We start from the raw sequence: 55,892 nt of genomic DNA, 5'->3' as shown, positions 1-55,892 counted from the left end.
GTTTACAAGCCACTCTCAACCAACTACACCAGTATGGTTGTAGTGTGAATGTGACATGGCTATGCTCGCCTGTTAAATTTATGAAAAGTCCCTGACATTCCTGGCGGCGGTGCGCTTCGCCTAATTCATTTAAGGAGTCTATTGGCACAGAATGACTTTTCAAACAAAGTACAGGTGCTTGGTGCACCCTCATGTGGCCAAACATTTAAGTACACCTTACCACCTACTTGTTTTCCCTCCATCTCCACATTTCTCTTCTTTCATTGACAGCTTTGGCCTTGGAGCCAGAGAAGGGCTGAGATGGATTAAAACAAGTAGGTGGGAAGTTGCTGTTGTTTGAATAAGGGTGCACCCAGCCACAGTACTTAGTTTAAACAGTCATTCTGTGCTGACATACTCCTGTTTAAATGGTGTGTGTCTCTAAATCAGTTAGGGGCTTGTACCCCAGCAAGCCCCTTCATTAAAACTGTATTAACCTGTATTAAAACTACAATCTTTTTTTTGTGTGTGTCCAGTGTTACCATTTGATTTACACATGTACGCTCATAAACACACATGGCCGGCTCAGGATACGGCATCCGTGGTTTCCATAAAAAATATCAATCAAATTTTGATTGATCTAATCGCAGAGCAGTTTGCCATTTTTTTTTCATTCCATTATAAATGAGCCTTGGCCCAGAGAAGACTGCAGTGTTCAAACCTTAAATTGATGTACCGTATATACTCGAGTATAAGCTCAGGCACCTAATTTTACCACAAAAAACTGGGAAAACGTATTGACTCGAGTATAAGCCTAGGGTGGGAAATGCAGCAGCCACTGATAAATTTCAAAAATAAAAATAGATACCAATAAAAATAAAATTAATTGACACATCAGTTGAATATCCATATTGAATCAGGAGCCCCATAAGATGCTCCATACAAAATACACCCCATATAATGCTCCATAAAGTTCATGATGGGCCCCATAAGATGCTCCATAAAGATCAAGATGGGCCCCCTAAGATGCTCCATACAAAAATATGTCCCATATAATGCTGCATAAAGGTTAATGATGGCCCCATAAGAAGCTCCATACAAAAATATTCCCCATGTAATGCTGCACAAAGGTTAATGATGGCCCAGTTAGATGATCCATAGAAAAATATGCCCTCATATAATGCTCCATAAAGGTTAATGATGGCTCCATAAGATGTTCCATGGAAAGTGAACCGTGACACCAACCAAGCAAAACTCACAGCTGGGGGGTTGCAATCTCCAGCTTCAGCAAGGTGGTTATCTAGAACAGAGGGGTCCCCACGCTGTTTTTTAAATTATTTAAATTAAGAATTTTAAAAAATGGTGCTTGGTCCTCCCCCAATTTTTGACAACCAGCCTTGCTAAATCTCACAGCAGGGGGCTGGTATTCTCAGGCTGGTAAGGGGCCATGGATATTGCAGCCCCCAGCCTAAAAATAGCAGCCCGCACTGCTCAGAAAAGGCACATTATTAGATGCGCCTTTTCCGGCGCTTTGCCTGGCTCTTCACAGTTGCCCTGTAGCAGTGGCAAGTGGGGTTAATATTTGTGGGGTTGATGTCACCTCTGTAATGTCAGGTGACATTAAGCCCATGGCTTAGTAATGGAGAGGTGTCTATAAGACACCTATCCATTACTAATCCTATAGTTCTTTGTTAAATAAAGACACAGCCAGAATAAAATCCTTTATTTTAAAAAATGACACAGACTACTTTAAAATTCTAAATTAAACCATACTTACTGCAACACCTCATTCCGCGAAGACCTCGATCTCCTGTAATAAAAAAAACAACAATATACCATACCTGTCCGTCGTTGTGTCCTACGCCGTAATCCATGTCTGGGGGCTAAATAGCTTTCAACCTGGACGGTGCCAAGATGCGACCATCCCAGCTGAAAACCACTGGTGAATGAGATGCTGAGAGCGCAGCATCATTCACCAGCAGTGACATCAACACTGGCATTTTCCCACGGTCCTGAGGTCACCACAGTTCAGCACAGCCTCGATGATGATGATGTTCTGACTCTGCGGGGACGCCATACCCTTATTTCTCAGCGACGTTAAAAAGCGGCCCTGAGGAATAAGTATCCTTGATTGCTACCGTTTAAAAGGCGTATTGGCGGTTCTTAAAGTGAAGGTACCGCATTTGTAGATCATTAATAAATCAATGTAATGTAGCATAACATGCTGTTATAACCAAGATTTGATTGCATTTGAAACTCATTTTGTGTGTTATAGGAGTTTAAAGAAGGCACTGGGGGCTGACATCTTGCTTTCACAGCAGCAGCTTCAGTGTCATAGTACGGCACCCCATGGTTATAGGAGATAACAGACCACAGCTGACCCTATCTATTGTAATGGAGCAGTCACTGCTGTGAACTGGGCATGCCTCTGTGGGCTGCACAATTCACAGTAGTGGGAGTGTTCTGCTGCCATTTTCATGGAGCCCTCGGCTTTCGATTTGTCTACTGTCATTAGGATATGCTAACAGAAGCAGTACTGCTTCCGAACAGATCCTAGATTGAGTAAAATGCGGGAGAAAAGCTTGGGCAGAGTATCAGAGACTGCAAAGACATCAAGGAGGAACAATGTGACATTTCCAAAACATTATCCCAGCAGGAGCTGTCAGCAATAGCTGTGACTCATCCCTCAGATAAGAATAGGAGCTGTGGGTCTGCAGTGAACTTGTGGAGGGGGGTGAGATACACGTAGTCTGGGTGAGAGAGACTGTAACTGCTGGTGATAGCAGGTCACAGGGCAGTCACCCACAAAATGGCGCTGCCCTGTGATGCTACTCTTCATTCTGCCCCAGAGATACTAGACCACCCAAAAGGGGAGGGAAATGGTGATGTCAGCAGTTACTTCCCCAATTTTCCAGCTAACAGTAAAGCTGGTACGTCTCACTATATGAACTTGAGGTCCAAAACGGAAAATGCTCCCCCTAGTGGCAAAATTTTGTAAGGAAATATATAATATTTTTCATATAGAAATGTTTGCAAACAGTGCAAACATTGCATTAATACATTTTTATTACTATTTTAAGCTTAATTTCACAAAAAAACATACTGCAAGAAAACTGGTGTCACCTTCCGTTTAAGGGGTTAAGAGGAAGTTAGAGCTGAGGCTGGCTGCTCACTTCCTCATGTCTGATACGTTCTTTTTGTTATAAAAAAAATAGAAACTGCTGTTGCGCCAGGTGTCCATAGTTGTCTGCATCTCTGATAACAGGTCAACAGTGCTGTAGCCAATCAGTGGCTGAGCTCCTTGATTGATTGCAGCGCTGTCAACGTGATGAGACATCAGCGCTGTAGACAATAGCAGACCTGGGGAGAGTGAGTAAGCACAGTTTGGTGGTTTTTCAAACAACCAACCTGGGGAATGGGTTTCTAAAACCAGAAAACCACTTTACGGTTATGTGCACACAAGTGTTTTAAAATCAAGCTAACCCAACAAGTTTTGCAAGCAGAAAGCCCTGAAAACCATGGCATTTGTTCTTGAACCATCTTCTGTGTAGTTTTATAGTTACCGTATATTCTCGAGTATAAGCTGACCCGAGGTATAAGCTGAGACCCCTAATTTTGCCACAAAAAACTGGGAAAACTTAATGACTCGAGTATAAACCTAGGGTGGGAAATGCAGCAGCTACTGGTAAATTTCAAAAATAAAAATAGATACCAATAAAAGTAAAATTAATTGAGACATCAGTAGGTTAAGTGTTTTTGAATATCCATATTGAACCAGGAGCCCCATATAATGCTCCATACAGTTCATGATGGGCCCCATAAGATGCTCCATACAAAATACGCCCCATATAATGCTGCACAAAGGTTAATAATGGCCCCATAAGATGCTCCATAGATTATGCCCCATAAAATGCTCCATAGATTATGCCCCATAAAATGCCCCATAAGATGCTCCATAGATTATGCCCCATAAAATGCCCCATAAGATGCTCCATAGATTGTGCCCCATAAGATGCTCCATAGATTATGCCCCATAAAATGCTCTATAGATTATGCCCCATAAGATGCTCCATAGAATATGCCCAATAAAATGCTCCATAGATTATGCCCCATAAGTGCTCCATAGATTATGCCCCATAAGTGCTCCATAGATTATGCCCCATAAAATGCTCCATAGGTTATGCTCCATAGATTATGCCTCATAAGATGCTCCATAGCTTATGCCCCATAACATGCTCCATAGATTATGCCCCATATGCTGCGATAAAAAAAAATAAAAAATCGCATACTCCCCTCTCTGCGCTCAGGCCCCCGGCACTTGCGATATTCACCTGGCCTCGTTCCACCGCGCCTCTCTGTCTTCCAGCTCTCTGACTGTTCAGGCAGAGGACGCACAGTAAACACGTCATCGCGCCCTCTGACCTGAACAGTCACAGGCAGAGGATGCGGAAGACGGAGCGGCGCGGGCGGTGGAACGGGGTCAGGTGAATATAGCGCAATGCTCACTCACCCTCCCCCCGTTATACTCACCTGCTCCCGGCGCGGTCCCTGGCAGCTACTCACTCTCACTGTCAGATGATCTCCGGGCGCCGGCAGCTCTTCATGTGTTCAGCGGTCACGTACTGCTCATTAAAGTAATGAATATGCATCCATCGGAGATGCAGGGACCGCGCCAGGAGCAGGTGAGTATGTGACAGCCGCCGCTCCCCCTCCCCCGCCGACTCCCCCCAATGACAATGACTCGAGTATAAGCCGAGAGGGGCACTTTCAGCCTAAAAAAATGGGCTGAAAATCTCGGCTTATACTCGAGTATATACGGTACTTCCTGGACATTTTTCCGATGGTTTTGTCAACCTAAATTTTTTTTTGTTAAGTGTTTTCCCATTGTTTTTGTCACGTCTTTTTTTTACTATCATTTTACATGTATTTTTCACTCCGTTTAATAATGAGCAAACCTCTTTAATTTTTAAGCAAAAGCGATGGTAAAACGCTATAAAAGTTGTCAGTTCGTCTTCTGAGCCTTCCCATTGACTTGCATTGTAAAGTGCAGAACGCCTTCCAATTGGAAAACACCAGAAGAATTAACAGGTCACTTCTTTTAACCGCTTGCTGTTAACCACATGAAGTGGTTAATATATTATATACAGTGGGTACGGAAAGTATTCAAGACCCCTTTAAATATTTCACTCTTTGTTTCATTGCAGCCGTTTGGTAAATTCAAAAAAGTTCATTTTTTTCTCATTAATGTACACTCTGCATCCCATCTTGACTGAAAAAAAACAGAAATGTAAAAATTCTTGCAAATTTATTAAAAAAGAAAAACTGAAATATCACATGGTTATAAGATCCTTTGCTCAGTATTGAGTAGAAGCACCTTTTGAGTTAGTACAGCCATGAGTCTTCTTTGGAATGATGCAACAAGTTCAAATCACACCTGGATTTGAGGATCCTCTGCCATTCTTCCTTGCAGATCCTCTCCAGTTCCGTCAGGTTGGATGGTGAGTGTTGGTGGACAGCCATTTTCAGGTCTCCAGAGATGCTCAATTGGGTTTAGGTCAGGCCTTTGGCTGCGCCAGTCAAGAATGGTCACAGAGTTGTTCGGAAGCCACTCCTTTGTTATTTTAGCTGTGTGCTTAGAATCATTGTCTTGTTGGAAGGTGAACCTTTGGCCAAGTCTGAGGTCCAGAGCACTCTGGAAGAGGCTTTCATCCAGATATCTTTGTACTTGGCTGCATTTATGTTTGCTTCAATGACAAACCGTCATCCTGTCCCTGTTGCTGAAAAACACCCATATAGCATGATGCTGCCGCCACCATGTTTCACTGTTGGGATTGTATCGGGCACGTAATGAGCAGTGCCTGGTTTTCTCCACACATACCGCTTAGAATTAACCAAAAAGGTCTATCTTCATCTCATCAGACCAGAGAATCTTATTTCTTATAGTCTGGGAGTCCTTCATGTGTTTTTAGGAAACTCTATGTGAAATTTCCGATGTCTTTCACTGAGGAGTTGCTTCTGCCACTCTGGCATAAAGGCCTGACTGGTGGAGGGCTGCAGTGATAGTTGACTTTGTGGAACTTTCTCCCATCTCCCTACTGCATCTCTGGAGCTCAGCACACACCTCTCTCACCAAGGCTCTTCTCCCACAATTGTTCAGTTTGGCTGGACGGCTAGGTCTAGGAAGACTTCTGGTGGTCCCAAACTCCTTCCATTTAAGGATTATGGAGGCCACTGCTCTTAGGAACCTTGAGTACTGCAGAAAGTCTGTTGTAACCTTGGCCAGATCTGTGCCTTGCCACAATTCTGTCTCTGAGCTCCTTGGCCAGTTCCTTTGACCTCATGATTCTCATTTGGTCTGACATGCACTGTGAGCTCTAAGGTCTTATATAATATAGACAGGTGTGTGCCTTTCCAAATCAAGTCTGATCAGTTTAATTAAACACAGCTGGATTACAATGAAGGAGTAGAACCATCTCAAGGAGGATCACAAGGAAATGGACAGCATGTGACTTAACCCCTTCCCGACCTGTGACGCCACGTAGGCTTCATGAAAGTCGGTGCCAATCTGACCTGTGACGCCTATGTGGCGTCATGGAGGGATCGCGTTCCTGCAGATCGGGTGAAAGGGTTAACTCAAATTTCACCCGACCGGCAGGGGGAGTGGTACTTCACCCCAGGAGAGGGGGGAGGCTTTGCCCCCCCCCCCCCCCCCCCGTGGGTACGATCGCTCTGATTGGCTGTTGAAAGTGAAACAGCCAATCGGAGCAATTTGTAATTTTTCACCAATGAAACTTGGTGAAATATTACAATCCAGCCATGGCCGATGCTGCAATATCATCGGCCATGGCTGGACACCCCCGATCTGACCCACCCCCCCCCCCCCCCCACCGACTGACGGCGGCGATCTGCCGCCACCGTCAGTCTTTCCTCCCCTTAATTATGTCCCCCGCCATAATCATCTCCCCTCCATCCTGTCCGCACCCCCCGCTGTCTGATCCCACCCCCCCATACCTCCGGGGTCCCTCCCGGTGTCCGTCCGGCTTCTAGGATGGGTGCCGCCATCTTCCAAAATGGCGGGCGCATGCGCATTGCGCCCGCCGAATCTGCCGGCCGGCAGATTCGTTCATTCATTTTGATCACTGATAGATCCTGTCGCAGTGATCAAAATAAAAAAAATAGTAAATAACCCCCCCCCCTTTATCACCCCCATAGGTAGGGAACATAATAAAACAAAGAAAATATATTTATTTTTAATTTTCCACTAGGGTTAGGGTTAGAATTAGGGTTAGGGTTGCAATTAGGGTTAGAATTAGGCTATGTGCACACTGTACAGATTCGTAGCAGTTTTCCATCACGTTTACAGTACCACTTAAACCTATTGAAAACCAAATCTGCTGTTCATTTGAAGTTAAATGTTCATTTTTTCCTTCCATGTTGCTTCTGCTGCTGTGAAACACCTGAAGGGTTAATAAACTTCTTGAATGTGGTTTTGAGTACCTTGAGGGGTGCAGTTTTTAGAATGGTGTCACTTTTGGGTATTTTCAGCCATACAGACCCCTCAAACTGACTTCAAATGTGAGGTGGTCCCTAAAAAAAAATGAAAAATGGTTTTGTAAATTTTGTTGTAAAAATGAGAAATCGCTGGTCAAATTTTAACCCTTATATCTTCCTAGCAAAAAAAAAATTTGTTTCCAAAATTGTGCTGATGTAAAGTAGACATGTGGGAAATGTACTTTATTACTATATTGTGTAACAACTCTCTGGTTTAACAGAATAAAAATTGAAAATTGCTAAATTTTCAACAAATTTCTGATTTTTTTCACAAATAATCGCTAAAATTATCGACCTAAATTTACTACTAACACAAAGCCCAATATGTCACACAAAAAACAATCTCAGAATCGCTAGGATCCGTTGAAGCGTTCCTGAGTTATTACCTCATAAAGGGACAGTGGTCAGAATTGAAAAAAATGGCCAGGTCATTAAGGTCAAAATAGGCTGGGTCATGAAGGGGTTAAATATGAGTGTCTGCGCAAAGGGTCTTGAATACTTATGACCAAGTGATATTTCAGTTTTTCTTTTTAATAAATTTGCAAAAATTTCTACATTTCTGTTTTTTTAAGTCAAGATGGGGTGCAGAGTGTACATTAATGAGAAAAAAATTAACTTTGTTTCATTGCAGCCATTTGGTAAATTTAAAAGAGTCAAAAATTTAAAGGAGTCTGAATACTTTCCATACCCACTGTACAATTGGTGTTGTCACAACTGCATTGGCGTAATAAAGATAACAGGTCAGTTATATCTATTGGTAAGCTGCATTAAAGCACCACTCTGGTGTTTTTCATTTGAGCGCTGGAGTGGTGCCACTAATCTAAGCTCCCTTCTCTTTGTATTACACTTACCAGCCGCCATCTTCAGCTCTTCCCAGCGCCGCTCCATTCCCGAGGTGTCATCTTGTGCCCTCTACTTCTGGCTGACTGGAAGTCAGAGGTAATGGTCCCAAGCTCTCGGTGTAAGTCTATGAGAGCCTTGTTCTGGCCTTGTCTCGCTCACATAGACTGACATTGAGTTGTGACTTTTGGCTCGCCCAGCAAACACTGGAGGGATCCAGCAGGTCACAGACTGCAGCAGATCGATTGGAGCTGTGCTGAGAACAGATGAAAAGGGTGACGTGAGTATAAGACAAGGGTCAGGGATCTCAGATAAGTCCTCATTGAAGCATCTTGCTTCTTGAAGCAAAAATATTTATGGGTCATGAGAAATTAAAACACCATTATGTTATACTTAAAAAAGGAAGTAGAAAGCACTGGCGCTCCTGATAGTTCCTAGTTGGGGAACAAAAATTGCTGAATGTAGAGTGCTGCTGGTGATTGTGACAGGTTCTGTGTAGACCTGTAAAGTATATCAAATGATATATGCAGCAGTGTGCTAGTATAGCTAGTCAGCCTCTTTAGCCCTGTAGCGTGGTGACGTCACCAGTAGCTTCGCCCATCCTCTCTGACCGCTACCTCAGCGCTGCATCCGGCCGGGACACGCGAGGTCTCGCGGTCGCACGGCTTCTGCCGCCACTCTCTCCTTAACCCACCGCTCTGCCATAGTGATACAACTAGCGGTGGCTCAGACTTTCCGGAACCGCTTCCCTCCACACTCAGCACCACAGTGAGTACAGCATATTTTATGTGCACATAGCAATTGTGGCATATTAGTGCTCCAACATACTAGGGGAGCATTTCTCCTCATCTCAACATATGGGCAATCAATTCTAATCACAGTAATCCTTGTCAGCCAGCACCTGACGGTCATCTTAGTACCTTAACCTAACAGGAATCCTGCGCTACTCCCACCAGCAGGGCATCTACTATAAACCTCTGAAGATTAAGCAACCGTGGTCATCACAATACCCACATCAATTGCAGATACACAGAGATCACATCTCTTCATTGCACATTTCCATTTAATATCTGAATTCTGGTAGTGCTTTAAGGACCTATTAAAACATCCACTGCATAACCAATGATTACTCATTAAGTAAGTGCTCTCTTATTCATTTATTCATCTATTTTTCATTTTATTGTTCGTTTTTGTAGACAGCGCAGGTGAATACCACTTTTTTTTTTCATTATGTTATACTTGTTGAGAAGGAAACAAATATAGGAGGAAGGAATCGCCCGATCTATCAATAAAAAAAAGGATTAACCTGATCGCTAAATGGCGTAGCGAGAAAAAAATTTGAAACGCCTGAATTACATTTTTTTGTTCGCCGTGACATTGCATTAAAATGCTATAACGGGTGATCAAAAGAACGTATCTGCACAAGAGTGGTATTATTACAAACGTCAGCTCGGCACACAAAAAATAAGCCCTCACCCGACCCCAGATCACAAAAAATGGAGACTCTACGGGTATCGGAAAATGGTGCGATTTTTTTTTTTTTTTATTTATTTTTTTTTTTTAAGCAAAGTTTGGAATTTTTTTTCACCACTTAGATAATAAAGAACCTAGACATGTTTGGTGTCTATGAACTTGTAATGACCTGGAGAATCAAAATTGCAGGTTCGTTTTAGCATTTAGTGAACCTAGCAAAAAAAGCCAAACAAAAAACAAGTGTGGCATTGCACTTTTTTGCAATTTCACCGCACTTGGAATTTTTTTCCTGTTTTCCAGTACACGACATGGTAAAACCAATGATGTCGTTCAAAAGTAAAACTCATCCCACAAAAAATAAGCCCTCACATGGCCATATTGATGGAAAAATAAAAAAAGTTATGGCTCTGGGAAGGAGGGGAGCGAAAAACGAACACGGAAAAAAGGAAAGTCCCAAGGTCATGAAGGGATTAATAGCACTGTACATGTTCACATACTGGCTGGTGACCGGTTCATACAGGATTATGTGAAGACCCTAGTTATTATATTGAAGGCTGAACCATACAATACCAGCACTTTTACCATTTGTTCCTCCCTATTTCCTCATAGATTATAAGCTTGTGAGCAGGGCCGTCACTCTCCTTTCTAGCTGTTGAATTATGTGTTCTTCTGTAATGTCTGATATTGTCTGTACAAGTTCAATGAACTCTGATTTGTAAAGTGCTGCAGGATTTGTTGGCGCTATAGAAATCAAAATTATTATATATTTTTTTTGTTAATCCAACCTCGATCTAAGATGTATGGGCACCACAACAGTGATCTTTCTGTTACCTCAATACTTAACGATGATAACATCACACTACAATAAAGCTGGAGATATACATTGGATAAATAGAGGTAGAGCCCCAGATTGCTGTTTTGCCAACATCTATCCTGTGTATGGACAGCCTAAGCTTTATGACTTACCTTACGGTTGCACATTAGAAAAATGCCACCATGTGACCCAGATGTATACAGTTACATTTTTCTGCCTTTGATTCTCATGGTAAAACAAAAGTCTTTTTTACGGCATCTCTCTATATTAAAAAGAAAAGTTAAAAATAATGGCACCCCAACAAAATGGTATTTCGATAGTTTAAAATCTATGAACAAATCAGCTTTTTTGTCTGAAGAAGTTCCAATTCATAAACAAAAAGTAAATGACGTGAACAGAGCCTCACAGAATTATGCAATGTCTCGTTAAAACACAACGTTATCATACATCTCATGTATATGATTGGATTATGTTGTCAGGATATTCAAGCTCATCTGGACTTTTTCCCATAGGCAGGAGATTAAATAGAAAGAGGATCAACGCTTTGAGTAAACACTTTGCTGAAATGATTTCTGTATTCTGTATGTTGTACTGGGATTGGTAAATGTCACCACTCCTGGGCCATTCTCGCCCACTTTGCACATGTTCTCTTCTCCTCTGATAACAATGGTCTCAGATGTTTGCCATGTTCTACTAAACACTATTCAAAATTAATTTCATAATGAAAACCTGGTGATGAAAGGAAGATTACAAATAAACCAAGCTAGTCTTTATGTCCACACGCCCTATCCAATGGCAGAGCGTCAGATGGCTTTTTTCTCAACTAAGTCACTATACTTGGAATATACTGTAAGGACTATAATTACAGGTAAAGACTGGGGAAAATAGAAAAATATTTAGTAGACCTTGGATCCCTTTTATTGTTAGATTTGAGAATGCTATCTTATATTGTGTTAAGGGGAAGTTCCATGGAAACTTTGATCCAATTGACGGTCCATCAGGTTTATTCACGACATTAGTTAAAAAGACCTGTTGCCAGAATAAAATGGCAGTGTTTGCGCTTGTTTTAATCTTTCTTCTCCAGAGTATTCTGTTTAGTTTTTTTTTTAAAAACTCGCTCTATGGTTCCAGATATATTCGCCTTTTTATTTTATTTATTAACCTTATTTAATTGTATTATTTATTTAATTTTTATTTTAATTAATTTTTATGGGCTTTTCCAAGGGGGCATTACTCACAGAATAATAATGTAAAGAAGCCTAAAGACACAACCCCAGAGAATCCTGTGAGCCATGTCCCCTTGGAAAAAAACAGACAAATTACCACTGACTAAAAAGATAAAAAGGTCCATATCTCCAGAGCTGCCCACAAAAACAGAATACTTCTGAGAGAAGCAGGAATAGAACAAAAGCAAAAACTGTCCACGGCTGACGGATCCTCTTTAAATCTTAGGACATACATAGGAAACTAAGAGAAAAGAAAATATACCACGACAGTCACATCAAGTGTTGCCTCAACCCATAATTTACACACAGAACAGAGACAAAAGAGGAGCAAGATAATCGGAAGAGTTGAAAGGAGGGGAAAAAAGCATGGATTAATATCAGATGTAAAAATTAAAATTGTAAAGATCATTTACTGGTAAATCAGAGGTCTGGATTTATAGCCGGGGTTTATGATTTCAATGGGGTTTAAAAATTTTTAGTCCAAAATGTCAAGATGGTATTATTTTTTCTCCATTTGCATTATATAATGTATAGGTTTAACATTTTTTAAATTATTCTATCTAAATATATAGTGGAGATATTGAAGTCTAACATGTTCAATCCTTCTTCATCCAACATCTGTTCCTGTAATACAGTTAGGAGGACTCTGAACACATTGTTTTATGATCGGCTGACAATACATACATACCGGGGGACTCTAGAGATATTTATAGCCAGTTTTTGTCCTTCAGACCAAAAACTCCATGGCTACAGTAAGATATCCTCTTTATCTATTGAGGTGACAGAAAGACAGCTGTTTGTAAATTTGGCCAACAAATACTGTTGGGCAAGGCTGCCACCAGGAATTTGAGGGCCCCATACTGGCAACATTTTTAGGCACCCTTGAGTCTCTGCCGTGGCTCCACCCCTACATCGCAAACATTCCACAGTCCAAATCGCCCATTCTTGGAAAAACTCCACTTGTGCACCATGTCCTCGTCATATCTCATACATAGCCATCAGCTTTCTTTTTGACCAAAAAGATTTTTTTAGCCGCCAACATGACAAGGTAGACTCTTTTGGCAGGACCCTACTCTACTCTGACTTATTAAACATTTGTTAAAATGTATAATACTCTTTTTAGGTATATTTGTATTTATTTTTCTTTGAAGGAATATGTCACATACATTAGAATGACCAATAATACCACATACAAGGGTCAAATACTGTCACTCAATGGCCAGACCACATATTTCCACCACATAGTGACCGAATTAAACCAAATGCAAGGGACAAATACCACCACCTCATGAGCAGACCACATATTAGCACCACATAGTGACCAAATGATACCACACCATGACCAGACAACATATTACCACCACATAATGACTGAATAATACTACATGTATGGACCAAATACAGCCACACCCTGACTAGACCATAAATTATCACCACATAGTATTCGAATAATATCACATTCAAGGGTGAAATGGTGCCACACCATGACCAGACAACATATTACCACAACATAGTGACTGAATACTACAATACTGATCATTAATAAAAACAATACTAATATTACCATAAGTGCTTTTATACACCAGAGCCCTGTACATAGTGTACAGTGTATAGTGTCAATATACAGGCAATATAGTGATCACCAGTGACATACACAGGAGCTCTCTATATAGTGTATAGTGTCAGAGTACAGGTAATAGTGATCGCCAGGGATATTATACACAGGAACTCTGTCTATAGTGTCAGTGTACAGATAATACAGAGATCACCAGTGACTATACACAGAAGCTCCGTATATAGTGTCAGTGTACAGGTAATGCAGTGATCAACAGTGACATTATACACAGGAGCTCTGTATATAGTGTCAGTGTATAAGTAATACAGTGATCGCCAGTGACATTACACACAGGAACTCTGTCACGCTCATGCCCTTACTGGTGGGTGTGAGCTCGGGGGGTTTGTGGCCCCACTGCGCCACAAACCAGACTACCCTGGAAGGGGCATGACTGACAGCTGCCTGGGTTTTCACTGGAGCCTCTGATGGTGAGGTCAGGCTTGTGCAGCAGGCAGCTGCCAGGTGCTACTCCAGGGTGGTGTCTGGCTGTGGCTGCTGATTCCACTTGGAGAACAGGAACACTAGGACAGGTGCGGGCATCAGGCAGGACTGGCAGAAGAGCATGCCTGAAACTCAGATGAGTAGGCTGGCATGGCTGAGACACAGGGCTGGCAGAGACACGGCAGAGAACACAGGGCTGGCAGGAACGGCAGAGAACACAGGGCTAGCAAAGACATGGCAGAGAACACAGGGCTGGCAGAGACACAGCAGAGAACACAGGGCTGGCAGAGTCACGGCAGAGAACACAGGGCTGGCAGAGACGGCAGAGAACACAGGGCTGGTTGATGTGGTGTATGAAGTAACAGATAGGGACCTGTTTACACTGGAGGTGCAGGTATGGATTTGTAGTATGAAGGAACAGGTAGGGACCTGTTCACACTGGTGGTGCAGGAAAGGAAACAAGCAGAAAGGAATGAGGTATGAAGGAACAGGTTGGGACCTGTTCACACAGGAGATGCAGGTACGGAAACAAGACAGAAGGAAAGGAGAATGAAGGAACAGGTTGGGACCTGTTCAGACAGGAAGAGAACCGCAAGGCTGTGGATAGGGGCAGTAGAGCAGCAAGAGATAGCGCAGCAATAAAAGCTAAGCAGAGCAGAACCACAAGGAATATGGAGAGGAGCTGCAGCAAGAGATTACTGCAGCAGCAGAAGCTAAGCAGAGCAGAGCCACAAGGAATGTGGAGAGGAGCTGCAGCAAGAGATTACTGCAGCAGCAAAGCAGAGCAGAACTGCAAGGAATGCGGAGAGGGGCTGCAGCAAGAGATTACTGCAGCAGCAAAGCAGAGCGGAACCGCAAGGAATGCGGAGAGGAGCTGCAGCAAGAGATTACTGCAGAAGCTAAGCAGAGCGGCGCCACAAGGAATGTGGAGAGGAGCTGCAGTAAGAGATTACTGCAGAAGCTAAGCAGAGCGGAGCCACAAGGAATGTGGAGAGGAGCTGCAGCAAGAGGTTTCTGTAGCAGCAAAGCAGAGTAGAAAGCAGAACCGCAGGAGTGCGGAGCAGGGGTAGAGCCACAAAGGTACAGAGCAGGCAGAGCCGCAAGAGTGTAGAGTGTAAGCAGACTGAGAACACGAGGAAAGACACAGCAGGGAAGGAAGCCACAGACAAGGAGACCAAGATAAGACTAAGTTCAGACAAGGAACAATGGAACAAGACAATAAACAAGGACAAAGACACAGGGACCAGGATATTCTGCCTCCTGGAGGGCGGACAACAAAATCAAGGCAATAACACAGAGAAAAGCCTCCAGAGAGGGAGTAACTCAGAGCAAGGCCTGGCAAACTCAGAAGCAAAACACAAACTGAGCTAACACATTGCACAGGCCCAGTCCACTGGGTGGAGCTGCACTAAATACAGGAGGCCTCCTGGCAATTGTTCAGGATCAGATTAGACAGATGCACCTGATTCCTATAAGATCCAGAGAGTTCAGGCGCCACCCCCCTATACACACAGCCATGAAGCATGCAGAGAGCAGAGACACAGAATATGGAGCTGGCATGAAACAGAAACCACATCATGGCCTGGAGCAGTGAGTAAGATAGTGTGAGAGATGAGAGGCCATGTCGTGATGCCAGCAAAGTTGTTACACTCTGTATATAGTGTATAGTGACAGTGTTCAGGTAACACACTGACTTACCAGTGCCGTCTCTACTTGAAGATAGTCATCTTCGCTTTGCTTCTTTATCCAGAGCAGACTGCCATCACTTCTTCCAGCCAGCACGCGTCTCTGAAGATAATAACACAGTTATCTAGAGCGCAGTCTGCAATTTTTCCTCAACTTCTACACTATGCCAGATGAAGAAAAAAAAGTCAGTGTCACCCTGCAAAGTAACAGGACCCCTCCACGCAGAAAACAAAATACGCCAAAAATAAAATACATCACAGCAGTAATAATATCCCTTAATTAGCCCCTACAGTAATAATATCCTACATCCTGGCACCTTACAGTAATAACCTCCCCATCGTGGCCCCATGTGTCTCTATCCTGCTCCCATATGTCCTCCCATAGATCTCCTTCCTGCCTCTTCCCCATATGTCTCCATCCTGCCCCCTCATATGTCTCCATCCTGCCCTCCATATTTCTCCATCCTATCCCCTCATATATCTGCATCCTGCCCCCCCCCATATGCCTCCATCTTGTCCCCCATATGTCTCTATCTTGCCCCCATATGTCTCCATCCTGCCCCCTTATGTATCTCCATCCTGCCCCCTCATATGTTTCCATCCTGCCCCCCCCATAGGTCTCCATCTTGCTCCCTTATATTCTTTCATATTGTTCATATGTCTGGCCTGTGGAATACTATGGCATGACAGAGGCCTTTTTCTTATAAACAAAAACTTCCAAACCTGGCTATGATTTGCCAAAAAAAAACCTGCATCATGTGTGCAAAAAGAATGTGGGACAACATTTTATGGTCTGATGAGGCCAAGGTTGAACTTTTTGGCAATAATTCCAAAAGGTATGTTTGGCACAAAGCCAACATTGCACATCACCAAAAGAACACAATATTCACCTTGAAGCATAGTACAGATAGCGTTATTGTTTGGGGCTGTTTTTCAGCAGCTGGAACAGGGGCTTCAAGGTAGACAATTATGATCAGTTTCAAACATCAGTCAATTTTGCAACAAAATCTGCCTCTACTAAAAAGATTTAGAGGAATTTCACCTTTCAACATGTCAACAACCCTAAGCATACCCCCATATCAACAAAAGAATGAGTTCACCAGAAGAAGATCAATGGTTTAAGTATGATCCAACCAGAGCACAGACCTGGGTGCTGTATGTAGGAGATGCCCTCAAAATCTGACAGATTTGGAGCGTTACTGCAAGGAAAAGAGAATAATGATGGCAAATTCTAGATGTTGCATGCTGATAGACTCCTACCCAGAAAGGCTAAATGCTGTCATAAATTCAAAGGGTACTTTAATAAAGAATTGTTTTAAGGATGCGCATATTTATGTAACCACATTATTTTACTTGTTTATTTTTCTTTTTCAAGCTGAAATTAATTCATTTTATTTTTCAATTGAATTGTACAGATTATGGGTGAAATTAAAGGTGGAAAAATTCTGAATTGATTCTTCTTGATGTGTTTTTTTTTTTTTTAATAAGAAAAATTTTGCATTCTAACAGCTGTGTAGATGTTTTATACTCACTATATGTACAACAATATTCATCAATGGTTTAAAAAATATAAACTCATAGATTTGTGCTTAATGACCTTATGCTCTTCTGTCTCTAGGAATTGGACTTATCCTAAAATCGCAAAACGACTCTATAGGAAATGGGAGAGTAAGTAGGATATAGGATACCTTAAGAAATATGATATGAGGCTATGAAAAATAATGTGTTTTCAAGTGTAATGATTTCATGTTTCCCTCAGTCATTACCTTGCTTGGGAATGTATTTACAAGTACCGTATGTTTCATTTTTCGATTTTTTTATGAGCATATGTCGAATTTATATATATATATATATATATATATATATATTCAGTACAGACCAAAAATTTGGACACAGCTTATTATTTAAAGATTTTTCTGTATTTTTATGACTATGAAAATTGTACATTCACACTGAAGGCATCAAAACTATGAATTAACACATGTGGAATTATATACTTAACATAAAAGTGTGAAATAACTGAAATTATGTCTTATATTCTAGGTTCTTCAAATTAGCCACCTTGTGCTTTGATGACTGCTTTGCACACTCTTGGCATTCTCTTGATGTGCTTCAAGAAAGAAGGCAGCATGGATAAAACGAGCAGATATCCACAAGTAAAGTTGCCCATGCCCCTGAGATAGCTGTCAACTGCCAACTTTAGGCTTGAAGGAGTGTCTATATGTTCTCCATGGGGAGAAAGAAGTAAGCGTCTACCTAATAACTACGACAGTTGCTTATCTTGCAGGATAATGAAAGGATGGGACATTTGAAATCAAACTGCCCGATCTTTCTCTCCCCCAACAGAAGGATCAAGTTGGGGGCGAGTTGGGTAACCCCATGCACATTAGACTGAGGAAATTAATCTGTGTACAATCTGTGATTATAATGTTGTAATGTAATGTATTTTTGGGGATTATGGTGGAAATTTGAACCAATTTGATAATCTGCTACTGGGATTGCAGTGGACTGGTGGAAGAATGAAGGTCTACAACTTTTTTTCAGTTTTGCATATTATTATTTCCTTTTATTTCATAAATACTCCCACAATGGGCAGTGACTAATAGAATTATATTTAGTAGGGAAAAATTCAAGATTCCACATCTGGGCAAGAAAAACAAAAATGAAATCTATAGAATGGGAGGAATAGAACTAAGTAACAGCACATGTAAAAAACACTTGGGTATACTAATAGATTACCTACTGCACATGAGTCAACAGTGTGATGCAGCAGCAAAAAAAACACAGTTCTAGGATGTATTAAGAGATGCATAGAGTCTAGATCATGTGAAGTAATTACCCCATCTACTCCTGCTTGGTCAGGCCTCATCTGGAATACTGTGTCCAGTTCTGGGTGCCACATTTTAAAAAATACATTGAAAAACTGAAGCAAGATCAGAAAGGAGCTACCAAGATGGTAAGCGGACTGCAAACTATGTCCTACGAGGAATGGTTAAAGGATCTGGGAATGTTTAGCTTGCAAAAGCGAAGGCTAAGATGAGACTTAATAGCTGTCTACAAATATCTGAAGGGCTGTCACAGTGTAGAGGAATCATCCTTATTCTCATTTGCACATGGAAACACAAGAAGCAATGGAATTAAATTGAAATGGAGAAGATACAGATTAGATATTATAAAAAACTTTTTGACAGTGAGGGTGATCAATAAGTGGAACAGGCTGCCATGAGAGGTGGTGAGTTCTACTTCAATGGAAGTCTTCAACCAGAGGCTGGACAGACATCTGTCTGGGATAATTTAGTGAATCCTGCATTGAGCAGGAGGTTGAACACGATGACCCTGGAGGTCCCTTTCATCTCTAACATTCTATGATTCTATTATTGACAAAGATATATCAAATACTATCCACACCTTGACAAAGCGTAACTTACTGTTATTTATATTTGCAGCATACAAGTAATTCATACAATGATCTACCTTGTGTATTCTATGGACCATCTTGTAATTTCACTATCCTTGTTTATGGTGTCAGCCTTAATTCATATTTAACAATGTTCACAACAGGTGATTCCAGAAGAGAGTGGGCAAAAACAGTGGTCCTCAAGTATCCTGTGAGCAGATTATGAATGGGGCTGACTGTGTAGATACAGCTGAAGACATCAAAGATAACAGGCAAAGCAAACAATGCTCTAGAGCTTCTTTTATTTCCAATCAACATGATGGAGTGGCATCTGAAATGAAATAAGATAAAGTGTTTGCGTAGTCATACCATGACGTATGGCCACGAGATAACTGGGGTATATATTCCGAGGCTTGAGAGGGAGCGACAGACAGACAACGCTTTCTGCAATCAGATATCACAACTTTTTATATACTCTGCCATGGAATCAGAAGAATATAGAAAGAGAGGTATATTTTACCGAATTCTCCCTATCTATCCTATATCTATCAATCTATTATCTATATATCCATCTATTTATCTGTCCGTCTATTTATTTATTTTACTCACTTATGTATCTACAGTATGCTTCTATCTTCATTTTAAGCTATGTCTTTCTAAACTGAATGTCATGTCATATAGTTTTGTATCACAATGTATTCCTACTGAATGTCATGTCATATAGTTTTGTATCACAATGTATTCCTTGAATATTTTTACAAGTACATGATATCTATTACTTAATGTATATTATACATTAGAAATATGACTTGAATTCACTACTTGCTACAATTTGCTAGAATGTGACTATGACATGGTATTTGGTGCTCTCAGAATATCTATGTGAATCACTTGTGGGATTTGCTACATTTATATGACGAGTGTATATGTACAGACCTACTCTTTCTCACTGGAGACTTTTAGCATCTTTTGATTTCCATGATCTTGTTCTTTTTGTGTCCAGGTAAAGAGCTGGTGGACTATATCTGCCAGTATCTGAGTACAGTAAGAGAAAGGCGGGTAAATCCAGATGTACAGCCTGGATACATGAAAGCCCTATTACCCGACAGTGCTCCTGTGGAATCGGAAAGTTGGGATAATATATTCAAAGACATTGAGGACATCATCATGCCTGGGGTAAATTGCTTTCTACCATTGATAGGACAGCTCCAAGAGATAGATAAAACCTGTCCATTAAAGTCTAATTCCACTGAAAATTGGAATCGCAGGATGAAAGGGGTTTACAGAACTATATATTCATGGCCGGTTCTTAGGTTAGGCATGAAATGAGATTTCAGTTGCAGTCCCTGAGCTGTGCTTGCTCCGTACACCATGTAAACCTGACCTCAACAGGAGCTAAAACAGCTGGACTGGGGGGTGTTGGGTGTTGGACTCCTGCAATCTGATATTAATGACCTATTTAAAAGGCACGATAAAGCAAAGTTGGCCAAACCCTAAAAGGAGATGCTAAAAGTTGTCATTTCAAAGCCTGATCCTCTTGTTCTCAGGGAAGAGGAGTTGTTGCAGAGGTGACTGACAGCAGCTTTTCCCTCTCTCCCTGTTGAGAACAGATGGATGCTCAGACGAGCACTCATTGTGGGGGACTAGGGAGAGAGCTGTCTGCCGAACCAAAAGTAGGCTGACAGTTATGTGAAAAGCTAGCTTAATGACTGGTCATCCATTTTTCAAGTCCTGGACAACCCCTTAAACAGAAGTTTTAAGGTAGTCATGGTGGTCCATAATGTTGTGATTGGTTCTATTACTTGCACAGTCCTTACAATTGAATACCGAAGTGTGTCTGTCTGAAATTGGGAATCTGAACACTAGCTGACACTTCTTACACAGATTGCAGAGATCACTCACCCTGTAACTAGAACGGTTACTCTAGAACATCGAAAATGCATTACTGCCATAGAAAATAGGAAAAAAGGAAAAAAAAGCGCTTTATAATTTACAGATGAATTATTTAGCTGCAAAAATTGCTATGAAAAAAGGAAGGTACCGTATTTTTTTGGACTAGAAGACGCACCGTACTAAAAGACGCACCCCAAATTTGGGGTGAAAAATGCAGAAAAAAAGATTTTTTATAAGATGGGGGTCCGTCTTATTGTCCGAATTTAAGATCTCTTACCTGAGGGCAGGCAGTGGCAGAGCAGGGTCACAGGAGGCATGGTGGTGGCAGAGGTGAGGTGATGCTGAGGTGCGGTGGGCGGAACGGCGTGCACCTGAGCAGGGTCCCATCCTGCTTAGGTGGGCGACGCCATGGCCTGGTGTCCATGGGGAGGTTGCTGTGGCGGTGGCAGACGTGCGGTCACTTCCTCAGGTGCACAACAAGATATAGGTCGGCACCACCGTCGGGGATCATCTATAGCATGCTACAGAGAAGCACTGGCCCAAAGCAAAGAGAAAAGGGTAGCATGCATAATGAAAGGGATCACCACAAAAAATATAAACAAAATATAGCTAATTTTTTCTTGAATCACACTTGAATACACTACAAAAAAGTATTAAAAACACTTAAAATGACAGCATAAAGCAAACAAGAAAACACGACCTATAATAAGGTCAAGCCACAGTGTCACCCCACATGCAGACTACCAAGACGAATTTGGGAGATATGAGGATAGAAAAGAATCCAATGTATCAGGCCTCTATAGCTATAAATAGCCAAGAAAAGTAACCCATCCTATACTACCTGATATGAATAGACCAGGCCTCCTAGGTAGCGTTCCTGCAAAGTAGGTCAGGGCTGATAAGAGATGGCAATCAGCAGGGGTGGCACCGGGCAAGAATGCATTTCTTGTTTGCTTTATGCTGTCATTTTAAGTGTTTTTAATACTTTTTGTAGTGTATTCAAGTGTGATTCAAGAAAAATTTGCTATATTTTGTTTATATTTTTTGTGGTGATCCCTTTCATTATGCATGCTACCCTTTTCTCTTTGCTTTGGGCCACTTCCTCAGGTGGCAGCGGCCAGGGTCCCTTCCACATTTGAGGTGACGCCACAGCAGTAGTGAAGGAGAGCAGCAGAGCTGGGTGGTTTTCCTGGTGGCGGCGGGCTTACCGGCATTGTGGCGGCGACAGAGGTGCGGGCATGATGTGGCACGGTGAGCTGTATGGCGTGAGCAGGTCCCATCCATATTTGAGGTGAATCCGAGGCCCGGTATTGATGGAGAGCAGCAGCGCTGGTGAGTTACGGTATTTTCCGGTGGCGGCGGCCATCTTGCTGAGGCCGCGCGTGCGCAGATTCACTACTCTGCGTCCCAGGGCTTCAGGAAAATGGCCGCCGTGATCTCCATCTGCGCACGCGCGGCCTCCCGCGGCCATTTTCCTGAAGCCCTGGGACGCAGAGTAGTGAATCTGCGCACGCGCGGCCTCAGCAAGATGGCCGCCGCCACCGGAAAATACCGTAACTCACCAGCGCTGCTGCTCTCCATCAATACCAGGCCGCGGATTCACCTCAAATATGGATGGGACCTGCTCACGCCATACAGCTCACCGTGGCACATCATGCCCGCACCTCTGTCGCCGCCACAATGCCGGTAAGCCTGCGTTCCGAATATAAGACGCACCCCCCATTTTCCTTACAATTTTTTTGGGGAAAAAGTGCGTCTTATATTCCGAAAAATACGGTACTTTTTCATAGCAATTTTTGCAGATAAATATTTCATGTGTACATTATATAGCGCTTTTTTCCTATTTTCTATGGCAGTAAAGCATTTTCAATGATCTAGAGTAATCATTCTAGGTAAATAATGGTGCAACTTTTATCATTTTTCAACTTATATTTTGTTTTGGTTGGCGCCTATTCACACTAGCTTGGATGTGCTGGTCTTTTTCTCTATTTGTATTCACCCTGTAACGAGACACCCTGTGCATATGGTTTATTGGTGCAGACAAAATAGGAATAGAATATAGGATAGAAATGAAAAGGAGTGCACTATCTCTATATCTATCTATCTATCTATCTATCTATCTATCTATCTATCTATCTATCTATCTATCTATCTATATCTATCTATAGATCTATCTATCAGCTATCTATCTATGTATCTATATCTATCTATCTATCTATCTATCTATCTATCTATCTATCTATCTATCTATCTATCTATCTATATCTATCTATCAGCTATCTATCTATGTATCTATGTATCTATATCTATCTATCTATCTATCTATCTATCTATAGATCTATCTATCAGCTATCTATCTATGTATCTATCTATCTATCTATCTATATCTATTATCTGTCATCTTTCTATCATCTATCTATCATACATCTATTATCTATCTACTATCTATCATCTATCTTCTATCTATAGATCTATCTATAAGCTATCTATCTATCTATCTATCTTTCTTTCTATTATCTATCATCTATTATCTATCTACTATCTATAGATCTATCTGCTGCCTATAGGTCTATTATCTATCAGCTATCTATCTATGTATCTATCTATCTTATCTATCTAGAGTCCAGTTTTCATTGGTAGTTTAACAAATAATACAATATTTTCCATTATGTCCTTTGTGTTCCTGCAGGTTGTCCATTGGCAGAGTCCCCATATGCATGCGTACTTTCCTGCACTGACATCATGGCCTTCCTTACTTGGAGATATGCTCGCAGATGCTATAAACTGCCTAGGATTCACATGGGTATGTTATATGACTATGGGTGTCTGCCAGCACAAGCCGTAGAGGGGTAATAGACTTGATTTTGCTTCACTATCATTATTTTATAGTTATTGTGGCTTTGTGATTATTTGACGCCATCACGATACAATATTAGAAAAGTGATGTGTTAATATTATAGTATATAATGATGATAAGAATATTAGCACTATGAATGGGGAAAAGCGAAAACTGCACCTATTGATCAAAAACTCTACTCTAGAACATATATTACAGATCCAATGGGTCTCTCTTCGGACAGTGTAGCTGGTATATTGACTCCATATTGCAGCTAGCTCTTGTTGTACAGTCAATAAATGTAAAATGTCTGTCGTGTTTCTCATGTTTCATCTCCACCACCATTATCCCGTTGCTGGTTTGCTATGGGCATTTTGCTTTTACTTTGTGCAGTGCAAATAACAATCTATTGCGCTTAATGGGAATCTTTAAGATTCACGTTAGAAGCTGTTGCTGGGTCTTATAATGGTGGGTGCGACTATGTTTCGCACTTTCCGTGCATAATGTTATAGTGTTGGGAAAAGGCGGTAGTATATTCACATGCGGCAGATTTGTGGCAGAAATTTCTACTACTGTTCATGTGAATTGGCTTGCAGAAATCCGTGCACAGAATGCAAAAAACAACCAATTTAAATATATTAAATTGATTCTTATTTGCTAAAATTTCTGCTGCTATTCTGACACGTGAATTTTTTTATGGTTTTGTTCACACATGTAGACATATACGGGCAGGACATAGCTTTGGAAACCCGGCCCATGTTTCCACCACAATAGAACTGTACTACAGCCAACAACAGTTCTGTTGACAAAAAAAGTGCTTGAAAGCTAAAACCAGGTGGCTGGAAGGCGCACTGGTCGTATAAAGGATTCCCTGGAAATGTGTCCATAGTATTGGCAACCATGCGTAACACATTAATATAAAGTGCACCCCCTGCTACAGGCTTTACTTATATCAGGTACTCAGGAGTTTACATTAAAAATAGTACAATTTTTAAAAATCTGCTAACCTGCTAGCTGATGGTTCCCATATAGTAACCAAAGCCTTTTTTGTGCACTGTATTAAGTACACTGTATCAGGCTAATAACGGAGATATATATATATATATATATATATATATATATATATATATATATATATATATATATATATATATAAAGATGTTAGTTTTACATTTGTTGATTATGTGCCTAAAAGTAATGACATTGGGAGCATTGTCCAGCACGTATAGCCTTCATTAAAATTTGATTTGAAAGTAATGAGCTCCAGAACTGATGCTGCTGGGTAACATTGTTTAGAAAGGACAAATCTGCTCCCCTGACATGTCTGTCCTAGCAAATATAATATTTCTGATGACTTAGCATTTCAGGAAGATAGTTTTTAGATACCTACATAGTATTTTTTGTATTTTTTCTCTGCTATGCCTCTTGGAAATGTATGAATAGACTGACAAATGGGTGTTACCTTTCCACTTAAATATGCAAATGACCTCTCCAGAGAGGAAGAGGACTAGAACTCTAGTGCCACCTATTTGAAGTAGCAATCTTAAAAGTCAATGTTGACCCTTTAACGAGCCTTGTCACATGACTTAGGATAAAAGCCAAACCAGAATCTCAATTTGCAGACACGGTGTTTCGGGGTACTTGGCTAGTATTTGGCTAGTTGAGAGGCTTCAGACTGGAATCTAATGGGTAACTTTTCTCCTTGTAGAGAGTGACAAGCCAGGCCTGGCATGTCAGAGTGAGGAGACTTATATGCCATGCATGCTCCTCTGGGAAATTAAATATGCAAATCGCCTTTTCAGACAGGAAGAGAATTGGAACTCCTAAGTCATATGGCACGGCCTGTTAAAGGGTTCAATATTGACTTTTATGATTGCTACTTCCAGTTGGTGGCTCTACAGTTCTAGTCCTCTTCTTGTCTGAAGAGGCAATTTGCATATTTAATTTCCCAGAGAAGCATGCATGCCGTAAAAGTCTCCACTCTCTGACATGCCAGGTCTGGTTTGTCACTCTCCACAAGGTGAAATGTTACCCCTTATTTCGACTTGTCATAGTATTGTATGTAGTATAGTGTTTCCCTAGAAGGTTTTATGATTTCAGCGGCTGATATGATGTATTTTGTGTAAAATGAAACACAATTGACAAGAGAAATAGTAATACAAAGTTGTCAATTTAATCATAAATGTACAAAAGGCATAAGAGAGGAACAGCAAAGCAGAGTTCTAAAGAATTCCGGCTAGAATTTTTATTCCATTAGGATTGCAAGTTAGACATTCAGTACACAGACCCGTCCTCTTTATAGGGATATTCTCGAGTCTGAAACTTCCCGGGTGAATGGAGTAGAGGTCGTCAGTATTTGGCACTCTCAATGGAGCAGCAATGCGCATGATCAACCTCCTCTATATTCACACAGGGCTTTTCAGAGCCCTGATTCTTGAAATTGTTGGCATCACAGCAGTGAGACCCCAACAATCGGGAAGTTGTCCCCCGCCCCATGGATGGGGCTTAGCTTTCAAGCTTTAACTATATATTTTTACACAGGCGGCTATGGATAATTAGAAATTCATGTTCGGTACTCTAATCAATTGATAATAGCAGTATAACTTTTTAGAGCGCTTGTGGGTATCTGAGTGCTACCTTCAGAGAACAGCTTATAAAGAGATATTTTTACAAAACGTTAATTAATAAGTGTACAACACTGAAATATGAAAGTATTGAAGAAGACTGGTCATCTACAAGTCTGACCTCTTTGTTCTGATGTCCTCCCTTGCATGGCTCTAATAAGGCTTCCAGTCCGGCATGTACTGAACTAGAGATGAATGTCATGGATTGGTTGGCTAAAATGCTGGGCCTTCCTTCTCATTTTCTTCATCATTACCCAGAGAGCAAGGGCGGAGGAGTGCTGCAGGTAAGGTACCAGACGTAATTGTGCCGTATCATTAGAATGTGTATTTGTGTTTTTAATGTTGCACAATGTAATGTAAATATATTGAATATATAATCTGCATAATTATTATTATTATTATTAATAATAATAATTATTATCATCAATAAATGAGCACATTCATGTGTGAATAAACTTACAATGATTAGCAGCAGTGCTCCATGTACGAGGCAGTCACCTTCCCTGATTTCTGGGGCGTCATTTAACGTTTATGTCACAGTTTAACTTTCCTTAGTAACAGGGTTCTTATTACAGATGCAGCACAGTTCTCATGCAATGACATTCCAGGAGCTTTGCCTTCCTTCTCTGACAACTTCCGTCTCTCCCGGCAAACTCTGCCTGTCCCCTCAATCTCTGCCTGTCCCGACAATCTCTGTAGCTCCCTGCAATCTCTGCCAGATCCTGGCAGTCTCTGCCTCTTCCTGTCAATCTCTGCCTGATCCTGGCAATCTCTGCCTCGCTGGACAATCCCTGTCCCGTTATGGCAATCTCTGCCTTGTCTCCCTGCTGCAACACTTCACCTGGGCATGGCTGCCCGACTCTCAATCAGGAAGTGTCTTTACTATATACCACTGCTCTGCACTACACCCATCTGTAACTCCTCCCAGCCTGGAAAACCCCTTATGCTAACTATACTTATCCTAACACTCTCATTCCCTATCTCTATGGTGCCCCACTATTCTATGCTACTGCTACCTTCTATTCTATCCTATTCTATCCCTGATCTTATGTACAACACATGTCAAGTACAGACACATAACAGTAAATTAATATATTAACAGTCATAAACACTATGGAACCACACACATTTAATGTGAATACTGTTCAAAGAGGGGGAGGCATATGAAGGCCTCTGTCACCCTTCCTTACACTCCTCCCTCCTAAAATATGGTCATCCCCGACCATGGCAGCACATGTAAAACACTAATCTTCACATTTAAAACATTTAGCACATTTATACAGTTAATACACTCTGTGTCCAACGATTCCTGTTGGTCAAGCGTGACCCCGGTTCCACTCGGAACCCTGGAACAAAGAGTTCAAGTTCATTTTTCCTTAAACACGGGTCCGACTGACCCCGGTCCCTTTGCTCCTAGGACCCGTACACGCACTGTGCTTACTTGCAACTTTTCAGGCCCATGGGCCAATCCTTTCCTGCTCCGGGTATCCAAACACAGGAAGTCCATGCAAAAAACACGATGATCCAGTGGCCAACTCACCACCGCTCCAACAGTACATATAGTCCTAATCTGACTTGCTCCTCGGGTCTTCCTGTTCAGGTTTTACCCTTCCTCCATCTTAAAGTCTCTAACGGCCGCCATCTTTGACGTTTTCAGGGCTCCTCTGCTCTCTGCCAATGAGGAATTTCAATCCTGCTGACTAGGCCAATTCTGTAAGGCGACCAAGGTGGTAGTTGTAGCGAGGTGCTGTTGAATTCCAGCACTCTGGGGCCTCACAAAGGAAACATAAAGTAGAACACTCACTTTAGATTCTGGGGTTCCTTCTGCCTCAGCCATCCCAGCTCCAGATTCCCGATTCTCACAAATGACTCCAGAGTCTATATCCATGCTTAACAGTTTAACTTTACTCAGCAACAGGGTTCTTATTACAGATTCAGCACAGTTCTCATGCAATGACATTCCTGGAGCTTTCCCCTTCCTTCTCTGACAACTTCTGTCTCTCCCGGCAATCTCTGCCTGTCTCGACAATCTCTTACTCCCGGCAATCTCTGCCTGTCCCAACAATCTCTATTGCTCCCGGCAATCTCTGCCTGTCCTGACAATCTCTGTCGCTCCCTGCAATCTCTGCCTGATCCTGGCAATCTCTGCCTCGATAGATAATCCCTGTCGCATTCTGGCAATCTCTGTTTTGTCCTGACATTTTCTGCCTCTTCCTGCCAATCTCTGCTTCTTCCTGGCAATCTCTGCCTGATCCTGGCAATCTCTGCCTCTCTGGACAATCCCTGTCCTGTCCTGACAATCTCTGTCTCGCTGGACAATCCCTGTTCTATCCTGGTAATCTCTGCCTTGTCTCACTGTGGCATCACTTCACTTTACCCTGGGCATGGCTGCCTGGGCTCTGCTCTCAACCAGGAAGTGTGTTCACTATATCCCACTGCTCTGCACTACATCCATCTGTAACTCCTCCTAGCCTGGAAAACCCCTTTATGCTAACTATGCTTATCCTAACACTCTCATTCCCTATCTCTATGGTGCCCCACTATTCAATGCTTTAGCTACTTTTATCCTATTCTATCCCTGATCCTATATACAACACATGTCAAGAACATATACTGTACATTACAATTACAGTAAATTAATATAACAGTCATAAACACTATGGAACCGCACACATTTAATGTGAAAACTGCTCAAAGAGGGGGAGGCATATGGCGGCCTCTGTCACCTCCTTACATTAGCATGCAACTCAATGTGCACCACTTGTACCTGTTTACTTTGGGAAGCACTGTCCTGCTCAGCATTAAAGGGAATCTGTCAGCAGGTTTTTTTCTACCTTGTCTGAGAGCAGCATAATGTAGGAAAAGAGAAGCTGAATCCACCAATGTATCACTTAGTTTACAGGGTGCAGCAGTTGTGACAGAGTTTGTAGACATAGCATGTAGCAGAGCTCAGAGAGCTAACCCCGCCCACACCACAGCTATTCCCACCCACACCACAGTTTACCTTTACACCACAGCTAACGCCACTCACACCACAGCTAACCTTTCTCACACCACAGTTAACCCCGCCCAAACCACAGTTTACTCCCCACACCCAAACTAACCCCGCTCACACCAGTTTACACCCCCACACCACAGCTAACCCCTCACACCACAATTAACTCCTCTCACACCACAGCTAAACCTGCCCAAACCACAGTTTACCCCCACACCACAGCTAACCCCACTCACACAACAGCTAACCCCGTCCACACCACAGTTGACCCCACCCACACCACAGTTTACTCCCCACACCACAGCTAACTCCGCCCAAACCACAGTTTACACCCACACCACAATTAACCCCACTCACACCCCATCTAATCCTGCCCACACCACAGTTTACCCCCCACACCACAGCTAACCCCACTCACACCACAGTTTACCCCCACACCACAGCTAACCTTGCCAAAATCAGTTTTCCCCGCCCACACCGCAGTTTACTCCCCACACCACAACTAACCCCACCCAAACCACAGCTTACCCCCACACCACATCTAACCTCATTCATACCAAAGCTAACTCTGCCCACACTACAGCTAACCCCGCCCACACCAGAGCTAACCCTGCCCAAACCACAGTTTACCCCCACACAACAACTAACCCCGCTCACACCTCAGCTAACTTCGCTCACACCAGTTTACACCCCCACACCACAGCTAACCCCACCAAACCACAGTTTACCCCCCACACAACTAACCCCACTCACACCACATCTAACTTTGCCCACACCACAGCAAACCTCTTTCACACCACAGCTAACCCCGACCACTCTACAGCTAACCCCGCCCACACCACATTTTACCCCCCCACACCATAACTAACCCCACCCAAACCACAGTTTACCCCCCACACCACAGCTAATCCCATTCACACCACAGCTAACTCTGCCCACACCACAGCAAAGCCCGCCCACACCACTGCTAACCTCTTTCACACCACAGCTAACCCTGCCCAAACAAGAGCTAACCCCACCCAAACCACAGTTTACCCCCCACACCACTGCTAACCTCACCAAACCACAGTTTATACCCCACACCACAGCTAACCCCACTCACACCAGTTTATCCCCCACACCACAGTTAACCCTACCAAACCACAGTTTACAACTCACACCACAGCTAACTCTGCCCAAACCACAGTTTACCCCCACACCACAGCTAATCCCACCCAAACCACAGTTTACCCCACACCACAATTAACCCCACTCACACCCCAGCTAACTTCGCTCACACTAGTTTACACCCCCACACCACAGCTAACCCGCCAAACCACAGTTTACCCCTACACAACTAACCCCGCTCACACCACATCTAACTCTGCCCACACCACAGCTAACCTCTTTCACACCACAGCTAACCCCGACCACTTCACAGCTAATCCCGTTCAAACCACAGTTTACCCCCCACACCACAGCTAACTCTACCCACACCACAGTTTACCCCCATATCACAGTTAACCTCGTTCAAACCACAGTTTACCCCCACACCACAGCTAACTCTGCCCACACCACAGCTAACCCCGCCCACACCACACCTAACCTGTCTCACACCACAACTAACCCCACCCACATCACAACTAACCCCTCTCAGACTACAGTTTACCCCTCACACCACAGCTAACCTCGCCAACACCACACCTAACCTGACCCAAACTACAGTCCCTCTCCACACCACAGCTAACCCCGCCCAAACCACAGTTTACCCCTCACACCTCAACTAACCCCGCTCACACCACAGCTAACCCTGCCCAGACCACAGTTTACTCCCCATACCACAGCTAACCCTGCCCAAACCATAGTTTACCCCCACATCACAGCTAACCCCACTCACACCACAGCTAACTCTGCCAACAGCACAGCTAACCTCTCTCACACCACAGCTAACCCCACTCACACCACAGCTAACCTGACCCAAACTACACCCCCTACACACCACAGCTAACCCCACCCAAACCACAGCTACATTGTCTACTGAAAGTAAGTAGCTTATCACAGGAGGTGGAGTCAGACTACTTGGTACAAGGCAGCTAGTCCAGGCAGTGATAATGTCCTGGTGATAAAACATTGACTGTATGGAAACAACAGCACACAGTCTAATAAGTTATATAATGCTGAAATCAGGGTCTCAGCCTCTACGTGATGCTGCCCTCAGATTACATAGAACTAAATCCCTTTTAGGATCTAATTCTAACTGCTATTTTCAGTACTTATTTCTAACTTTTAGAGTGCTGTACATGCTAAATACAGAATGATATAAATTCAATGTATGAATACTGTAAATAGTACAATAAACATAAATGTACTGAGTCAAAAAGCTTGGCACGCAATAATGCTTGTAGAAAATAAAGTAATTTATTTTACATCTGGACAGACAGATCAGCGGTAGCTCGTTTCTTGCTAAACGTTTTCGGTCCTTTGTGGCCCTTCCTCAGAGCAAGTTTATCTAATGTACTGGAGTGTAGGATCTGGACTTATAATCAGATGTATGAGTATACTGGCAATATATGTGGAGGCAAATTTCAGAGGCAGTAATGGAGACCGTGACTGTGAGCAGGATAAGCTGCTTGGGCATGCGGTGTGCCCACACTGTGTACGTTCTGTTGCCTGGAGCGCTGGTGGCGTGCTGAGATGCTGAGGGAGGCCTCCACATATATTGCCAGTATACTCATACATCTGATTATAAGTCCAGATCCTACGCTCCAGTACATTAGAGCTTTTTGATACATTTGATTTAAGGGGCTGGAAACCCTACTTGAGCACCTCTACTCACAAATTTATAGAGTGCCGTGTAACTTGTTCTTCTTATAAATGTACTGAGTGACAGACTGGTGCAGAAGTGGCGCCTGTCCAAAGAGCTTGCAATCTACAAGGGCAAAGGGAAAAGAAAGTATGGTAAGTGAGAGCAGTGACAATTATATAGTTGCGTAGAAGAAATAAAAAAAACAACATTTTATTCCGTTCTGCTGTCAATATTATATTGTATGTACAACATGAAAAATTTGGTGAAAGGTCATCTTTACATACATACAGTATTACTTCATTTCCAAAGAAATTCATTGTCTCAGATTACTGAATTCAAACTAATACCCCACAAATAAATCTAGACAATCATGCCCATCTCTTTACTATTACATCAAATACACTTCTTTACAATCGCAGAGTACTGTGAGCGAGTCTACATTGATTGCTTTACTGGCTGCCAGGAAGGACAAAATCCTGGCTATGAAAACCTCCGAACCTGATTCAGATGATTCCAGCCTGAATTCTCGTCTCATTGCCTATGCCTCAAATCAGGTGAGCCGGTTATCGGCACATATTACCAAAATCATTTACATGTTTCAATCATTTACTGTATATTTGAAGGCTTATTTCTAATGCGGGTTTTGGCATACCATGTGCTAATCAATATGCCCAAGCTCAACCGGCAGCAAAGTCCACTGTCACTCCACCTCCACCAGGGGCCTATAGATTATATTGCACAATCTACTGGACATTTTGTTTTGAAAGAAGGAATAGCGATGGATAATAATCATTTGACCCCTCAAAACAGCTCAGGGGTCCTGACCAATTGACTGGATAAGGTTCAGATATTTTGTACTGTATATCTTTACTTTGATATCAGATACCACATACAACCCCTCTCCCAAAATTCTGGGGTTAAGAATTGCAAACTCTTAACACCCACTCAATAAATGCTTGCATGGGGTTGTCCACTTTTGAAAGTAGCTTTTTTTTTTTTTTTTTTACTTAAATGAATGTAATTCAGGCTAAATTTTTTTTGTTAAAAAATGTTGCACCATTTCCTTCTATAATCTATATTTTGGACTGTCTATTGCTGGCTACAGAATGAGGTAGCTGAAAATCCATCAGTGATCCAGCTATGAACGAGGAGTATAAGTTTTTCTGGGCTTCTCTCAGTTGATTAATAACCACACAACACATCAGTCTGTAAAAGTCAAATTGTGCAACTTTTTTAATGAAATACAATTTATAAAAATGATTTATTTCAGCCCCAAATACATGTATTTAAGTAAAAAAAATCGTTCCCAAATGTGGGCAACCACTTTATGTTCTTACACAAAGTATCTGTATTTCTCGATTTTGTATTCCGGTAATACATACAAAAATGGTTCTAATGTCCATATATATATATATATATATATATATATATATATATATATATATATATATATATATTGGATGGTGGCCCGATTCTAATGCATCGGGTATTCTAGAATATGTATGTATGTATGTATATAGCAGCCACATAGTATATAGCACATGCCACGTAGTATATAGGAGCCATGTAGTATATAGCAGACAAATACTACGTGGCCTGTGCTATATACTATGTGGCTGCTATATACATACATACATATTGTAGAATACCCGATGCGTTAATACAGGCCACGAAGTATACAGGTCCTTCTCAAAAAATTAGCATATAGTGTTAAATTTCATTATTTACCATAATGTAATGATTACAATTAAACTTTCATATATTATAGATTCATTATCCACCAACTGAAATTTGTCAGGTCTTTTATTGTTTTAATACTGATGATTTTGGCCTACAACTCCTGATAACCCAAAAAACCTGTCTCAATAAATTAGCATATTTCACCCGTCCAATCAAATAAAAGTGTTTTTTAATAACAAACAAAAAAACCATCAAATAATAATGTTCAGTTATGCACTCAATACTTTGTCGGGAATCCTTTGGCAGAAATGACTGCTTCAATGCGGCGTGGCATGGAGGCAATCAGCCTGTGACACTGCTGAGATGTTATGGAGGCCCAGGATGCTTCAATAGCGGCCTTAAGCTCATCCAGAGTGTTGGGTCTTGCGTCTCTCAACTTTCTCTTCACAATATCCCACAGATTCTCTATGGGGTTCAGGTCAGGAGAGTTGGCAGGCCAATTGAGCACAGTAATACCATGGTCAGTAAACCATTTACCAGTGGTTTTGGCACTGTGAGCAGGTGCCAGGTCGTGCTGAAAAATGAAATCTTCATCTCCATAAAGCATTTCAGCCGATGGAAGCATGAAGTGCTCCAAAATCTCCTGATAGCTAGCTGCATTGACCCTGCCCTTGATGAAACACAGTGGACCAACACCAGCAGCTGACATGGCACCCCACACCATCACTGACTGTGGGTACTTGACACTGGACTTCAGGCATTTTGGCATTTCCTTCTCCCCAGTCGTCCTCCAGACTCTGGCACCTTGATTTCCGAATGACATGCAAAATTTGCTTTCATCAGAAAAAAGTACTTGGGACCACTTAGCAACAGTCCAGTGCTGCTTCTCTGTAGCCCAGGTCAGGCGCTTCTGCCGCTGTTTATGGTTCAAAAGTGGCTTTACCTGGGGAATGCGGCACCTGTAGCCCATTTCCTGCACACGCCTTTCCACACCAGACTCAGTCCACTGCTTCCTCAGGTTCCCCAAGGTCTGGAATCGGTCCTTCTCCACAATCTTCCTCAGGGTCCGGTCACCTCTTCTAGTTGTACAGCGTTTTCTGCCACATTGTTTCCTTCCAACAGACTTACCATTGAGGTTCCTTGATACAGCACTCTGGGAACAGCCTATTTGTTGAGAAATTTCTTTCTGGGTCTTACCCTCTTGCTTGAGGGTGTCAATGATGGCCTTCTTGACATCTGTCAGGTCGCTAGTCTTACCCATGATGGGGGTTTTGAGTAATGAACCAGGCAGGGAGTTTTTAAAAGCCTCAGGTATCTTTTGCATGTGTTTAGAGTTAATTAGTTGATTCAGAAGATTAGGGTAATAGGTCATTTAGAGAACCTTTTCTTGATATGCTAATTTATTGAGACAGGTTTTTTGGGTTATCAGGAGTTGTATGCCAAAATCATCAGTATTAAAACAATAAAAGACCTGACAAATTTCAGTTGGTGGATAATGAATCTATAATATATGAAAGTTTAATTGTAATCATTACATTATGGTAAATAATGAAATTTAACACTATATGCTAATTTTTTGAGAAGGACCTGTATAACAGTGGCCATGCAGTATATAACACAGCCCAAACAGTATATAACACAGCCCACGTACTATATAACACAGCCCACGCAGTATATAGCAGCCACGCAGTATATAACACAGGGCACGTAGTATATAGCACAGCCCACGCAGTATTTAACACAGCCCACGCAGTATATAACACTGCCCATGTAGTATATAGCACAGCCCACGCAGTATATAACACTGCCCACGCAGTATATAACACTGCCCATGTAGTATATAGCAGCCACGCGGTATATAACACAGCCCACGTAGTATTTAGCAGTGTGGGCACCATATCCCTGTTAAAATAAAAAATAGTTATATACTCACCCACCGGGATCCAGCGAAGCTCTGGCGATGCGCGCGCGGCTGCTGCCATCTTCCTTTCCCAGGATGCATTGCGAAATTACCCAGATGACTTAGCGGTCTTGCGAGACCGCTAAGTCTTCTGGGTAATTTCGCAATGCACCTCTGGGAAGGGAAGATGGCGGCAGGCGCGAGCGCATCGTCAGACGACGGAAGGTGAGAATAGCAGGTTTTTTGTTTTTTTATTATTTTTAACGTTACATCTTTTTACTATTGATGCTGCATAGGCAGCATCAATAGTAAAAAGTTGGGGACACACAGGGTTAATAGCAGTGGTAACGGAGTGCGTTACCCGCAGCATAACGCGGTCCGTTACCGCTGGCATTAACCCTGTGTGAGCGGTGACTGGAGGGGAGTATGGAGCGGGCGCCGGGCACTGACTGCAGGGGAGTAGGGAGGGACTAATCGGACTGTGCCCGTCGCAGATTGGTCGCGGCAGCCATGACAGGCAGCTGGCGAGATCAATCAGCGACGCGGGATTTCCGTTACGGAAATTGCAGACAGAAAGACGGAAGTACCCCTTAGACAATTATATATATATATATAGATAGATAGATATATTTATATATATGTGCAGCACGGTGGCTCAGTGGTTAGCATTTTTGCAGCTCTGGGGTGCTGGGTTCAAATCCCACCAAGGACAACATCTGCAAGGAGTTTGTATGTTCCCCCCGTGTTTGTGTGGGTTTCCTCCGGGTTCTCCGGTTTCCTCCCACATTCCAAAGAGATACTAATAGGGAATGTAGATTGTGAGCCCCATCGGGAACAGCGATGATGATGTCTGTAAAGCGCTGCAGAATATGATAGTGCTATATAAGTGAGTAAAATAAATATATTAGTATATCCGGGGTAGTGCTTTATTCACTAGACTCTATTTTGTGTGTGCAGGCTCACTCTTCTGTAGAAAAGGCTGGTCTGATTTCTTTAGTAAAAGTCCGTTTTCTGCCAGTGGACGAAAATTTTTCTCTTAGAGGTGAGACATTAAAAGCTGCAGTGGAAGAAGATCGAAAATGCGGACTAGTGCCTGTCTTTGTAAGTTAGAAACAAAATCTTACTTATGTCTGTAGTTTAATGTACGTGTTTAACATGTTAATATTTAGCAAATTATTAATATTATACATACCCATGCATTCATCGATATCATTATTTATGCTTAGAATTAGTATCCAGGACGCGGCCTCTTACATTATCCATCTTTACAGGTCTGTGCAACACTAGGAACCACAGGAGTGTGCGCCTTTGATAATCTAGCAGAGTTGGGCCCAATATGTAAGTTAGTACATTGCAAGTATCCTTGTGTGTTTCTTTCCATTGTTATACTATATATATATATATATATATATATATATATATATATATATATATATATATATATATATATATATATATATTTTATGTTTTGAATGTTCAAGAAAGACATTACAATTCTAATATAACCACAATAAATAGTATCAACATTCATATCTTAAAGGAAACCGCAGAGATTACTGGGATTGGGATTTTGATTCATTTTTGTGCTAATATTTGACTTTCCCGCCCAGGCGCCAGAGAAGGGTTGTGGCTCCATATTGATGCAGCGTACGCGGGCACTGCCTTCCTGTGCCCAGAATTCAGAGCACTGTTCAACGGAGTGGAGGATGCTGATTCCTTTACATTCAATCCATCAAAGTGGATGATGGTACATTTCGACTGCACTGCTTTCTGGTGAGCCATATATTTTCTGCTTTCCTGGAGAATGACTACTTGCTGCAAGTAGTAACTGGCCATGATTAGAGTTGAGTGAATTTTTCAATATTCAGTTTGGATTACGATCGCCGGCGAATATTGTATTTGCAATATTTGCAGAACATAGCCAAACGCCATTGGAGTGAATGGGAGTAGAAATGACTGAATATGTTCGGAAACAATCGTCAAACATAAATGGGTGAAGAAACGCTGGATGAAATGACATGCGGTAGTTTACAAAAATGCAGCAGCTTTAGAAATCAGTCAGGGAAAAAAAAAACAATGTGTGTGCATGAAATTTCTGAAATCTCATAGCTTTTGCTGGTACTGTAAAACGCAGCTTATAATTTGTATTATAAAAAATGCAGCAAAAACGCAACGTGTGAATATAACCTTAAGGTACAAGGCTGCACTCTGTGACTTCAGACTTGTGAGTCTTCACATTGCGCACACTGGGCATTGTGAGGATTCTCTGGTGCTTGATTTGCATACTTCCGCCGCACTCAGATGTGATGTTTTATCTCATACGGTAGTGTGACCCCGACCTAACACAAGCAATCCCCACACATAGAATGACTGAGCTGAGAATCCCCCGGGTGGGTAACAGCCTGTACTCTGTATTCACTGTACTCAGCAAGCAGTGTGAATGGTGAACTCCAGGCTGGTAAGTTTCCATACACACCAATTTGTATGGGGCAATAACAATAGATATGAAGTGAGGTAACAAGTTTCCTTGACAAATTAGGAAAATAACAATGAAATATAAATGTAAGTCTATCAGTGCTCAGTGTGCTCTAGGTCTTCCTTGCAGACAGTTTAGTAGTAATGTGAATATGGGAATAATGGGAGGTGGAAGACTCTAGGCTATGATAGCACATTGTTTTATGGTCTTATAGTCAGCAAGTACTGAAGAATACAAACCTCACAGTGCAGGCCGCCCTGGGGTACGGTGACTTTGGGATAATGCTGCTTCATTTTTGTCTAGGGTCAAAGACAAATACAAGCTGCAGCAAACATTCAGTGTGGACCCCATCTACCTCCGGCATGCCAACAGTGGAGCTGCTACTGATTTTATGGTAAGCTTTTATGTAACCACAGGAATTGGAAAATTTCAACTTCTAGTTTTGTATTTTTGTAAAAATAATCTGAACCCCGGATGATTATTCCAGGGGAGGTGGCTGTTGGCCGAGATATTCTGCTTTTACTTTGCTAGTGTTGACGTGCGGCAATTTAAATAGTTTCAGATATTAGTAATGCAGATATCTGGCTGGAAGGAAGGAGTAAGTTCATGTAAGCAGATCAGAGACATTCTGCAGCATATCCGAAACAAGGAGCTGTGTAGATTAAGGGTATGTGTCCACGTTCAGGATTGCATCAGGATTTGGTCAGGATTTTTCATCAGTTTTTGTAAGCCAAAACCAGGAGTGGAACAATTAGAGGAAAAGTATAACAGAAACATATGCTCCACTTCTGCATTTATCACCCACTCCTGGTTTTGGCTTACAAATACTGATGAGAAATCCTGACCAAATCCTGATGCAATCCTGAACGTGGACACATACCCTGATATATACTTTTCTGAGAAAAGATTCATTATTAGGGTATGTGTCCACGTTCAGGATTGCATCAGGATTTGGTCAGGATTTTACATCAGTATTTGTAAGCCAAAACCAGGAGCGGAACAATTAGAGGAAAAGTATAAGGCTATGTCTCCACGTTCAGGATGGCCGGCGGTATCGCCGCAGCGGCGAAGCCGCTCGGCGCTAAGCCCCGCCCCCTTTCTGGGACGCGATCATGCCGGATGTGTTAACTCTTCACATCCGGGATGATCGCTCTGTCCCATAGGGCCCTGTGATATGCCTTGCGGGGACGCTGCGTCCCCGCAAGGTGTACGGACATGCTGCGATCTGAAAAGACGCGCAGCATGTCCGGAGTCGCAGGGCCGCCGCGTGCGGGTTTCCACGCATAGTGGAGACGGGATTTCATAAAATCCCCTCCACTATGCTGGAACATCTGGACGCTGCTTGTTTGACGCTGCAGCTCTGCGCAGCGTCAAACAAGCAGCGTTTCCTGACCGTGGAAACATACCCTAATAGAAACATATGCACCACTTCTGGATTTATCACCCACTCCTGGTTTTGGCTTACAAATACTGATGAAAAATCCTGACCAAATCCTGATGCAATCCTGAACGTGGACACATACCCTAAGGCCTCGCTCACATGGCGTATAACACGGCCCAGTGCTATCTGTTGTCTTACCAGAGAACACTCGGACCAATGCTATACTATGGGGCAGTGCAGACTGGCGATTGTTTTCTACAGACTGAATCGGTCTGCAGAAAAAATGTCAGCATGCTGCGAGTGGCTCCGGAATTTGGATTATGCGCTCCCATACAAGTCTGTAGTCTGTAGGTGAAACATCAGACTGCACTTGGATTTTATCTGACTGCATTCTGATTTACATGGACACAGACAATGTTAAAAATAGAGAAATCTTGTTCTCCACCTTCTCCACACATGTGCTCCGATTCTCGCATGTGAGAGACTGGGATCACAGTGTCATTACCATAATCGATCCCATTTTCTCGAATGAGAGTATCTACGTCTCTGTGACCCTGTGTGACAGGCTGCTGATCACCTGAGGAACTAGCAATATGCTCCAGTCAAATGATCTTTTGGTTTGCACAAAAGATCATCATTCTCTGCAGCACATTGTCCAGTGTACACATGATATGTGCTGCTGAGAAAAATGGCCGCCTATGCGCATTGAATGAGCTATGGTTGAGTGTTCGCTGTGCACCTGACGCACTGTCTGCCTGTCTAAACAGGCCATTAATTTCTGCATCTATTAGCTACATTAGGTTCCTGGTGTTTTTTATCATTCGAGTATGTTTTTTTTTACATGCTTTCTTTATTGAGTTTTTTTTCTATGTGGCCGTTTTGTCTCTTTTTGGTATGTCATGTTTTAAATAAAGCTGCCTTGTTTTTGATACTTCCTGGTATTTGACTTTGACAAAACTTTATTGATACAGTCATGTGTGGATTACATGAATTTTTACTAGCGAGCTTTCCTGAATTTAATCCAAGTCTATGGGAAAAATCTGCACAAAAACTCAATGTATTAGCAAGAGAAATTGATATATTGTGGATTTCAAAAACGTCCCGCAGGTCTGTTTATGCAGCGTAAGAAAAAGCACAGTGGGCAGGAGATTACTATGAATCCCATCCACTTTTCTGGAACTTTAAAACCATGAATTTTTGTGAAATATCAAAAACTCACCAAAAGTGATTAGCAGCTTTCCTTGTGAGTATGCAGCTAATAATTAGTGAGTATAATGACCAACTGGACGCCTAATCTCAGAATGAGCAGAAGTAATGATAAAATGAATAAGAAGTTATATGGGAATCCCTATACATCTGCCTGTCCAGTTCCTCCTGCTCCGACTGCATGTAAAATGTGCCAGGTTCCAATTTTTTGTTTTAAGGAATCTAAAACTATTAAATATAAATATTTCTTCATTCTGTGAATGCTAACATTATTGGATGTAACAGACCTGCCATCTACTGTCAGTACGCTGGCCTATAAGAATCTCTTATTTCAAAAATTCAACAAATAGCATCCTATAAAGACATAAGGAAATATCTAGGCAAGCAACAGTGCCATAACTTCACCTCAAGTCCACAGGATCTACCCTATGTACTTTGTCCGCTACATGTTTATTTGGAAGAAAATGAAATAAATCCAGGTTCGGCTTCTCTCACCTCCAGCAATCAGATATGATCATCAAGGAAATCTGCTTTTAAGCATATACAGCTCTGGCAAAAATTAAGAGACCACCACATCAAAACCCTGTCATGGACAGCCCAATCTCCAGAACTGAACCCCATTGAAAACCCCTGGAATGTAATCAAGAGGATGATGGATAGTCACAAGTCATCAAACAAAGAAGAACTGCTTACATTGTTGCGCCAGAAGCAGTGTGAAAGACTGGTGGAAAGCATGCCAAGACGCATGAAAGCTGTGATTAAAAATCATGGTTATTCCACAAAATATTGATTTCTGAACTCTTCCGGAGTTAAAACATTAGTATTGTTGTTTCTAAATGATTATGAACTTGTTTTCTTTGCATTATTTGAGGACTGAAAGCACTGTTTGTTTGTTTTTATTTTGACCATTTTGCTTTGTCAGAAGAAATATACAAAAATTATTGCTTTGAAATTCGGAGACATGTTGTCAGAAGTTTATAGAATAAAAGAGCAATTTACCGTCTATACTCGAGTATAAGCCGAGAATTTCAGCCCATTTTTTTAGGCTGAAATTGCCCCTCTAGGGGTCGGAAGGGGAGGTGGAGTGGCAGCGGTCTAAGTATACTCACCTGCTCCTAGCGCGGTCCCTGCTTTCCCGGCGCCGGCAGCTTCTTCCTGTAGTGAGCGGTCACATGGTACCGCTCATTACAGTAATGAATATGGACTCCACTGCCATAGGGGTGGAGCCACATATTGATTACTGTAATGAGCGGTACCATGTGACCGCTCACTACAGGAAGAAGCTGTCGGCGCCGGGGAAGCAGGGACCGTGCCAGGAGCAGGTGAGTATAAGCAGTGACCGATATTTACCTGCTCCCCGTTCCACCGCCCCCAGCCGCCGCTGCGTCTTCTGCTCCTCTGCAGTGATGCTAAGGTCAGAGGGCTCAGTGACGCGATTAGTGCGCGCTGCCCTCTGCCTGAGCAGTCAGTGCAGTGGACGGGGAACGTAGCTGCGGCTCGTGGCGGTGGAACCGGGAGCAGGTGAATATAGCAAGTGCCAGGGGCCTGAGCGACGAGAGGTGAGTATGTGATTTTTTTTTTTTTATCGCAGCAACAGCATAAGGGGCAAATGATTGTATGGAGCATCTTATGGGGCCATAATCGGCATTATATGGGGCATTACATGGGGCAAATGACTGTATGGAGCATCTTATGGGGCCATAATCGGCATTATATGGGGCATTACATGGGGCAAATGACTGTATGGAGCATCTTATCGGGCCATAATCGGCATTATATGGGGCATTACATGGGGCAAATGACTGTATGGAGCATCTTATGGGGCCATAATCAACATTTGTGCAGCATTATATGGGGTGTATTTCGTATGGAGTATCTTATGGGGTCATCATGAACTGTATGGAGCATTATGTGGGGCTCCTGATTCAATATGGATATTCAAAAACACTTAACCTACTGATGTCTCAATTCATTTTACTTTTATTGGTATCTATTTTTATTTTTGACATTTACCGGTAGCTGCTGCATCTTCCACCCTAGGCTTATACTCGAGTCATTAAGTTTTCCCAGTTTTTTGTGGCAAAATTAGGGGGGTTGGCTTATACTCGGGTCGGCTTATACTCGAGTATATACGGTACATTTTACTCAAAAATATACCTATAAAGAGAAAAATCAGACAAACTGAACATTTTGCAGTGGTCTGTTAATTTTTTCCAGAGCTGTATATCTTTTCTGTAGCAGCGACTGCAGAAAATGTAGAATTACACAAAGGCTATGAATCTGTTAGGCTACGTTCACATTTGCGGTCCTCGCCGCAGCGTCGGGCGCCGCAGCGGCGCCGCATGCGTCATGCGCCCCTATATTTAACATGGGGGCGCATGGACATGCGGCGCACTTGCGTTTTGCGCCGCATGCGTCGCTGCGGCGCCCGCGTCGGGGCGCAGAGGACGCAGCAAGTTGCATTTTTGCTGCGTCCAAATTCAATGAAAAAAACGACGCATGCGGCGCAAAACGCAGCGTTGTGCATGCGTTTTGCTGCGTTTTTATTTGCGTTGTGCGTTGCGGCGCCGACGCTGCGGCGCACAACGCAAATGTGAACGTAGCCTTACATGGACAATTCAGGTCTGACCCCCAATGCATAAAATTACAACTGTCCATAATGAGTGTGGCCACTAAAAATAAACAAGAAACAAGAGCAGGTTCAGACCGACAATCTATTTCACCGGGCCAATTACTGGAGGGCCACTCCAGAATAGGCAGCGCTGCTCCCTGATGCTTGTGTTTTTGGCAATGGATCACACATTCTTGCAGAGTTCAATATTAGCTCCACCTCCTTGTCACTCTTGTAGAATGAGAGGTCTTACCTATGCTCCAAGCTGTTCTGGTTGTCTGTGGAACAGAGGAAGAAATTCCAACTGGGTGTTTTGCATTATTAATATGTCTGAAAGTAGTGACTAAGGGGTAACATTTCTCCTTATAGAGAGTGATATTCCTGACCTACCAGCGTAAGGAGGCTTATAAGCCATGCAATGCTGCACTGGGAAATTAAATATGCAAATTGTCTCTTCAGAGAGGAAGAGAACCTGAACTCTAGTGCCACCTATTGGAAGTAAGTCATGTGTCAAGAGTCGTTACAGGTTGATATTGACTTTTAGTATTGCTACTTCCAATAGGTGGCACTAGAGTTCAGGTTCTCTTCCTCTACGAAGAGACAATTTGCATATGAAAGTAGGAATAAAGGGAATTAAAGACTATAACAGGATTGTATCACAACATCAGCTCATTTTACATATTTATGATTGCAGCACTGGCAAATTCCACTTAGTCGTCGCTTCCGATCTCTGAAACTTTGGTTTGTCATTCGATCATTTGGAATAAAAAATCTTCAGACACATATCAGACATGTAAGTACCGCATACCATAGTACCATAGGTCCCTTCTATTTCTTAGTAAGACCTGCTGATTGACTTTATTTATCCACAGTTACAATCCAAAGGAGTAGATTTAGTTGTATGCAATTGGGTGCACTGCCGCTCCATCTTAATAGTTAAAATCAATCACATTCCCTTTATACTCTATGGGGCTGTTTAAAAAAAAAATAGAGACATGTCCGTTTTTGATCCAAGTGATGAGTCAAATTCACCCAATCAAATCAATGGGTCTGTAAAGAAAGCAGACAGCACCCAGATGCCAGCCACGATTTTTACTGATGGTGGGTATCAGAAGATTGTTTTTTTTTTTTTTCACAAGATAAAAACCAGATGTGACACTGATGGTAAAAAATTACATAAGGACCAAAAATGAATTAAAATTGGATCCAGCACACTGATATTTCTTATATTCAAAAAGATATCCCAAATGGTCTGCATGACGCTGTCATGATATCTCGTCGGTGAGGGTGACCACTAAGGGGCAAGGCCAGGTGTGTCTGGTTTACCGAAGAAGAAAAAAGCATTTTACCACACTTCCATCCATAAAATTCATCTTTTTATTATAAATTAATTTAAAAACAGGAGGATCGATCATGAGGATAAACCTTACGCATTCCTGGTGTACACTACGCCCCTAATCATAGGAATAGGAGTAAGGGCATAGTGTATGCCAGAAACGGGTAAGGCTTTCTCCTCATGATGGAGCCTCCTATTTTTAAATTAATTTCTAATAAAAAGATGAATTTTATGGAAGGAAGTGCTGGAAAATCCTTTTTACTTTTTCCACTCTACAATATCTGACCGTCACCAGCAGGATTTGGCATCCATTCATCAACTTTCCGGTTTATCCTGAACAATATTGACGTAGTAAACTTCGTTATTTCTTCCTTTTTTCTACAAACCTTGTCTGATTTATGTTGCTGCTGCTGCCAGTTTTTATTGCAGTATAAGGGCTCATGCAGACGGCCGTAGATTATGCAAATGACATTTTAACTAAACTTTCATCATAGTTAGATCAGTGTCAGAAAATTGTGATGCAATTCTCTTGGATGACAGAAATGGAGCACACTGTGAGAAGATGGAGAACAAAATGTCTCCATCTTCTCCGATGTGTCAGTGTGAGGAAATTTGACTGCACTCCGATGTCATTGGAGTGCAGTCCGATGAATTCTGTTCATTCATTAACTTGCATGGCTGAGTGCATTCCAAATATCGTATCAAACCCGGCCATGCTGTAATGTTTTCCCCGGACTGGCTCTGTAAAATTAGACACGTGCACGACCCCCGAGATTAACATTGGTCTGTGTACTATCCGATGTTTTGCCGGATTGCACTTGGATCGATAATAACGCTAATTACACGAGCCCTAAGACAAAATATTGTTCAAAAGATAGTAAAAATTGGTGTATGGCTATGTTCACATCATGTTTTACCACTCGCTATTGTCTCCGTAGAGGAGTCTGAAGCCCTGAAAAACAGGATATGGACGTTTGCGCTGATGGGGGAATTGACGTTCATGATGTAGACACTGTCATTTTGTGCCTTTTTTCGGATATCATTTTCGTCAGTATCCGCCTATTTGAGGAGAGCAAAATTTGGTTGATTACATTTTGGTGATTTCCTGAAATAGGCGAAATACTGCCAATAATAATATCCGAAAAAGCACAAAATGACGCTGTCTACATCATGAACGTCAATGCCCCCATCAGCACAAACACCCATATCCTGTTTTTCGGGCTTCAGACTCCTCTACGGAGCCAATAGCGAGTGGTAAAGCGTGATGTGAACATAGCCATACACCAATTTTTACTATCCATTGATCAATATTCTGACTTGTACTACAATCAAAACTGAGAAATTCTCCAGCAGTAGCAACATTAAACCAAACACACCGGCGTGAAGCGTGATGTGAACATACCCTAAGGCGTCAGTCAGATGTCAGGGATTTTTTATGTGGATCAGTGTTTCATCAGTGATTTTTCACAAAGGAAAAATAAATGACAAAACTTCTATAATGCAATGCTAATCACAGACAGTATATGGACAGTCTACTGATGCCATCCATGTGCTGTCCGGGATTTTCACAGGCCCATAACCTTGTATTGGTAATTTTGATCCATCAAAAACGGACATACCTACCTCTGTGATTTTGTAACGACACATTGTCCTCAGAAAGAAAATGGACATGTGAATAGCACCTTAGATTATAATGGATACGTGTTGCATCTGTGAAAATATGTAAATTATTTCCTGTTCTTTTATTTTCATTTTTCTCATCCACTATAAAATGTTATTTGCAACAAAAGTCAAATTGCCGTACCTGTGTGTTTGGTCACTAAACCATTGTTTTCTTTTAATTCTAAAGGGCACCACTAGATGGTGGTATAACATTGATGATTTCATCTTCATGTGAAACATAAAACATTAAGGTATATACATAAAATGTGCTGCCATATGTTGCATGTATTTCAGGGTACAGATATGGCAAAGTATTTTGAGTCATTGGTTAAAGCCGACCACCTGTTTGAGGTTCCTGCAAAAAGACATCTTGGACTTGTTGTCTTCCGGCTAAAGGTAATCTAATGTCTGGTGGCCTTTTCTTTCTAGTGATGTTCTGCTACATATTTTGGAACATTTATTTTTTACAAATAGTCCTTGGCTTGGTTTCATAAATTGGAAATATACAGTACGGCCAGATCCAATTCCTGTAATCCCCTGCTGTAATGTCTGTTTAGTCTTTTGCTTCCTCCCCTGCCCAGGAGCTGTAATATGATCAGACCATGTTCCTGCACGGTCAGACACAGCCATTACACAGTACACAGCAGGGGCACATTTATAAGATTATATCAGCACAGGGACACGTCTATCAGGCATTCTGTCAGTGGATATGACAGGTCTCATGCATTGCAATGCATGAGACCATTGATCAGACTAATAAAAGTTAAAGTCCCATAGAGGGACTAACTGAAAAAGTAAAGCAAAAGTTAAGAAAAAAAATTGCAAGAAACTGATTAAAAATACCAGAAAATAAAGAAGGAAAAATATTATACCAATAAATATATATATATGTAAAAGCAAAAACAAACTAATAAAGTTCACATATTGGATATTGCCACATCAAGAACAACTCACTGTATAAAACTGTCACACTTGTTAACCCCTTCAGTGAACACCATAAATAAATAAAAATTAAAAACATGGCAAAAAGTGATGACTTTTAATCACACTGACAAAAAAAGTGGAATAAAATGTGATAACAAAGGCAAATGTAAATTAAAATGGCATGTTTGAAAACGCCATCTTGTCCCGCAAAAAATTAGCCACCATACAACTCCATAAGCAGAAAAAATAAAAAGTCATAGCTGTCAGGATATAGTGATGCAAAAACAATTCTTTTTGCCATAAAATTGTTTTTATTGTGCAAAAGCCGCAAAACATAAAACATTTTTATAAATGAGGTATCGCTGTAATCATACTGACCCAAAGAATAAAGCTACCTTATCAATTTTACCACATGGTGAACGGCATAAAGACCACCCCAAAAAAAACAATTTCTGAATGGCTGGTTTTTCTTCATTCTGCCAAAAATCTGAATAGAAAGCAATCAAAAAATGTCATGTGCCCGAAAATCAACTCGTCGCGCAAATACAAGCCCTCACCTGGTTCTGTCGGCAGAAATCTAACAAAATGATAGCTATTAAAATATGGCGATGCAAAAACTTTAGTGTTTTTTTTTTTAAAAGGTTTTTAGTGTGTGATAGCAGCTAAACATAAAAAATTATGTAAATATGGTATAGCTGCAATCGCATCGACCCAAAGAATAAAGTTGTATAATCACTTATAAAGCATGAGGAACAGCGTAAAAAAAAAATGAAGGAAAAATATGGATAATTTCAGCTCATCACCATGACGGCCGTTTCAGACGCTTCAGCACGGAAGTAGTTCAGTCCACACTAAGCATAGCTGTATCCAAGCAAAAAAAGGAGTGTATCCAGCAAGCGTTAAAGGAACAGTGATAGACATTTATGCAAAGAACTTCTCAATATTTAATGAATCCAAAAATATTACATATATAGACAAAATGTTAACCACTCACCCACCTAAAATACGCGTTTCGGCAGATGCCTTTTTCAAGTTGTGTATCCAGCGAGCATTGTTCCTTCAACACTTGCTGGATACACTCCTTTTTATTGCTTGAAAAAATAAATAAAACCAATTCTTGACCTGGTATTGACTTGTTCATTCTGCCTCCCAAAGATCGCAGTAAGGCTCGGGTCACATTTATCCTGCGCTCTACACTGAGCACTTACATCGGGGTTTCCGTGTAAATCTCTGAAATACTTGACTCAGATGGAACCTCTGATGGAAGATTATCTATAAAGAGGCAGATAGAGGCACTGTGAACACCGTCTGGCCTATCATCCGGCGATGTCCTTTTTAGGCGTGCATAAAAGCGCGGTCAACCAAAATTTTGTACACCTTTTAAAAGCTGGATACTGCCTAACAGAAGCTACACAGAGTCCGGAGTAACTCTGCTGCTTCATTAGTCTATGGATCCCTCAGAGGGTTTCATCTGAATCACGTATTTTGTAGATTTAAATGGAAACTCTGATTTAAGTGCTCAGGCTAGAGCACAGGATAAATGTGATCCAAAATATTCTGCAAGCCAAAATGCTACCAATAAAATCTTCTACTCAACACACAAAAAAAGTTCCCACTCAGGTCTGTCATCTGCTAACAAACAAATAGGGGGATTCCACATTCCTCTTAGCACAAAGGCTCTGGAAAGTGACATTGCTCCCACCAAAAGAAATTCAGCTAAATCTGTGCATCCAAATCCAAATGCCCCCTCCTCCTGAGCTCCACAATGTGCTTATCCCGCAGTTAGCGTCCACATGTTTGTCATTATTGTAGCGAGAGCCCACTTAATTTATTGGGTGAGTGTTTCTAGAAGTACAACCTGGGCATAATGTATGGGCACTATAATGTACTGGGCACTACATTGTACAGGCACTACAATGGAATATTTGCATTTTCACTCTGCAACATCAATAGCTGCTTGTTTCTGGAAAACAACCATTGAGTCACAATCTTCATTACACCAGTAGATGAATTTCCAGAGGAGTGTAATTTCTAAATTGAGGTCAATGAGGGAGTTTAGTTTTATACTTTTCTAGCACTTGGGGGCTCTGTATATAGAGTCTGCAAACTAGTCTAGGAAAATCTGCACTCCAAAAGTCAAATTACGCTCCTTCCCTCCCGAGCCTCGCTGTGTGACCAAACAGTACTGTACAGGCACATACGGGGTATTGTCACATTCATGAGAAACTGTGTAACAAATTTAGCAGTAATTTTTCCCCTTGTGAAAATCTAAAATCTGTGGCTAAAGCAACATTTTAGTGATAAAATGTAATTATTTTTTCTTCACCACCCAATGATAAAAAATGTTGTGAAACACATTTGGTGTCAATATGTTCACTGCACAGCTAAATTTATTTAATTAGGAAGTGTGGTTTGTAAAATGGGGTCACTTATGGGGGGTCCTGCTGTCCTGACATTTCAGAGGCTTTGCCAATGTGACATGGCACCAGCAAAACATTCCAGGCAAAGCTGCACTCCGATGGGGTGATCCTTCCCTTCTGTACTTTGCACTCAGCCTGAAAAAAAGTTTCTGACCACATATAGAATATTGCTGTATTCAAGAGAAATTGTGTAACATATTTTATGGTCTATTTTTCCTTAGAAGCCATTTTGAAAACTAAAAACTTGGGGCTAAAGCAACATTTTAGCTGAAAAAATGTAATTTTTCATTTTCGCAGCCCAATGTTATTCAATTCTGTGAAATAACTGTGGGTTTAAAATGCTCATTACACCCCTAGAGGAATTCTTTGAGAAGTGTAGTTTCCAAAATTGGGTCACTTGTAGGAATTTCTGCTATTTTGGCATCTAAGGGCTCTGCCCATGTGACATGGCATCTGCAATCTATTCTAGCAAAAATTGTGCTCCAAAGGTCAAATGATGCTCATTCCCCCTCGAGCCCTGCTGTGTGCCCAAACAAGAGTTTCTGACCACATATGGCGTATACCTGTACTCAAGAGAAATTGCACAACAAATTAAGTGGTGCATTTTCTCCTGTTTCTCTTGTAAAATTTACAAATGTGGGCTTTCAGCAACATTTTCGTTGGAAAGAACGTAATATTTAATTTTCAAGGACCAATATTATTAAATTCTGTGAAGCTTTTCAAATGCAACATGGCATCTGCCATCTATTCCAAACAATTTTGCTCTCCAAAACTCAAAGAGCGCTTCTTTCCTTTCCGAGACCTGCCGCGTGCCCAAACAACAGTTTCTGACCACGTATGGGATATCTCTGTACTCAGGAGACATTGCACAATAGTCCATTTTCTTCTGTTACTCTTGTGAAAATGAAAAATTTGGGGCCGAAACATTTTTTGGGAAAAAAACATAATTTTTAACTTTCCCAGTCCAATGTTTTAAAATTCCGTGAAGCACCTGTGGTTCAAAATGCTCACCACACCTCTAGATAAATTCATTGAGGGGTGTAGTTTTCAAAATGGGTTCACTTCAGGGGGATTTCTACTGTTTAGGCATATCAGGGGCTCTGCAAACACAACATGGCATAAACTGTCTATTCCAGCCAATTTTTCACTCCAAAAGTCAAATGGCGCTCCTTCCCTTCTGATCCCTGCTGTGTGCCCAAACAGTAGTTTTCCACCACATATGGGATATTAGTGTACTCGAGAGCAATTGTACATGAAATTATATGGTCCATTCTCTTACTCTTGTGAAAATGAAACATTTAGGCCTAACGCAACATTTTTTTGGAAATTTTTTTTTCCATTTTTACGGCTCAACATTATACAATTTTGTGAAGCAACTATGAGTTCACCACCACACCTCTAGATAAATTGTTTGAGGGGTGTAGTTTCCGAAATGAAATGAGGATTCCACTGTTTAGGCACCTCAGATGGTCTGTAAACGAGACATGGCATCCGTTATCTATTTTAGACAATTTTGTGTCCCAAAACTCAAAACCGCTCCTTCCCTTCTAAGCCCAGTTAGGTGCCCAAATTGTAGTTTTCCACTACAACAATGTGGTCCATTTTTTCCTGCTATCCTTGTGAAAATGAAAAACTTGAGGCTAAAGCAACATTTTTGTGGGAAAAATTAAATTTTTCATTTTTTCCTTGCTCATTGCTTTAATTCCTGTTACGCACCTAAAGGGTCATTAAACTTCTTGAATTTGGTTTTGAGCACTTTAAGGGATTCAGTTGTTAAGATGGTGTCACTTTTGGGTATTTTCTGTTACATAGGCTTTTGAAGTAACTTCAAATGGGATGTGGTCACTAAAAATTTGGTTTTGTAAATTTTTGGGGAAAAATGAAAATATGATAATAAACTTTCAATCCTTCTAACTTCCTAAAAAAAAATTATGTTTCAAAAATTATGCTGATATGAAGCAAACATATGGGAAATGTTATTTATTAACAATTTTGATTCTGATTTAAGGGCATAAAAATTAAAAGTTTAAAAATTGCAACATTTTCTAATTTTTTAAAAAAATTTCGGACATTTTCATAAATAAATGCAAAATCATGTTGACCAAAACTGACCACTAACATAAAGTACAATGCGTCACGAAAAAAACAATCTCAGAATCACTGGGATATGTTTACGCGTTTCAGAGTTATTACCACATAAAGTGACGTATTTTTGAGAAATGAGGCTCCATTATTAACATATAAAGTGACTCCTTAAGGGGTTAAGTCTAGGGCTACCATAATGTAAACAATCAGGACCATTCTCATGCTTTATTTCACCAAATTGGTAATGCACATGAAATAACCAGATGTTCTTACAGCTTAAGGGTATGTGCACACGTCAGGATTTTTTTTCCGCTATAAAACCGCGATAAAAACGCGAAAAAAAACGCTAACATATGCCTCCTATTATTTACAGTGTATTCCGCATTTTTTGTGCAAATGTTGCGATTTTTTCCGCGAAAAAATCGCATCGCGGAAAAAAAAGCAACATGTTCATTAAAAATGTGGAATTGCGGGGATTCCGCACACCTAGGAGTCCTTTGATCTGCTTACTTCCCGCACGGGGCTGTGCACACCATGCGGGAAGTAAGCAGATTATGTGCGGTTGGTACCCAGGGTGGAGGAGAGGAGACTCTCCTCCACGCACTGGGCACCATATAATTGGTCAAAAATAAAAGAATTAAAATAAAAAATAGTCCTATACTCACCTGCGATGTCTCCCGCAGTGTTCCCGCCTCACCGCTGCATGCTGCCGCTTCGGTTCCTATAGCTGGTGTGCGGTGAAGGACCTGTGATGACGTCACTGTCTTGTGATTGGTCGTGAGCGGTCATGTGACCGCTCACATGACCGCGTCGTCATGGAAGGTCCTGCGCGCACACACCAGCTATAGGAAGAGGAACGGACGCCGCTGAGGAGATCTTCTGGGTGAGTATAAGCATTTTTTTTATTATTTTTAAACATTCTATCTTTTACTATAGATGCTGCATAGGCTGCATCTATAGTAAAAAGTTGGTCACACTTGTCAAACACTATGTTTGACAAGTGTGACCAACCTGTCAGTCAGTTTTCCAAGCGATGCTACAGATCGCTTGGAAAACTTTAGCATTCTGCAAGCTAATTACGCTTGCAGAATGCTAAAAAAAACGCGAAAAAAACGGAAAAAAAACGCAAAAAAAAATGCGGATTTCTTGCAGAAAATTTCCGCTTTTCTTCAGGAAATTTCTGCAAGAAATCCGGACGTGTGCACATACCCTCAGGCCAGCAGTTCCTGATAAACACACTCACACAGCCAAGAGAAACTTTCTGTTTTCAGTGTCTTTTTCAGAATATATTTGTCATCACACACGATTTCACAATACTTCCATGCTTTTTCCAAAACCTAGGGTCCAAACATCCTGACGGAACAAGTACTGGCCGAATTGACCAGATCTGGGAACATGTTTCTTGTTCCAGCCACTATCTATGACAAGCTTATCATCCGTTTCACGGTCACTTCTCAGTTCACCACAAGGGAAGACATTCAGCGTGATTGGAATCTTATCAGACAAGCTGCAATAAATGTCAGTAATCGACATCATAGCTCCATATCTAATTACGGCAATAAATTATTGAGCCCTCAAACCATGGAAGCTGAGGACGAAGGAGACAACTTCCAGAAAATCACCGTACAACCCAAACATGCAGGCTTCAGCCCTAAAGACTGGGTTGAGCAGATTTCTGAAGACAACTTGGATCCCTTTGATGACTGTTTCCCTGAGAATGAGCCTGTGTCTTGCAAACATAGATCAGTTCCTTCTATATGTCGATACTGGTCTTCCCAAAACAAGAAAAAGAGTGCTCGTTCTCTGAGTTGTAATAGTGTTCCTGCGCATAATAGGGAAACCATTGTGCAAAAGTTGGTGCCGCAGTTTGAACTTCAGAAAGATGGCAGCATACACTCCAAGATCCCAGAGAAGGTTATGATTTTAGAGAAAAATGCCTTCCGCAAATTAATTAAATTTTACAGTGTCCCGAGCTTCCCAGAAATCAGTATCCAGTGTGGTCTTAAACTGCCCTGTTGCCCGCTCCAAGCATTGGTGTGATCTTCTCTTTAGCTACTCAAGCATCCTCATTGTGTGGACTGACCAAATGCTATAATGATACTATAAGAACTGGCGACATCACAATATGTCTTTTAAAGCACCACTTCAGCATTTTGGTTTTTTTTTACTTTAAGGCTGGAGTAATGTCACTAAAGTAAGTTCCCTGCCCCTGGTCTCATACTTTTTACCCGCCATTTTCTTCTGTTATCGGCGCTGCTTCAGTTGTCTTCTTCAGTTTGTGATTTGCTGGGTCACTCCAGTGCTTGCTGGAGTGATTTGGAAGTCACTACTCAATGTAAGTCTATGAGAAACAGAGCGAGGATCTTGTGGATTTATATTGAAAGTTTGTGACCATTACCTCTTACTTCTGGTCAATCGGAAGTTGTAATCACAAGATGGCGGCACTGGACCGGAGACGGCTGCTGGTAAGTATATTACTAGGGGCAGGTAACTTGCATTAGTGCCACCGCTCGAGCAGTGAATAAAAAAAAAATACTGGAGAGGTGCTTTAACCCAGTTCAGCCATGTAGCTTATTGGACTGGTTTACTCCATACAGTAGTTGCCTGAGCTGTGATTGATGCACCAGTTTACTGCTTGAATTGAAATATGTCAATTCATTGGGGAAAGAGTATAGTGGGATACTATAGAAAATTGCACATTTCATAAGCAACAATAATAACTTCATAAGCAATCTAATTTCGTAGTCTCAGGTGAGACAGTATATAATCTATGTATTGATATTTCTATATTTAATAATAGCGGATTATCATCATTAAGAGTTCATAGTGAATCCGAGCCTGGCTCTTCAGAAATTAATGAATAATCATCACATATATTATTTCTCTTGTCTCAGATCTATATTTTTTCTTCATATTTAAATAACCAGATTAAATACTTATATTTCCAAATGTGACTGACAATAAACACTTTCTATGACGGAAGTCTAATTCAGTTTGGTTTGTTTGTTTGTTTTTTTTATTTATTTTGCTAAAAAGTTGCCTTAGATTGTTTTTTTACAGGTGTCTAATTCTGGAGGATCTAACATGTCTATACATAAGCCAAGAATGAGCTGCAGCAATGTTGATACAGTTAAAGCCTTCAGTAGAACAGGGTGCGATAGACTCAGCTCCACCACCCTATGTTTCATAGGCTGCTATAATCGATTTATTTATGCGGACAGAACGGTAGGCACATGCACATAATAACTGCTCCCCTCTTAGGCCGGCGTCACACTAGAGAGAAGTACGGATGAGTGAGAGGCGCAAAAACAACGCATTGCACTCGGACCAATGTTTCTCTATAGGGCAGCTTCCATCAGCCGTATATTTCTCGGCCGTATTTGACGGGCTGAGAAAATCGAAGCATGCTGCAATTGTCAGCGTATTCCTCCAAAAATACTCCAATGCAAGTCTATGGGGGCAAGAAAAATACGGATTACACACGGACCGCACGTCTGACTTGCAAGAAATACGCATCGGTGTCCTATAGAAAAGCCGGTAATTCAGTGCGGTGTACAGTACAATCACACTGACATGTTAGAATGGAATTGATAAAGTAAATGTCTACACATAGTATAGGTATATATATATATATATATACACTCACCGGCCACTTTATTAGGTACACCTGTCCAACTTCTTGTTAACACTTAAGTTCTAATCAGCCAATCACATGGCGGCAACTCAGTGCATTTAGGCATGTAGACATGGTCAAGACAATCTCCTGCAGTTCAAACCGAGCATCAGTATGGGGAAGAAAGGTGATTTGAGTGCCTTTGAACGTGGCATGGTTGTTGGTGCCAGAAGGGCTGGTCTGAGTATTTCAGAAACTGCTGATCTACTGGGATTTTCACGCACAACCATCTCTAGGGTTTACAGAGAATGGTCCGAAAAAGAAAAAAAATCCAGTGAGCGGCAGTTCTGTGGGCGGAAATGCCTTGTTGATGCCAGAGGTCAGAGGAGAATGGGCAGACTGGTTCGAGCTGATAGAAAGGCAACAGTGACTCAAATCGCCACC

At 41.6% G+C, this 55,892-nt stretch overlaps 1 protein-coding gene across 1 annotated transcript; it reads left to right on the top strand.

The window, feature by feature from the left end:
• The first annotated feature begins 19,294 nt into the window (after positions 1 to 19,294).
• On the top strand, positions 19,295 to 54,826 carry HDC (histidine decarboxylase). The gene is made up of 12 exons (XM_077260949.1): positions 19,295 to 19,530; positions 20,025 to 20,197; positions 23,604 to 23,717; positions 26,536 to 26,658; positions 32,574 to 32,708; positions 36,692 to 36,835; positions 37,006 to 37,072; positions 37,345 to 37,507; positions 38,514 to 38,604; positions 44,103 to 44,201; positions 46,701 to 46,802; positions 53,177 to 54,826. The coding sequence occupies exons 1-12, from the start codon at positions 19,392 to 19,394 to the stop codon at positions 53,873 to 53,875; spliced, it is 2,049 nt and encodes a 682-aa protein (XP_077117064.1). The 5' UTR covers positions 19,295 to 19,391; the 3' UTR covers positions 53,876 to 54,826.
• Positions 54,827 to 55,892: the final 1,066 nt, after the last annotated feature.

Source organism: Ranitomeya variabilis, chromosome 5, assembly GCF_051348905.1.
Source record: "Ranitomeya variabilis isolate aRanVar5 chromosome 5, aRanVar5.hap1, whole genome shotgun sequence".
Classification (NCBI taxonomy): Eukaryota; Metazoa; Chordata; class Amphibia; order Anura; family Dendrobatidae; genus Ranitomeya; species Ranitomeya variabilis.
This window is presented reverse-complemented; position numbering and strand designations above follow the sequence as displayed.

Excerpts from the sequence above, each read along its gene's own strand:
- HDC (XM_077260949.1), top strand. The coding sequence starts at position 19,392 with ATGACGTATGGCCACGAGATAACTGGGGTATATATTCCGAGGCTTGAG. Across the intron at positions 37,508-38,513 it reads TTCGACTGCACTGCTTTCTG|GGTCAAAGACAAATACAAGC; the intron begins GTGAGCCATATA and ends ATTTTTGTCTAG. Across the intron at positions 38,605-44,102 it reads GAGCTGCTACTGATTTTATG|CACTGGCAAATTCCACTTAG; the intron begins GTAAGCTTTTAT and ends TTATGATTGCAG.